Source organism: Mustelus asterias, unplaced genomic scaffold (genome assembly GCF_964213995.1).
Source record: "Mustelus asterias unplaced genomic scaffold, sMusAst1.hap1.1 HAP1_SCAFFOLD_375, whole genome shotgun sequence".
NCBI lineage: Eukaryota > Metazoa > Chordata > Chondrichthyes > Carcharhiniformes > Triakidae > Mustelus > Mustelus asterias.
The window spans coordinates 304,875-376,963 of NW_027590331.1; positions in this window are offsets into that span (position 1 = coordinate 304,875).

The window sequence follows — 72,089 nt, forward strand, 5'->3', positions numbered from 1 at the left end:
CGCGGAGGCGAGAGGGGGGGAGCGTGGAGGCGAGAGGGGGGGAGCGCGGAGGCGAGCGGGGGGGAGCGCGGAGGCGAGCGGGGGGGAGCGCGGAGGCGAGCGGGGGGGAGCGCGGAGGCGAGCGGGGGGGAGCGTGGAGGCGAGAGGGGGAGTGTTGAGGTGACAGTGGGAGTGTGGAGGTGACAGTGGGAGTGTGGAGGTGAGAGGGGAATTTTGTTTTGGGGGTGAGGTTCTGTAACACACTGGTTGGCGCTGCTGCCTCATGGCGCCAAAGACCCGGGTTTGATTCCAGCCTCGGGTCACTCTCTGTGTGGAGTGTGCACGTTCTCCCCTGTCTGCGTGGGAATCCTCTGTGTGCTCTCATTTCCTCCCACACTCCAAAGATGTGGGAGTTAGTTGGATTAGCCATGCTAACTTGGGAGACGGGCAACGTACAGGACAGGTACTGGACGGGGTTAGATACAGAGTAAATTTCCCTCATCAATGTCCCCATCAAACACTCCCAGGACGTGTACAGCATGGGGATAGACACAGAGTAAATTTAAGACTGTGCCCATCAAACATTCACACGGTAAAATTCCCTCTGCACCACCCAGAACGGCTACAGCATTGGCCGGGGTGGGGGGGGTAGATACATAATAAACCTCTCTCTCCAGTGTCCTCATCAAGCACTCCCAGGATACCCAGGATAGGGACAGTACGTCGTTAAATGTAGAATAAATATCCCTCTATAATGTCCCCATCAAACTCTCCAAAGACAGATGCAACTAGTGAGAGTTCAGATGCAGCTCAGGCTGAGATTTCCAGAAACCTCCCATCACACTGTTTCACCAAGAACTCCAGTGAAGGGGTAGCAAGGGTGAGATGCACAAAAAATGTCTGCATAGACTGTCCAAACACTAAAGACCTGAGCAAGAGCAGCACAGGGTAAGGTCCACAGAAAATCTCTCCACACTGTCCTATCAGGAACTCGAGCGCAGGTGGACACAGAGATACATATAGTTCTGCTCTCCCTGTATATTGCCAGAAAAAAATCCCATGTATGGGTAAAGAAAAGTTCAATACAGATACATCTCCTCTTGATACTGACCTCTGAAACCCTCCCAGAACAGTTACACACGGGATTGCAGACAGAGCAAAGCTCACTCTGCAGTGTCCCATTGAATAGTTGACTGCAAAGGGTGTTTACTCTGTGTCGAACCCCATTCTGAACCATGTTTCTGTATTTGCCATTGGGTTCCTGTAAATTGTGCTTCCATTGAACATTTCCAAGAATAGGGACAGCACTGGGTAAAGTGTATGGTCTTGCTGCACTGCCAATTCAAACAGGCTGATAAAAGGGACGTGTATCTTCTGTATCAAACACGTTTCCATCACTGTCCATGAAGTAATCCCAGGGCAGCCTCACTGATAATGATATTTTCCACACGTGCTTTCATAATAACTGTCTTCTGTTAATTTGTTGTTATAGTTTTGTGAAATACTCCTTCAGATCTTTCCTAAATACAGTTCAGACACTTGGGAATTCGAATGAATGAATTGCAAACATTTTCTGTTGTAAAGAACATAGAAAAGCTACAGCACAAACAGGCCCTTCGGCCCACAAGTTGCGCCGGTCATGTCCCTACCTACCTCGGCTTATATACAGGCTTACCAAGAACCCTCAATCCTATTAAGTCCCATGTACTCATCCAGGAGTCTCTTAAAAGACACCATCGAGTTTGCCTCCACCACCACTGGCGGCAGCCGATTCCACTCACCCACCACCCTCTGAGTGCAAAACCTACCCCTCACATCTCCTCTGTAGCTATTCCCCAGCACCTTTAACCTGTGTCCTCTCGTAGCAGCCATTTCAGCCCTGGGAAAAAGCCTCTGTGAGTCCACCTGATCTATACCACTCAACATCTTTTATACCTCTATCAGGTCACCTCTCATCCTTCATCTCTCCAAGGAGAAAAGACCGAGCTCTCTCAACATATCCTCATGAGGCATGCCAACCAATCCAGGCAACATCCTTGTAAATCTTCTCTGCACCCTTTCAATAATTTCCACGTCCCTCCTGTAATGAGGCGACCAGAACTGAGCACAGTACTCCAAGTGGGGTCTGACGAGGGTCTTATATAGCTGCATCATTATCCCCGGACTCCTAAACTCAATCTCTCGATTGATGAAGGCCAGGTGAAAACTGCCCCAGTTAAGTAAATCAGATTGATCAACTGATTGCAATCAATGCCAAATGGGGAATAATTGTCCCGTGTAGAAGTGAGAACCCGTTCCATATTGTGATTGTTTGCAGTATTGGGACAGTGAGATGACCCGATCCAACACAAGAACACTTTGCAATATCTCCCAGTAACAGTGAGTCTGTGTGTCAGCGTTAACCAAGCGGGGTGACATTCCCGGTGGTGCTGACATCTCACGCAGAGTGAAAACCAGAATTCAATTGGTGGGGATTGCCTTGTTAAATTCAGCTGGGGATTTATTGAGGGAATTTGTGAAAATGCATGTGGAGATCTTATACAATCTAATTGAAAAACATTTCGAAATCCGTTTCTCCAACTGACTGTACAGAACAGAAGAGGTACATTTATAGAGATCTCAAGGTGAATAACATTAGTTCCAGTCACTGAACACCAGCAGTAACTTTGTAATGCATATCATTTTATACATGTTTCACATGCAGTGAATATATTTATTTTAATTCCGGTCTCTGAGCAGTCAGATATTGATACAGATAATTCTGATATTTAGCACCATGCTCCCACACTGCCACCTCTGCTTGACCTGAAATAGATGCTCTGTTCCGCAATTATTTAATCCAAGTGTATTCGTGGAGGAACAAACTTACATTCTGCATTCAAACTTTATGTTGTTGAGATCAGCCCAGGATTAGAATGATTGAAGGAGCTGAAGGTTTTTGATACAGTTTGTGTGACGCTGCTGCTGTGTTGCCTTTATTCGTTTTGTAACGTGGGGGTCGCAGGGAATCAGTAGCGACAATAAGAGTGAGGTCAGTGATGTATCTGTTTGTCAGTTGGTAATAAGAATGAAGTCGGTGATACACCTGGAAGGTAAAGGCAGTAGGGATGAGGTTAGCCATGCACCTGGATGTGTATTGACACTCAGAGCAATTCAGTAATGTATCTGTGCAGGTTGTGAAAGGAGAGTGCGGTCACTGCTGTTCCTAAACACCTGGTTCCAATAAGAATCAGGTTATTTCTGCATCTGCAGGGACAGGTGTAGCATCGGGGAAACACAAGATAAAACTCCATCTGCAATTTCCCCAGCAAACACACCCAGGGCAGGGACAGCGGGCGGATGTTTGAGTTGTATGGAGTGGGGGGCTGTGTGTGGAGTGAAAGTTTATTATGGAAGTGAGGGGGAGAGTGATGAGTTGAGAGGCGGTGTATTGAGATGAGGGGGAGTTTGTTGAGGTGAGGGGGAAAGTTAAAATGAGATGGCGGGAGCTGAGGCGAGACAGAGTGCTGAGATGAGAAGAGAGAGCTGATATGAGAGAGGGAGAATGTTGATGTGAGACAGAGTGTAGGATTTGGCCCCGCGCTCTCCCCAAATTCGGATAATCCCACCAGAGGTAATTGGATCTTGACACGGTCTGTGCTCATCTGCTCCGACTCCCTTGCGGTGTGGGACGGGAAATTCATATCTTGGGGATCTTGAGGTGAGGAGCGTCGAGATGAGATGGGTTGTGTTGTGGTGCGTGGGGTAATGTAGAGGTGTGAGGGGGGAACATGTTAAGGTGAGAGGGGGGGAGTTGTGTTGATTGGGGGAGTGTTGAATTGAGAGCGCGTGTTTTGGTGAGAGGACTTGATGTTAACCCTCTATGGGACAATGTAAATGTGAGAGGGAGAACGTAGAAGCGAGACGGATAGTGTTGAGGAGAAAGGGTGTAATGTCTGTGTGATAGAGATTGTGTAGAGAGGGGAAGGGGAGTATTGAGGTGAGCGGGGGTGTGTTGAGGTGAGGGGGTGTGTTGACGTGACAGGATAGTGTTGGTGTGAGAGAGAGAGTGTTGGGGTAATGGGGAGTGCTGAGTTGAGAGTGAGAGTGTTAATGTTGTCATGTGAGTGGACCTTTAAGGAATTTTGTTTAAATCGTGCAGCTGACATGGAGGTGGAGCTAAGCTGTGGCAGTCAGGTGGTGGTTTTCTTTTGGTATTTTAGTTTAGTTTTGGGAAGCAGTTTAGCAGCAAGCTCAGAAGCAATCTCTCTCCCTCTCCCTGTCCTTCTCTTTTTAAAAGGCTGTGTTTTGTGAAACAGACTCGACTACAACCTCTGCTGAGTTTCTCAAGGGATTTTGAGCATTCAGCCCAGGAGGCTGGACACGTGTAATAATCCGGCATTTACCTCTGCTGTATTGTGGTGATTTGGAGGGTTTTGTGGCTTGGATGTTGGCTTTGGTTGGAACACACTAGAGATATGTCCTTCAGAGTTGTACATTATCGTGGTTGTTGTGTTCTTGTTTGTAATTGTTAAAAGTTCTTGCTCATTGTCTCACAAGACATGTCAACAATATTCTTAATGAAACTTTGTTTTGAATAAGAGTTCCTCATGGGTCAGTTCACTCACACCTGAAGTGAAACCTCTCGTGCTCCTTCTAGCCAGATTCAAGGTAAAGAGTTACAGGTCTCTCGATCTTCATGGAACACCTGGGAGTATCCAGCCTGACTGAGAACAACTGGGGGCTCCGGGATTGAAACCTGTATTTCTGGATTGATTTGGGATTAGTGAACTCAGACAGTGAGCGGTGAGCAGATTTGTGTTTTCTTTTCAGGTGTTGTATTCCAGTTTAAATCGGGAGCGTGGTTTGGATTAATGTCTCTTTCAGAGGCTCAGAAGTTTCTGCGGGTGGAGGAAGTCACGCAAGTTACCTGACAGATAGTGACTAAAGCAAAGCTTTTGGAATTGGAAACACATTCCAGTTGACATTGCCTGACAGAGTACAGAAAGGAGAGATAATTGTGGCGATAACACAACATCTGGAATTGTCAGAAGCTCAGTCAGAATCGTTGGAAATTCAGTTACAAATGAAACTGACTCAATATAAAAATTAATTAAAACTATTTGAATTACAGGGAAAAGAAAAGGAAAGGGAGGAACAGCAAGCAAAATAATAAAATCAATCTGAATTACAGGCAAAAGGGAAAAAGGAGGCAAGGGAAAACTCGAGAGACTTTGAACATTGGAAACTGGCCTTCAAATGTAAACATCGTGTCTGATTGGCGGAGGTAAAGGGTAAAGTACAGTCTGAGGGTAGGGATGAGGATAGTGAGAGAATGAGGGGCAGAAAATACATCAGGAGACAGAAAAGGCAATGTTACAATAATCATGGGGGACTTCAATATGTAGGTTTCTAAGATTCTAAGGTGGACTGGGAAAATCAGGGAGGTCGTGGATCCCAAGAAAAGGAATTTGTGGAATGTCGAAGAGAGGGTTTTTGGAGCAGCTTGTGACAGAGCCTACTACGGAACAGGCAATTCTGGATTTGGCGATGTGTAATGAGGCAGACTTGATTAGGGAACTTAAGGTGAAGGAACCCTTAGGGAGGAGTGACCACAATATGATAGAATTTACCCTGCAGTTTGAGAGGAAGAATCTGGAATCAGATGTAAGGGTATTTGAATTAAATAAAGATAACTACAAGGACATGAAGTTGGAGCTGGCCAGAGTTGATTGGAAAGGGAGCCGAGCAGGGGAGACAGTGGAACAGCAATGACAGGAGTTCTTGAGAGTTATTTGGGAGGCACAACAGAAATTCATCCCAAGGAGGAGGAAATATGCCACAGGGAGGACGAGGAATCCATGGCTGACGGGGAAGCCAAGGACAGCAAAAACACAAAAGGGAAAGCATCCTTCTTGGCAAGGACTAGTGGGAAGGCAGAAGATTGGGAAGCTTTTGAAAGCGAGCAGAGGACAACTTAAAAAAGCAATAAGAGGGGAGAAGGTGAAATATGAGTGTAAGCAAGCTTGTATTATAAAAGAGAGGAGGAGGTTTTCCAATATAAGTTAAGAGAGAGGCAAAAATACCCATTGGATCACTGAAAAATGAGGCTGGAGAAGGAATAATAGGAAACAAAGAAATGACAGAGGAACTGAATAGTTTGCATCAGTCTTCACGGTTGAAGACACCAGTGGGATGCCAGAGCTCCAGGAGAGCCGGGGAACACAGGTGGGTGTAGTGGCCATCACTCAGGAGAAGGTTCTGGGGAAACTGAAAGGTCTGTGGGTGGATAAATCACCTGGACCGGATGGAGTACACCCCAGGGTTCTTAAAGACATAGCTGAGGAAATTGTGGTGGCATTGGTGGTGATCTTTCTTTGATAAGGCGCAGCACAGGAGACTGTTGTATAAGTTAAGTGCCAATGGTGTTGAGGGTAAGATCCTGGCATGGATAGAGGATTGGCTGACTGGCAGAAGGCAGAGAGTGGGGATGAAGGGATCTTCTCTCAGGATGGCAGCCGGTGACAAGTGGTGTGCCTCGGGGGTCGGTCCTGGGACCACAACTTTTCACAACATACATTAATAATTTGGAAAAACGAAATGAAGGCACTGTTGCTAAGTTTGGTGATGATGCAATGATATGCAGAGGGACAGGGAGTATTGCGGAAGTGGGAGGGGGAGGGGGAGGAGGAGGGCTGCAGAAGGACTTGGACAGGTTAGGACAGTGGATAAAGAGGGGGCAGATGGAATACAAGGAGGAAAAGTGTGAGGTTATGCACTTTGGAAGGAGGAATGGAGGCAGAGACTATTTTCTAAATGGGGAAATGCTTCGGAAATCAGATGCACAAAGGAATTTGGGAGGCCTTGTTCAAGATTCTCTAAAGGTTAACCTGCAGGTTGAATCGGCAGTTTGGAAGGCAAGTGGAATACTGGCAATCATGTCGAGAGGCCCCGCACCAGGTTCAGACCCACCCAGGTTCAGACAGAGACGCTGTTCAGATTCACACAAGGTTCGGACTCGGATCATGTTCAGATTCACACCGTGGACAGACTCACCTCAGCTTCACAATCATAGAAACATTGAAATATAGGAACAGCAGGAGCAGGCCATTCGGCCCTTCGACCCAGCTCCGACATTCAGTTTGATCATGGATCATCATCAACTTCAATATCCTGACCATCCCTTGCTCCCATATCCCGTGATCACTTTAGCCCCAAGAGCGATATATAATTTCTTCCTGAAATCACGAAAGGTTTTGGCCTCAGCTACTTTCTGTGGTAGCGAAGTCCATAGATCATCAGAGTGGAGAAATTTCTCCTCACCTCTGTTCTAAAAGGTTGATGCTTATCCTCAAACCATGAACCCTCGTCCTCAACTCCCTGAGCATCAGGAACATTCTTTCTGAATCTACCCTGTCTAAACATGGTCCAATATTATATGTTTCACTCGAATGAACTCCAATGAATAAAGCCCGAACCGACTTAGTCTCTCTTCATATCACAGACTTGCCATCCCAGGAATCAGCCTGGTAAACATTCGCTGTACTCCCTCTATAGCGAGGATATCCTTCCTCAGATAAGGACACCAAAACTGCACACAATACTCGAAGTGTGGGCTCAGCAATGCCCTGCACAACTGCAGTGACACATCTCTCTTCCTGTACTCCAATCTTATCCCTATGAAGGGCAGCATTACAGTTGTCTTCTTTACTGCCTGTTGTACATGCGCGCTGACTTTCACTTACTGATGCATACGGACACCAAGGTCTCGCTGAGTATCCACCTCTCTCAATTTACACCCATTCAAATAATAATCTGTCTTCCTATTATTGATGCTAAATTGGATAACTTCACATTGATCCACATTTTACTGCAACTGCTTTGCACATGCCCACACATTGAGCCTGTTCAAATCACACTGAAGCATGTCTGCATGTTTCTCATAGCTCACCCTCACACACCTTTTATCATCTGCAAATTTGGAGATGATACATCTAGTTCCATTTTCAAAATAATTAACATATAATGTGAGCAGTTGGGGTCCGTGCACAGATTCCTGCAGAACCCCACTAGACACTGACTGCTAATCAGAAAAAGGCCCATTTATTGCCAACTCTTTGCTTTCTATCAGTGAACCAGCTTTCTATCCGTCTCAAAACATTGCCTGTAATCCCATCTGCTTTCACTTTACATGGCAGTCTGCGATGTGAGACCTTGTCGAAAGCCTTCTGAAAGTCTCAATAAACACATCTGCTCACGTCACTTTCTGAACAGTAATGTCTGGGGGACACCTACCCGCCCTGGACCTGGCCGTAAGGGACCGGGCAGTAAGGGACACAAGACACAGCAATACCTCTCCACCCACTTCCCTAAACTCCCACACTTAGCCCAGCTCTCAGTGCTTCACTCTCTGCAGCTTGCACTCTGTGGAGCTCCCTGAGTGGGCAAATTTCACAGGCCTCAGTTTGGTAGTTTATATTTGCCCGTGTCCAACTCATGAACCTGATTGAAGTCACTGCACCCCCTCCCCCTCTAGGTCTGAGTAACCGCCGAGGGCTGACCACCTTGGAAGCCTTTTTTGGAGTTTCAATGCTGGGTCCGGTTCCTGCTGCTCAGCCTCGGAAGTGAGTGGGGTTCAGCAGACCGGAGCTCGCCTCTTCCACCATGAGCGTGTGGCCCGAGTTCCCTTTATCGGGTGACAATGTGATCGAGAGGCTAAACCCACTGTGTCCATTTCAGACTCCGAGGTTCCCACTGGCGGAGATGAGGAACAGGAGCCGGAGTGCCTGGAATTCTTTCCAAAGTTCCCGGTCTGCTGGGAATTGCTTTTTCCTGCACGGCTTGGGGCTTCATGGCTTGTAGATGATTGAAGCATTCCCATAGAATGGTATCTCCCAAGCGGACTTGATAGGAAACTGGCCCTGTTCCAGACTCGACCGTGCCTCATAACCACGTGGACCCATTGCCATGATTCTTTACCAATAACCTATCACCTGCCTTTCGGTGCCTCTCCCGGCTGGTGGGAACGGCACTGGGTGTTAGCTCCCGCCCTCAGAAGGTCAGACGTAACATTGGGCGGAGTGAACTTCCCATGACCAACTCTGCTGGGGCTATTCCAGTTGTTGAAGCGGGGAGGTCGGGGGAGGTTGGAGGGTGTCATTCTGTAATTGAAGATGAAATCTGGATGGTTTGGTGTCCAAAGAGACTGAGGGATGGTATTTTGAACCTGCTTTTACTGTTTGGGCCGCTCTTTCTGCCAGGCCATTGGATGATGGGTAATATGACACTGTAAGAAGTTTAACAACACCAGGTTAAAGTCCAACAGGTTTATTTGGTAGCAAAAGTGGCTTTTGCTACCAAATAAACCTGTTGGACTTTAACCTGGTGTTGTTAAACTTCTTACTGTGTTTACCCCAGTCCAACGCCGGCATCTCCACATCATAATATGACACTGCCCAAACGTGTCAAATTCTGTCCAACTTCATCGAATGCACAAATTCCTGGCTGATGAAGAGTGGTTTATTTTCAGGAACTAACATTTCCGGGATCCCGGGTGTCATGAAAGAGGTGTGAAGTTTCTCCACTCTTGTCCTTGTGTTTGAGTAACTCACCCTGTGAACGGCCATCCATTTTGAATCAGCATCTACCATTTCAGGAACATAGACCCCATGAACGGACCGGCACTCTCCGTGTGCAGCCACGTCTCCGGATGTCCTGGCCATTCCCAAGTGTGAAGAGTAGTAATTGGTGGTACTTCTGCCCTTGTTGATATTGTCAACACTGACCCACGGGCAAATATTCGTATCCATACCTGGCCACCAGACATGGCAACTGTTTGTTATTTATATTTGAAAGTCCAATAGAAAGAGTCAGGGGTCTTGTAGTTGTAGTTTCCTCTCAGGGTCTAATGAGTTGAAGAATTGAAGTAAGGGGAGCTTTCAGCAGATTGATGAGCTGCTGCCTGAAGTGAGTCTGTGTCACAGCATAAATGGCAGTGTTTGTACAACAACTTGTGAGTTGCAACATGAAACCAAATTCCATAACATAGAAATCTAACCATACCGACTTATAGCCCAAATCATACATCCGACTCCATATAGAATAAACCATTAATGTCGACCATAAGAGGATGAAATTGGCTGAGATAACAAACAGTAAAATGATGGATTTCCTGCGACTCTCCATCTCAGGGTCTCTGGGATTCTCGCCACTGCTGTGAGTCCGGAGTCTCCTGCGGGCTCTGCTGCTCATTAAAATGTGTCTGACGGTGAAAACGTTGAGCAGCAGAATCAGGACGAACGGGACAGTCGGGGTTAGAATGTTGTGGAGGAACTCGATTGTTCCCCAGACCGGAGATTCTATCACATCCACTGTGACCCAACAAAACCAGGGGTCGTTCACCAGCTGATATCTATTTAATAACATAAAATACCAGAAGATGTTCTTTAAACAGCTCAGCACCGTCACTGTTCCCAGAACCACAGCCGCCGATTTCTCACTGCAATATTTACTCTTCAGCTTGGGGCAGCAAATGGCCACAAATCGATCAAAGGTGAAAGTGACGGTGAACCAGACAGAACAGTCAGTGGCTGCATAAAGCAGGACGGCGTGGATGTTACACACGGGGACCCAGTACAGGAAAACAAACTGTTCCCAATAAAGAATGGGAATGTGTCTGAATATCAGGTCGAGGATAACGACCAGCAGATCCCCCGCTGACATGGCCACCAGGTAACGAGTCACACATTTGGACAGACCACAGTTTCTGCTCGTCAGGGTCACAATTGTGATCATGTTCACTGTCAGGAAGGGAAATAAAGAATAAAATTAGACAGGATTCAGGGAAAGAAGTTACCATTTGGACTGAGGATGGGTTAAAATAAAAAAGAATGTATACACATAAAATGACTTAAATCTTTTTTTTAAACCAGCACGTCTTTTGCAGTGTGAGAGGAAAGTGGAGCATCCGGAGGAAACCCACACAGACACGGGGAGAAGGTCCAAACTCCACACAGACAGTGACCCAAGCCTGGAATTGAACCCAGCTCCCTGACGCTGTGAATCAGCAGTGCTAACTACTGTGTCACCGTGCAGTCCATGGTAGCAACACACTGGTATACATTTGGGAGAGAGCTTTCCGGAGAGTCCACAACATTGACCCTCACTCAGCTCCAAGGGTGAGGGAGTAAACCCTGACAGAAAATCCAGACTGGAATCCTGTAGATGGTAATCTGTCGTCTCTCAGACAGTTTACTGACAACCCCTGCAACAGAGCTGGTACCAAAGAGGGCTGGTTTGACCCTTGCCTCTGGACAATACTAACAATTGGCAGAGGGAGATCCTGATGCCTTGACAGCACAGAATCTCTATTATATTTACACAGAACTGTACCCTGGAGAGGAGATCACAGCATTGTGGCCACTGTTAGCACAACACAGGAAAAAATAGTAATCTCACACTCGATTGGCACAGAACACAACTTCCAGTGTTTCTTTCAAGAGTGGGAGAAAGTTTCAGGGTTCAGCGAATCGCTATCGTCCATAATGCTCAGTGCGATTACTGCTGTCCCACGTTGGTCTACTGGACCAGTGCAGCTGCAGTCGTCTCTCGGCAGGAAGGTTGCCAATCTATGCACCAGGTAAAACTCAAACAAAGGCCAGTACCAAAGGAAAAGCCAAGCAGGCTGCCTTAATGCCTATCGTCCGGTGACTCTGATGTCCAATATTATGAAATGCATCAAAAGGTTAGTCATGGCATGAATCAGTTCCGGCTTCCCAGATTGCCTGGATCCACGACAGTTCACCGACATCCACAACAGGTCCACAATGCCATCTCCCGGGCCCGACAGTGAACCCTGGAACACAGACTCGTGTTTATCAACTACAGCTCAGCCTGCAACACCATTAGTCCTACGAAACTCATGTCCAAAGTTCGTGGCGCTGGGCTTGGCTCCTGCCTCTGCAATTGGATCCTCAACTTCCTAATCCATAGAGAGCAAAATTAAGGACAATCAACAACATCTCCTTCACAATCATCCTGAACAGCGGTGCCCCGTAAGGCTGCGTCCTCAGCCCCTTGCTATACTCCTTGTACACTGGTGACTGTGTGGCCAAATTCCCCTGCAACTCGGTTCCCAAGTTTGCTGATGACACCTGCAGTGGGTCGGAGGAAGAGACAGAGAATCTGGTGAACTGGGGCGACAACAATAATCTCTTCCTCAATGTCAACAAAGCAAATCGACTTCTGGAAGCCTAGTGGAGTACATGCCCCGATCTACATCAATGGGATGAAGTTGAAATAGTCGAGAGCTTCACGTTTTAGGGTCCACATCACGAAAAACCTTTCCTGGTTCCTCCATGACGTCCCTATAATTAAAAAAGTCTCCGAACGCCTCTATTTTCTCAGAGGTTTAGGGACATTTGGCATGTCAGCTGCGACTCTCATCAACTTTTACAGATGCACCATAAATAACATTCTAGCTTGGTATGGCTCCTGCTCTGTCCAAGACTGCGAGAAACTTCAAAGCTTGGTGAATGCAGACCAGTCCATCACTCAAACCAACCTCCCACTCATTAACTCTGTCTCAACCTCCCGTTACCTCACAAAAGCAACCAGCCTAATTCAGGAATAGCGCACCACGGACATCAACTTTTCCCACTTGTTCCATCAGAGAAAAAGATAAAAAATGTGTGAGGACATGGACCAACCGACTCATAGAATCATAGAATCACTACAGTGCAGAAGGGGGCCATTTGACCCATCGAGTCTACACCGACAACAATCCCACCCAGGTCCTATCCCCGAAATCCCACATATGCACCCTGCTAATCCCCCAAACATACATATCCCAGGACGCTAATGGGCAGTTAACATGGCCAATCAACCTAACCTGCACATTTTGGACTGTGGGGGAAAACTGGAGCATCCGGAGCAAACCCATGCGCATACGGGTGGAATGTGCAAATTCCACACAGACAGTGATCCAAGCCGGGAATCGAACTCAGGTTCCTGTGAGACAGCAGCGCTAACCATTGTGCCACCATGCTGCCGACTCAGGAACAGCTTCTCTGCTGCCATCAGACGTTTGAATGGACCCACATTGCATTAAGATGATCTTTTACTACATCCTAGCTATGACTGCAACATTACATTCTGCCCTCTCTCCTTCTCTATGTACAGTATGCTTTGTCTGTATGGCACTCAAGCAACAACACTTTTCACTTTATATCCAATGTTATGAAATGCATCAAAAGGTTAGTCATGGCATGAATCAATTCCGGCCTCCCAGATTGCCTGGATACACTACAGTTCACCAACCTCCCCAACAGGTCCACAGACACCATCTCCCTGGCCCAACACTGAACTCTGTAACACTGTAACCCTGAACATAGAGAAGGAGAGAGTGCAGAATGTAATGTTGGACTCAGAGCGAGGGTGTAGAATAAGATCATCTGAATGCGATGTGGGCCCATTAAAACGTCAGATGGCAGCAGAGAAGAAGCTGTTCCTGAGTCGGCAGCATGGTGGCACAATGGTTAGCACTGCTGTCTCACAGGGACCTGAGTTCGATTCCCGGCTTGGATCACATATTTATTATATGTGAAAATAATAAACCAAATCAATTCAAATCAAATCAGTCTTTTGCATCTCAAGCTGAAACATCAGCACGATGTGCCCTGACCTTACCAATGAACTTATGCAGGTTGATGATGTACACGGGACGGCTGTGACCGAGACTGAATTTACAAGGCTGAATGTGGACATTGGGGAGCTGCGAGAAACTGGACTTGCTCACAGTGGATTCTTTCCAGAGGAACACCACACGTTCTTGTAATAGGAGAAATCCCAACAGGCGAGATGTGAGAATGGAACAAAGTTTTAAAAAGAAGCTTCACTGGTGCTGATGGAATCCCAGGAATTGAAATGGGATCCCTGATGCTGTGAGGCAGCAGTGCTAACCACTGTGCCATACTGCCATCCTGCAAGGTGCCCTGGAGATATCCAAGATCACGGCCAGGACACCACCATCACCATATCCGTGTTCGGGAAATGATTGGAAAACAACCTGAGGGACAGAATTAATCTCCACTTCGAGAGGTAAGGATTTATGAACAATAGTCAGCGTGCCTTTGACAGGGGGAGATCATGTCTGACAATTCGCTGGAATATATTGAGGAGGTGACTGGATGAGGAGATGAGGGAAGTGCAGTCGATGTAGTCTACGTGTTCTTCAGAAAAGCTTTTGACAAATATGGAAGACTGAACAAGGAAGTGATTCCGATTGGAACCAGGTCAATTTGGTAAATTATATTCAAAATGGCTGAGTGGCAGAGGGTGATGGTGGAAGGTTGTTTTTGTGACTGCAAGCCTGTGTTCAGTGGGGTTCCACAGGGATCGATGCTGGGTCCCTTGCTGTTTGTAGTGTACATTGATGGTCTGGACATGAATGTGTGAGGTGTGATCAGTAAGTTTGCAGATGATACAAAAATTGGTGGTGTGGTAAATATTGAGGAGGAAAGCCTTAGATGACAGGAATCATAGAATCCTACAGTGCAGAAGGAGGCCATTCAGCCCATCGAGTCTGGACTGAGCACAATCCCACCCAGGCGATATCCCCTGAACCCCATGCATTTACCCAAGCAATTCTCCCTGACAGTAAGTCCAGTATATCCTGGCCAATCCACCTAACCCACAAGTCTTCCGACTGTGGGCGGAAACTGGAGCACCCGGAGGAAACCCATGAAGACACGTGGAGAATGTGCAAACTCCACACAGATGTGGTCCAAGCCAGAAATGGAACACACGTCCCTGGCGCTGTGGGGCAGCAGTGCTAACCACTGTGCCACCGTGCTGAGGAAACTGAAAGGCTGGGCAAATGGGCAAATGTAATTTACACCTGACGAATGTGAGGCCATGCATTTGGGACGACTATCCGGGCAAGGAAATGTACCATGTCCGGTCGAGTCTGAGGAAGTGCAGAGGACCAGAATGAATTTGGGCTGCAGATATGTGGATCTCCAAAAGCAGCAAGACAGGTAGATGAGGTGGTTAAGACGACATGTAGGATACTTGCCTTTAGCAGCCGCAGCATAGACTATAAGAGCTGGGAGGTGATGATGGAAGTGTATAAAATGCTGGTTGGACCAGAGCAAGAGAACTGTGCACAGCTCTGGTCATCACACTACAGGAAGGATGTGATTACACTGGAAACGGTGGAGAGGAGATTCACCAGGATGCTGCCTGGGCTGGAGAGTTTCAGCTATGAGGAGAGGCTGGTTAGGCTGGGTTTTTTACCTTAGAGCAGAGACGGCTGGAGGTGGAGTGGGTGTAGTGGGTGGTGGTGGGGAATGCTTTCAGGTGGGGGCGGGGGGTGGGGGGGGGAGCTGAGTGATATGAACACAATTATGTGGCACACGGATAGGAAGAAACCTTTTCCCTTTAGTAGAGGTGTCAATAACCAGAGGGGCGTGGAGTTAAGGTAAAGGGCAGGTGTTTGTGTGGATTTGAGGGAAAATGTTTTCATCCACAGGGTGATGGGATCTGCAGCTCACGGCCTGAAAGGATGGTAGAAGCGGGAAAAACCACAAGAGGCATTTAGATCAGCAACTCAAACGCCAGAGCATATAATTATTAAACTAGAAAGAGTGCAGAAAAGATTTCCGAGGATGCGACTGGGACTTGATGGATTGAGTTATAAGGATAGGCTGAATAGACTGGGACTTTTTTCTCTGGAGCGTAGGAGGCTGAGGGGTGATCTTCTAGAGGTCTATAAAATAATGAGGGGCACAGATCAGCTCAATAGTCAATATCTTTTCCTAAAGGTAGGGGAGTCTAAAACTAGATGGCACAGGTTTAAGGAGAGAGGGGAAAGATACAAAAGTGTCCAGAGGGGCAATTTTATCACACAGAGGGTGGTGAGTGTCTGGAACGAGCTGCCAGAGGCAGTAGTAGAGGCGGGTACAATTTTATTTTTTAAAAGCGTTTAGATAGTTAAATGGGCACGATGGGTATAGAGGGATATGGGGCAAATGTGGGCAATTGGGATTAGTTTAGGGGTTTAAAAAGAAAGGGCAGCATGGATAAGATGGGCCGAAGGGCCTGTTTCCATTCTGTAAACTCTATGACAAGGCTATGGATCGAGTGCTGGAAAATGGGATTGGATTGGATAGGTGTTTGATGACCTATTCAGACATAATGGTCGAAGGGCCTCATTTTGTGCTGTTAAAACTCGATGGCTGTTGGACCACCCACAGCAGTGGCCCCATCACTTGCAGCTCTCACAGCGCTGGCTGGGATACGGACCACCTCCCAAACCTATCTGGTTGCAAATGCGCAATTGCAGCCAGCAGTGAGCTGCCTGGTCTGAGAGAGACATCTGTCAGCTCTCTGCTGCTGCAGCGAGCCTCAACACAGCAGCTGCCCCCAGGTAGTCCGGGGGTCCTCAGCTCTTTCTGAGCAGCCCCCGACCAGATATAGACCCAGCCCCCTCCCCACCACCTGGACCAATCACCGCCCCTTCCCCCACACCAATTGCATGCAGAGTGTCAGCAGGGCACGCCTCCTTAACCCACTGTGCAGGCAGAGAGGCAGCAAGATCCCCCTCCCTACCCCACTGTGCAGGCAGAGAGGCAGCAAGACCCCCTCCCTACCCCACTGTGCATGCAGAGAGGCAGCGAGACCCCTCCCTACCCCACTGTGCATGCAGAGAGGCAGTGATGCCCCCCTCCCTACCCCACTGTGCATGCAGAGAGGCAACCAGACCCCCTCCCCACCCCACTGTGTATGTAGAGAGGCAGCGAGACCCCCTCCCTACCCCACTGTGCATGCAGTGAGGCAGTGAGACCCCCTCCCTACCCCACTGTGCATGCAGAGAGGCAGCGAGACCCCCACACTACCCCCACTGTGCATGCAGAGAGGCAGCGAGACCCCCTCCCTACCCCACTGTGCATGCAGAGAGGCAGCGAAACCCCCTCCCTACCCCACTGTGCATGCAAAGAGGCAGTGATGCCCCCCTCCCTGCCTCCACCAATCACGTTCGGTGTGGCAGCGAGACCCCCTTCCTACCCCAATGTGCATGCAGAGAGGCAGTGATGCCCCCCTCCTTACCAACACCAATCACGTGCAGAGTGGCAGCGGAGACCACCCCACCCCACAGACAGCGGGCAGTGTGGTAACGGCACCCTCTCCCACCCAGCAACTACGTTCAGAGTCGGCCCCGCTACCTTCAGGCTCCGCCCCTGTAGACCACGCCACCTCATGCCCCACTCCCTGGTACTGCCCGGTGGGCATTGCCCAAGGGGCACCTACCTTTGCCCTCGACCTTGCCCGGTGTCCTCAATGGCCTTCAGTTCTCCCGGCGAGGTCATCATGACTCGTCCTCATACATGTGGCCAGCTGTTTTCCTCACCGGACCCAACCTCTCCCGGTGAGGCTGCAAAGGCAAGTGTGGCGCACAATTCCATCCCAGGCTCACTAATTTCATTTAAATTTGTTTTAAAATAGATTGAAATAATTTATTCAGCCTCTTGCCGGAAATGGGCAGGAGACTGAATCCACTGTTTATCCATTGCCGGTGAAGCTTGCAAGAGGTGAGAAATGGGACGTGGACCTGAGTTCCAGGCTGTCACGCGGTTTTACTTGATCACCCCACCATCAATGGACAGGGAGTAGCTGTTATCCTGCCCCCCTATCGTGTGTGTGTTGCGTGTGTCTATATTGTCTGTACCAGTATGCATGTGTGTGTGTGCGTGTTTGTGTGTGAGCAACAGAGTACCTGACGAGTGTTCCTAAGTGTGCGTTATTCTGGAGTGTTGCAGCAATTTTGGTTCTTGAATTTGTGTGTGAGTGGGAGTATCTAAATCTGATTGCTTCTATCAACAAATGTGTGTTTTAATGTATGTGTGTTTGGGTGTGTCTGTGTGTTTGTATTCCTGTTGCTCTCGGAGAGCTTGTGGTGGCACAGGGGATAGCATTGCTGCCTCACAGCAGCAGAGGTCCTGGTTCAATTGCAGGTTTGGCCACTGTCTGTGCAGATTCTGCATGTTCTCCCCATGTCTGCGTGAGTTTCCTCCGAGTGCTCCAGTTTCCTCCCACTATCTGAAAGTTGTGCTGGTTGGGTGCATTGGCCGTGCTAAATTTTCCCTCAGTGTACCTGAACAGGCGCTGGAGTGTGGTGACTCGGGGATTTTTATAGTAACTTCATTGCAATGTTAATGTTCGCATACTTGTGACACTGATGAATAAATTTCAAATTTAATGAAATATGTTTTCTCTCTGTGAGATCCTGCTGTGCAGATATGACCAATAAAATTAATTCTGTGGCCTGGTGATTGGGTGGGTGAACTGGTGTTATATGCAGAGGGTGAAAAGGATTCTGTCTCAATATTTTACGCATGAAGGAATAGTGTTTGAGGTCACATGTCTATGGAAAGTCACAGCACTCAGAAGACATCCCAGCCCATAGACCCTGAGACAATTGTCAGTGGCTGAAAGAATTAATAACCGGATACAGAGATTCAACAAGAGCAGCAAACCCAGTACAGGAAATGACAAGAAAATCAATACAGTTAAACAGCCTTTCTAGAATTAGGAACTGGACACAGGGGACGGGAGTTTCCAGCCTCACTCTTCCCCAAGCTGCAAAATCCCACCCGTGTTCAACAGACCTTCCCATTCTCCGCCCCTCGCCTGCTCCGATTCCCGTGGCGGTCGGGCCGGTCCAATTCCAGCCAGAGACTTACCCGGAACACCAACAATCGCCAGGAGGGGATAGTAAATACATTGAATCACCCTCAGTAGATATTGAGTCCGATCAGCTGATGTCATAATCCAATAATAATCAGTAAACACAGAAATCCAATAGAATAAACTCCTGTCCTTGGTTGGAACATTCCGGTTCATTGTTCCCAGATTCCGATCCATTGTTGCAAGATTCCAATCCATTGTTCCCAGATTCTGATCCATTGTCGTAACATTCCAATCCATTGTTCCCAGATTCTGATCCATTGTTGGAAGACTCCAATCCATTGCTCCCAGATTCTGATCTCTCCTCTCCCTCCCTCTCTCTCCACAGCCGCTGATCTCTGTTGCTGTCGGAGTTGCCGCTCCCGCTGACTCAATGGGACAACACATTGAACGGAATCCCTTATTAATAGAAGAGGGGAATCCCTCCAGGCACACTAATCAGATCCATGGAGACTCACATCAATTCCAGTCACTAAACAAACAGCTTCACTTAACCCCCTTCAATCCAACACTTTTTATACCCAACGTAGAACAGTTACAGCCTCGATGGGGTGTTGAGGGTCAGGGAGGGATGGAAAGTTGGAAATAATGTAGGGTCAATATTAATTCGATATAGCAGACATCACTCTGCTAGCGTTAATTTCGAGACGACGAGAATACAAAAGCAGGGGTGTACTGCTGAGGGTTTATAAGACACTGGTCTGACCGCATTCACAATATTGTCAGCAATTATGGTCCCCGTATCTAAGGAAGGATGTGCTGGCCTTGGAGAGGGTCCAGAGCAGGTTCACAAGAATGATCCGGGGAATGAAAGACTTGACGCATGAGGAGCGTCTGAGGACTGGGGGTCCATACTCGATGCAGTTTGGAAGTATGAGGAAGGGGATAACATTGAAACTTACAGAATAATGAAAGGCCTGGATAGAGTGCACTTGGGGAAGATGTTTCCATGAGTAGGGGAGACTTGGACCCGAGGGCACAGACTCAGAGGAAAGGGACGGCCCTTTAGAAATGTGATGTGGAGATGGCGGTGTTGGACTGGGGTGTGCGCAGTAAGAAGTCTCACAACACCAGTTTCCCACTCACCTGATGAAGGAGCAGCGTTCCGAAAGCTCGTGATTCCAAATAAAGCTGTGGGACTTTAACCTGCTGTTGTGAGACTTCTTACTTCAGAACTGAGACGAGGAGGAATTTCTTCAGCCAGAGGGTGGTGAATCTGTGGAATTCATTGCCACACAAGGCTGTGGAGGCCAGATCATTGAATGTATTTAATAAAGAGATAAATAGGTTCTTGACTGGTACAGCGATCAAGGGTTACAGGGAGAAAGCAGGAGAATGGGTTTGAGAAACCTATCAGACAGAATTGAATGGTGGAGCCGGCTCGACGGGCCCAAAGGCCTCATTCTGCTCTTATATCTTATTGTCTGATGGGTATCATGGTCGTGGTTTTTAGATGATGTTAACGTCAATCAGGGTTGATATACTCTGCTTAATCCAGGTTGTAGCAGATCTTATGTACAGCTCATGGACAGAACAATCTTAGTATAGGACTTCACACGGATCAATCTCTCAGCATTACGTACAGTACAGTCTTCGCTCTAGTCATCAGATAGAACTATCTCTCAGTGTTATGTACAGTGCAATCTGAGGCTTCAGATAGAACTATCTCTCAGTGTTATGTACAGTGCAATCTGAGGCTTCAGATAGAACTATCTCTCAGTGTTCTGTACAGTACAATCTGAGGCTTCAGATAGAACTATCTCTCAGTGTTATGTACAGTACAATCTGAGGCTTCAGATAGAACTATCTCTCAGTGTTATGTACAGTACAATCTGACGCTTCAGATCGAACTATCTCTCAGTGTTATGTAAAGTACAATCTGAGGCTTCAGATAGAACTATCTCTCAGTGTTATGCACAGTACAATCTGAGGCTTCAGAAAAACTTTGTCTCACTGCTGTGCACAGTACAATCTTTGGCTTCAGATAGAACTATCTCTCAGTGTTATGTACAGTACAATCTGAGGCTTCAGATAGAACTATCTCTCAGTGTTATGAACAGTACAATCTGAGGCTTCAGGTAGAACTATCTCTCAGTGTTATGAACAGTACAATCTGAGGCTTCAGATAGAACTATCTCTCAGTGTTATGAACAGTACAATGTGAGGCTTCAGATAGAACTATCTCTCAGTGTTATGAACGGTACAATCTGAGGCTTCAGATAGAACTATCTCTCAGTGTTATGAACAGTACAATCTGAGGCTTCAGATCGAACTATCTCTCAGTGTTATGAACAGTACAATCTGAGGCTTCAGGTAGAACTATCTCTCAGTGTTATGAACAGTACAATCTGAGGCTTCAGATAGAACTATCTCTCAGTGTTATGAACAGTACAATCTGAGGCTTCAGATAGAACTATCTCTCAGTGTTATGCACAGTACAATCTGAGGCTTCAGATAGAACTATCTCTCAGTGTTATGCACAGTACAATCTGAGGCTTCAGATAGAACTATCTCTCAGTGTTATGAACAGTACAATCTGAGGCTTCAGATAGAACTATCTCTCAGTGTTATGTACAGTACAATCTGAGGCTTCAGATAGAACTATCTCTCAGTGTTATGTACAGTAGAATCAGAGGCGTCAGATAGAACTATCTCTCAGTGTTACGTATTTTATTATTAAATTTATCATTTTATTGCCCAGAACTGAAGAGTCCCTTCTGCTGGATGAACATGGAATACCGAGGGGAGTGGGGTGTTTATTTGGGGTGGGGTTGAGGGTAGGGCGTGTGGGGCTGTCCCATACGGGGCACCGTCTGCGCCTTTAAAATAAAATCCAAAGTTACAAGAGTTTTCTCCCCCTCCTATTGTTTTCATTGTAACTATGATCTGATGTCAGTGATTGAAATCAGTTTGTCAGATGATAGCAGGCACAGCACAATTCTCCAGTAGAATAGGCCTTCTGGACAATCACCGGGTAAACCCTTAACTATCAGGGGCGCAACAAGTACGATAATACCCAGCCCCCCCCCCCCTTCCCATTGCCAGACAGCACCGCCCCCCCCTACACCGCCCTCCAGCCCATGCTCCAATCCATTACTAATTAAAACTCTGTCTCCTCAAATTTTCCATGTCCCAGCATCCACCGCACTCCGAGGTAATGAATTCCACAGATTCACCACCCATTGAGAGAAGTAATTTCTCCCCATGTCTGTTTTAAATCTGCTGCCCCTCTCCCGTAAGATGCCCTACATTGCTCTACACTGTGATTTTCAATAGGCTGCTTTATACCACTCCAACTACAGTGGCACAGTGGTTAGCACTGCTGCAGAAAGGCACTTCGAGGGGGATCTGTATACTGAGGTAATATGGGCTGAAGTTAGAAATAGGAAAGGAGCGGTCACGTTGTTAGGAGTTTTCTATAGGCCCCCAAATAGTAATAGAGATGTGGAGGAAGAAATTGCTAAACAGATTATGGTTAGGTGTGGGGGTCACAGGGTCGTTGTCATGGGGCACTTTAACTTTCCAAATATTGATTGGAACCTTTGTATGTCGAATAGTTCAGATGGGGCAGTTTTTGTGCAGTGTGTTCAGGAGGGTTTCCTGACACAACATGTGGATAGGCCGACAAGAGGTGAGGCCACATTGGATTTGGTAGTGGATACACACAGGGACACAGAGAGATAGAATCTCAGATACACACAGGGACAGAGAGAGAGAATCACAGATACACACAGGGACACAGAGAGAGAACCACAGATACACACAGGGACACACAGAGAGAATCACAGACACACACAGGGACACAGAGAGAGAATCACAGATACACATAGGGACACAGAGAGAGAATCACAGATACACACAGGAACACAGATAGAGAATCACAGATCCACAATGGAACACAGAGAGAGAATCACAGATACACACAGGGACACATAGAGAGAGAATCACAGATACACACAGGGACACAGATAGAGAATCACAGATACACACAGGGACACAGAGAGAGAGAATCACAGATACACACAGGGACACACAGAGAGAGAATCACAGATACACACAGGGACACAGAGAGAGAGAATCATAGATACACACAGGGACAGAAACAAGAATCACATATTTACAAAGGAACAATGCTTGGGTATTATATTTGCACACAGAGTAATGACGTGTGGCAGAATCACAGACTGAGAATCACAGACTGCCGTGCATATCACCAACAAGATCCACTGCAGGAACTCACCAAGACTCTTTCAACAGCACCTTCCTAACCAGTAAACACTATTCCTAGACAGAGCAGAAACTGAGAACATCACCATCAGCAACATCACCTCCAATACACACACCATGCTGACTTGGAACGCTATCACTGTTCCATTGCTGTCACTGAGTCAAATCCAGGCACTTCCTCCCCAACACCCAATGGACAGCAGCAATGTCAAAAAGCAGCTCACCATCACATTCTCAAGGGCAACATGTGATGGCTCATTCCTGCTGGCCTTGCAGTTCCGGAGGGAGCTACTGGATTTGACTCAGCGACAGTGAAGCAATGACTACATAGATTCCAAGTCAGGATGGTGTGTGACTCGGAGATGAACTTTCAGGTGGTGATTTTGTAATCGATCCAATGTCCTTGTCCTTCCGGGTTACTCATTGGAGGTGTGTAAGGAGCCGTCACAGGAGGGAAAATGCTCCTTCACTGAAAGAACACTCAGTTGGAAAACTGCACAGAGGTGGACAGAGTGAATGCTTCAGGTGATATCCGAGAGGTGCACTAAGTTATATTTGTTTTCAAAGATACTATACATGGACAGAGAGATGGGAAATTAAATAGAGAAACACACAAGAACACACAGTCACAGGAACACACAGGGACACAGAGAGAGAATCACAGACACACACAGGGACACAGAGAGAGAATCACCGATACACACAGGGACACAGAGAGAGAATCACAGATACACACAGGGACACAGAGAGAGAATCACAGATACACACTGGGGCATAGGGAGAATCGGAGGCAAACAAAGTGATTGTGAAATAGAATCACAATTAAACACAGATATTGTGAAAGATTAGCATGAATAGACACCACAACATAAATGTTCACCCATACACACTGAGATTTTGAAATAGACCTTCAGAGGGACACAGATTTGGATTTCCACAGTGCTTTGGAAGAGTTTCAGAATTCATGTGTTTTGCCCTTTATATAGTGATAGCAGTTTTGCCTTGAGTATTATTTCTGGCATTTGATCGATCAACATCTGTAAGAGATAATTGACAAGAAATTAGCAGGGGGGTAGCAGGGTAAATATGTGGGGTTATGGGGATAGGGCCTGGGTGGGAATGTGGTCAGTGCGGACTCGATGGGCCAAATAACCTCCTTCTGCACTGCAGGGATTCTATGAATACTATGGAATACAGAGTACTGGGCTAATGGTAAGATCCTTGGTCGTGTGGATGAACAGAGGGACCTGGGTGTCCATGTGCATAGATCCCTGAAAGTTGGCACCCAGGTTGATAGGGTTGTTAAGAAGGCGGACGGTGTGTTAGCTTTTATTGGTAGAGGGATTGAGTTTCGGAGCCAGGAGGTCATTCTGCAACTGTACAAAACTCTGGTGCGGCCGCATTTGGTGTATTGCGTACAGTTCCAGTCGCCATATTATAGGAAAGATGTGGAAGTGTTGGAAAGGGTGCAGAGGACATTTCCCAGGATGTTGCCTGGTATGGGGGGAAAATCGTATGAGGAAAGGCTGAGGGGCTTGAGGTTGTTTTCGTTAGAGAGAAGGAGGTTAAGAGGTGACTTAATAGAGGCATACAAGATGATCAGAGGATTAGATAGGGTGGACAGTGGGAGCCTTTTTCCTTGGATGGTGATGGCTAGCACGAGGGGACATAGCTTTAAATTGAGGGGTGAGAGATATAGGACAGATGTTAGAGGTAGGTTCTTTACTCAGAGAGTACTAAGGGCGTGGAATGCCCTGCCTGCAGCAGTGGTGGACTTGTCAACGTTGAGAGCGTTCAAGTGGTTATTGGATAAACATATGGATGATATTGGAATAGTGTAGATTCGAGGGGCTTTAGATTGGTACCACTGGTCGGCGCAACACCGAGGGCCGAATGGCCTGTACTGCGCTGTAATATTCTATGTTCTATGAATCTATGAAAGTGCTTATAAGACAATTCTCACCAACTGGAATTTGAATAAGTCTGTTGATAGAATCCTGACAGTGCAGAAGAAGGCCATTCGGCCCATGGAGTCTGCACGACAACAATCCCACCTGGACACTATCCCCGCAACTCCATGCATTTACCCGACTGATTCCCCTGACACTACCCGGCAATTTACCATGGCCAATCCACCTAACCTACACATCTTTGGAGTGTGGGGGGAAACTGCAGCACCTGGAGGAATTCCACACGGACATGGGAAAAACATGCAGACTCTGCACAGACAGTGTCCCAAGCCGGGAATTGAAACCAGGTCTCTCGCAACAGTGCTGCCCACTGTGCTGCCCCCGGTGTAACTGTGTAGCTGTATTCTTCAGAGTCTCAGCTTTCTGTTCCCCTTTTTACTGAATTCTTACTTAAGTCCAAAAGGTTAAAATTAAATTATTTCCACGCTGTTTTTGTATAAAAGATAATGGAAAAGTCGACACAGATTCCAGCCTTCATCCCAAGAGGTCTGGCTGAAAACCAAGGTGACGCGATGTTTATGTTTCTGTTATACAGCGTCTTAGCCAAAGGCTGCTCAAAGACCTGATTAACGTTTTACGCACTCCACCTCACGTCGGCCTCCTCAGCCTTGGACGGAATGGTACACACATGCAGCAGAAAGATAATGGGGTTCACCCTGTCAATTCTGAGAATTTACAGTCTCTGTACTCTGGCCCTTTACCAAATAAACCTGTTGGACTTTAACCTGGTGTTGTGAGACTTCTTACTGCCTTTACTGGAGCCATTCACTGAGTTCTCCACAGTCTCTGTACTCTGTACTCTGGCCCTTTACTGGACCCATTCATTGAGTTCTCCACAGTCTCTGTACTCTGTACTCTGGCCCTTTACTGGACCCATTCACTGAGTTCTCCACAGTCTCTGTACTCTGTACTCTGGCCCTTTACTGGACCCATTCACTGAGTTCTCCACAGTCTCTGTACTCTGTACTCTGGCCCTTTACTGGACCCATCCACTGAGTTCTCCACAGTTTCTGTACTCTGTACTCTGGCCCTTTAATGGACCCATTCACTGAGTTCTACACAGTCTCTGTCCTCTGGCCCTTTCCAGGACCCATTCACTGAGTTCTCCACAGTCTCTGTACTCTGTACTCTGGCCCTTTACTGGACCCATTCACTGAGTTCTCCACAGTCTCTGTACTCTTTACTCTGGCCCTTTACTGGAGCCATTCACTGAGTTCTCCACAGTCTCTGTACTCTGTACTCTGGCCCTTTACTGGAGCCATTCACTGAGTTCTACACAGTCTCTGTACTCTGGCCCTTTACTGGACCCATTCACTGGGTTCTCCACAGTCTCTGTACTCTGTACACTGGCCCTTTAGTGGACCCATTCACTGAGTTCTCCACAGTCTCTGTACTCTGGCCCTTTACTGGACCCATTCACTGAGTTCTCCACAGTCTCTGTACTCTGGCCCTTTACGGGACCCATTCAATGAGTTCTCCACAGTCTCTGTACTCTGTACTCTGGCCCTTTACTGGACACATTCACTGAGTTCTCCACAGTCTCTGTACTCTGTACTCTGGCCCTTTACTGGACCCATTCACTGAGTTCTCCACAGTCTCTGTACTCTGTACTCTGGCGCTTTACTGGACCCATTCACTGAGATCTCCACAGTCTCTGTACTCTGTACTCTGACCCTTTACGGGACCCATTCACTGTGTTCTCCACAGTCTCTGTACTCTGTACTCTGGCCCTTTACGGGACCCATTCACTGAGTTCTCCACAGTCTCTGTACTCTGTACTCTGGCCCTTTACTGGACACATTCACTGAGTTCTCCACAGTCTCTGTACTCTGTACTCTGGCCCTATACTGGACCCATTCACTGAGTTCTACACAGTCTCTGTACTCTGGCCCGTTACTGGACACATTCACTGTGTTCTCCACAGTCTCTGTACTCTGTACTCTGGCCCGTTACTGGACCCATTCACTGAGTTCTCCACAGTCTCTGTACTCTGTACTCTGGCCCTTTACTGGACCCATTCACTGAGTTCTCCACAGTCTCTGTACTCTGTACTCTGGCCCTTTACTGGACCCATTCACTGAGTTCTCCACAGTCTCTGTACTCTGTACTCTGTCCCTTTACTGGACCAATTCACTGAGTTCTCCACAGTCTCTGTACTCTGTACTCTGGCTCTTTACTGGACCCATTCACTGAGTTCTCCACAGTCTCTGTACTCTGTACTCTGTCCCTTTACTGGACACATTCACTGAGTTCTCCACAGTCTCTGTACTCTGGCCCTTTACTGGACCCATTCACTGAGTTCTCCACAGTCTCTGTACTCTGTACTCTGGCTCTTTACTGGTCCCATTCACTGAGTTCCCCACAGTCTCTGTACTCTGGCCCTTTACAGGACCCATTCATTGAGTTCTCCACAGTCTCTGTACTCTGTACTCTGGCCCTTTACTGGACCCATTAACTGTGTTCTCCACAGTCTCTGTACTCTGGCCCTTTACTGGACCCGTTCACTGAGTTCTCCACAGTCTCTGTACTCTGTTCTCTGGCCCTTTACTGGAGCCAATCACTGAGTTCTCCACAGTCTCTGTACTCTGTACTCTGGCCCTTTACTGGACCCATTCACTGAGTTCTCCACAGTCTCTGTACTCTGTACTCTGTCCCTTTACTGGACCAATTCACTGAGTTCTCCACAGTCTCTGTACTCTGTACTCTGGCTCTTTACTGGACCCATTCACTGAGTTCTCCACAGTCTCTGTACTCTGTACTCTGTCCCTTTACTGGACACATTCACTGAGTTCTCCACAGTCTCTGTACTCTGGCCCTTTACTGGACCCATTCACTGAGTTCTCCACAGTCTCTGTACTCTGTACTCTGGCCCTTTACTGGACCCATTCACTGAGTTCCCCACAGTCTCTGTACTCTGTACTCTGGCTCTTTACAGGACCCATTCACTGAGTTCTCCACAGTCTCTGTACTCTGTACTCTGGCCCTTTACTGGACCCATTAACTGAGTTCTCCACAGTCTCTGTACTCTGGCCCTTTACTGGACCCGTTCACTGAGTTCTCCACAGTCTCTGTACTCTGTACTCTGGCCCTTTACTGTAGCCAATCACTGTGTTCGCCACAGTCTCTGTACTCTGTACTCTGGCCCTTTTTGATTTTTGTCTTCGGTTTTTCTGTCTTCCACTTTTCCTTTTGCTGCCTTTAGTTTCTGTCTCCACTTTACTTCCCTCTGACTTCCTGCGTCGGTCCCCATCCCCGCGCCACATTAATTTAAAGCCTCCCCAACCGCACGAGCAAACACTCCCCTCAGGACATTGGTTCCAGTCCTGCCCAGGGGCAGACCGGCTGTTTTGTACTGGTCCCATCTCCTTCAGAACCGGTTCCAATGTCCCAGGAATTTGAATCCCTCCATCTTGCACCATCTCTCAAGCCACATATTCATCTTGGCTCTCCTGACATTCCAACTCTGACTAACACGTGGCACTGGAAGTAATCCTGAGATTACTACCTTTGAGCTCCTACATTTTAGTTTTACTCCTAACTCCTTAAATTCAGCTTGTCGGACTTCATCCCATTTTTTACCTACAGTGTTGGTGCCGATATGCCCCACGACAGCTGTTTGTTCACCCTCCCCCCTCCAGAATGTCCTGCAGCTGCTCCGAGACACCCTTGATCCTTGCACCAGGTAGGCAACATACCATCCTGGAGTCTTGTTTGCATCCACAGAAACACCCGTCTGTTCCCCTTACAATTGAGTCCCCTATCACTGTCGCTCTGCCACTCTTTTTCCTGCCCTCCTGTCCAGCAGAGCCAGCCAGGGTGCCATGAACCTGGCTGCTGCCACCTTCCCCCGGTGAGCCATCTCCCCCAACAGTATCCAAAATGGTATATCTGCTTTGGAGGGAGATGATTGCAGGGGACCCCTACACTGCCTTCCGACTCTTCCTCTGTCTGGTGGTCACCCATTCTCTATCTCCCTCAGTAACTGTTATCTGCGGTGTCACCAACTCACTGAACGTGATATCCACGACTTCTTCAGCATCGTGGATGCTCCAAAGTGAATTCACCCACCGCTCCAGAGCTGTCAAGCCGTCTAACATGTGCGTCAGTTGGACACACATGATGTGACTGACTGTGGCACTGTGGTATAGGAAGCTGTTCAGTGGGCCGTGGGGGGAGGTGAGGGGCTGGGTTGGGAGAGGCACAGAGTAAATTAGTGGGAGTAAGTGACAGTATAGTGAGAGGCATTGATGATGTGAAGATGCCGGCGTTGGATTGGGGTAGGCAACGTAAGAATTCTCACAACACCAGGTTCAAGTCCAGCAGGTTTATTTGGTAGCACGAGCTTTCGGAGTGCTGCTCCTTCATCAGAGGGATTGACATTTTCTCTGTAACAAGGAGTCAGAGTGCAGTTGACTGTGTTGCCTGCCCCATGCCAGAGTTCAGGACATCTGGCTGGAGATGACCGTGGTTGTGAGGAGGATCCCACTGTTGTGGACCATGTCGGTACCAGTGACATAGGTAGAATGAAGAAGCAGCTTCTGCACAGACATTATCAGGAAATGGACACTGAATTAAGCAACAGAACACACAAGGTTATAATCTGGAGATGATTACCTCAACCACGTGCAAATTAGCATAGTGCACATCACATTAGAGAGATGAATACATGGTTTGAAAGACTGGTGAAAGAGGTAGGTTTCAGCTTGTGGACATTAAAATCAGTTCTGGAGAAAGTGGGGGCTGTACCGTTGGGATGATCTACATCTGAACCTGCTGCCAGCAACGTTCTTGCCAACTACACAACTAGGGAAGGAGAGAGGGCTTTAAACTCAATAGAGGAAGGGATGGTTCTGGAGCGGAGGATATGCTCACCACACCAACCTAACACATATTTTAATGAATTAGTTATCCTTTAACTGTTCCACAATTAAGGCTGTCTGTTGAACTAATCTGTCTGCTTTCCAATGATGTGGAGATGCCGGCGTTGGACTGGGATAAACACAGTAAGAAGTTTAACAACACCAGGTTAAAGTCCAACATGTTTATTTGGTCGCAAAAGCCGAAAGCTTGTGTGGCTTTTGCTACTAAATAAACCTGTTGGACTTTAACCTGGTGTTGTTAAACTGCTTTCCAATATGGCAGGTGTCGTTTTTTTTTTAAAAATGGCTTTTGTTAATTCAGCTACAATATGTAATACCATAAATTCAAACTACATGAAGATAGTCACACTAAAACAACTGATTTTGAAACTACCAACGATGGTGAAATATGCTTCAAGCATAAAAACTTCTTCAGGTCAATAGACGGCGGTGAGGAATCCCATTGCTGTCATTGTCCGCACTCCCTGTTCTCTGCGACGTGACCACATGGACACCTTGCGCTGCAGCACGGGGAAGTCATTGTCATTTAAATGCAGCCCAAGGATTTGCCAAACAAAATGTCACCACTCACTTCATTAGTCCCCATGCGGAGTTTTGAGTTCCAGCCTGAACATCACAACTCAGGATATATTGGCCCTGGAGGGGGGTGCAGGAGGATATCAGAGAACTAACAGGTCAAATTATCACAACATGTGTTGCATAGATGATTAGTCTCGTGTTGAAAATGTTTTTTCAAGATGATAGATTCGACAGGGAGAATTTGTTCCCTCTGTTGAAGGAATCCAGTAAATGGGCAATTTTTTTAAATTAGAGGGACACGGATCGAAGATGGGGGATGTGTTCTTTGATTTATTTCATTGGATGTGGGTGTCAGTGGCAAACCCAGCAACTGTTGCTCACCCCTCATTTCCCAGTCGCCTGCCTCGGAGATTTCAGACAGCAGTTGAGAGTCAACCACATTGCTTTGAGTCTGGATTCACATTGGGCAGATCAAGATAAGACCAGGTTGATGGCAAATTTCCTTCCCTAAAGGGAATTGGTGAACCCAATGGAATTTGTAGCAGCCTGCGACTGCTCGAGTAAAGTAGAATCATTGGAAGGGAACCCGCTGCAGACCGCCATGAGGCCAGAAACACAAGCACAGGGAGCTGACATAAAAACTGACACAAGGGCACAGAAAGTGGCCTGAATGAAAGGTAGAGTCATATAGGTTTACAGCATGGAAAGAGGCCCTTCGGCCCAACTTGTCTATGCCGCCCGTTTTTTAAAAACCCCTAAGGACAGGAGTGGGAACTTGTACATGGAGTCAGAAAAGATAGGAGAGGCTTTGAATGAATACTCTTCTTTAGTGTTCAGCAAGGAGAGGGGCCATGTTTTTGAGGATGAGAGTGTGATACAGGCTGATAGGCTGGAGGAGGTAGATGTTCTGAGGGCAGATGCATTAGCAATTTTGAAAACACTGAGGGTCGATAAGTCCCCTGGGCCAGCTGAGATATATCCTAGGATTCTTTGGGAGGCAAGGGATGCGATTGCCGAGCCTTTGGCTTTGATCCTTGGGTCCTCACTGTCCACGGGGATAGTGTCAGAGGACTGGAGAGTGGCGAATGTCGTTCCTCTGTTCAAGAAAGGAAATAGGAATGACCATGGTAATTATCGGCCGGTTAGTCTTACTTCAGTGGTCGGGAAGCTCATGGAAAATGTCCTGAGGGATAGGATTTATGACCATTTGGAAAGATGCAGCTTAATCCGGGATAGTCAACACGGATTCGTGAAGGGTAAGTCTTGACTCACAAACTTGATTGAATTCTTTGAGGAGGTAACTAAGTGTGTTGATGAAGATAGAGCAGTTGATGTCATATACATGGATTTTAGTAAGGCGTTTAATAAGTTCCACCATGGTCGGCTCATGAAGAAAATAAGGAGGTGTGGGATAGAGGGGAATTTGGCCGATTGTATACGTAACTGGCTATCTCATAGAAGACAGAGGGTGGTGGCGGATGGAAAATTTTCAGACTGGAGACGAGTTACCAGCGGAATACCACAGGGATCAGTGCGGGGTCCCCTGCTTTTTGTGATTTTTATCAATGACTTGGAGGAGGGGGCTGAAGGGTGGATCAGTAAATTTTCTGATGACACCAAGATTGGTGGAGTAGTAGATGAGGTGGAGGGCTGTTGTAGGCTGCAAAGAGACATTGATAGGATGCAAGGCTGGGCCGAAAACTGGCAGATGGAGTTTAACCCTGACAAATGCGAGGTGATTCATTTTGGTAGGACAAATTTGAATGTGGATTACAGGGTCAACGGTAGGGTTCTGAGGAATGTGGAGGAACAGAGAGATCTTGGGGTTCATATCCACAGATCTCTGAAGGTTGCCACTCAAGTGGATAGAGCCGTCAAGAAGGCCTATAGTGTGTTAGCGTTTATTAACAGGGGGTTTGAGTTTAAGAGCCGTGGAGTTATGCTGCAACTGTACAGGACCTTGGTGAGACCACATTTGGAATATTGTGTGCAGTTCTGATCACCTCACTATAAGAAGGATAGAAAAATAGAAAACTAAAGCACAAAACAGGCCCTTCGGCCACACAAGCTGTGCCGAACATATCCCCACCCTTCAGGCCTACCTATAACCTTCCATCCTATTAAATCCCATGTACTCATCCAGGAGTCTCTTAAAAGACCCTATTGGGTTTGCCTCCACCACCACTGACGGCAGCCGATTCCACTCGCCCACGACTCTCTGTGGGAAAAACTTCCCCCTCACATCTCCCCTGTACCTACCCCGCAGCACCCTAAACCTGTGTCCTCTCGTAGCAGCCATTTCCACCCTGGGAAAAAGCCTCTGAGAGTCCACCCGATCTATGCCTCTCAACATCTTATATACCTCTATTAGGTCCCGTCTCATCCTCCGGCTCTCCAAGGAGAAAAGACCGAGCTCCCTCAGCCTATCCTCATAAGGCATGCCACTCAATCCAGGCAACATCCTTGTAAATCTCCTCTGCACCCTTTCAATCTTTTCCACATCCTTCCTGTAAGGAGGCGAACAGAACAGAGCACAGTATTCCAAGTGGGGTCTGACGAGGGTCTTATATAGCTGCATCATTATCCCCGGACTCCTAAACTCAATCCCTCGATTGATAAAGGCCAGCACACCATACGCCTTCTTAACCACCTCCTCCACCTGCGGGGCCGATTTTAGAGTCCTATGGACCCGGACCCCAAGGTCCTTCTGATCCTCTACAGTACTAAGAGTCTTTCCCTTTATATTGTACTCCTTCATCCCATTCGACCTGCCAAAATGGACCACGACGGATTTATCTGGGTAGAAGTCAATCTGCCACTTCTCCGCCCAGTCTTGCATCTTATCTATGTCCCTCTGTAACTTCTGACATCCCTCCAGACTATCCCCAACCCCACCAACCTTCGTGTCGTCAGCAAACTTACCAACCCATCCCTCCACTTCCTCATCCAGGTCATTTATGAAAATGACAACCAGTAAGGGTCCCAGAACAGATCCCTGGGGCACACCACTGGTGACCGACCTCCAATTAGAAAAAGACCCATCTATAGACACTCTCTGCCTCCTTTGGGCAAGCCAGTTCTGGATCCACTGGGCAGAAGCCCCTTGGATCCCATGCCCTCTCACTTTTTCGAGAAGCCTTGCATGGGGGACCTTATCGAACGCCTTGCTAAAATCCATATAAACCACATCGATCGCTTTCATTTCGTCAATGTGTTTCGTCACATTTTCAAAGAACTCCACCAGGCTCGTAAGGCACGATCTGCCTTTGACAAAGCCATGCTGAGTATTCTTGAGCATACTAAACCCCTCTTAATGCTCATAAATCTTGTCCCTCAGGATGTGGAAGCTTTGGAGAGGGTGCAAAGGGGGTTTACCAGGATGCTGCCTGGTTTGGAGGTTAGGTCTCATGAGGAAAGGTTGAGGGTGCTGGGGCTTTTCTTTTTATAGAGGAGGAGGTTGAGAGGCGACTTAATAGAGGTTTATAAGATGATCAGGGGGATAGATAGAGTGGACGTTCAGAGACCATTTCCTCGGATGGATGTAGCTGTTTGCGAGGGGGCATAACTATAAGGTTCATGGTGGGAGATATAGGAGGGATGTCCGAGGTAGGTTCTTTACGCAGAGAGTGGTTGAGTTGTGGAATTGACTGCCTGCTGTGATAGTGGAGTCGGACACTTTAGCAACTTTCAAGCTGTTCTTGAATCGGCACATGGATCACACCAGAATGATAGGGAGTGGGATAGCTTGATCTTGGTTTCGGGGAAAGCGTGGCACAACATCGAGGGCCGAAGGGCCTGTACTGTGCTGTACTGTTCCATGATCTCAGCTCATCCCAATTGCCCGCATTTGGCCCATATCCCTCTATGCCCATCTTAACCATGTAACTGTCTAAATGCTTTTTAAAGCACAAAATTGTACCCGCCTCTACTACTACCTCTGGCAGCTTGTTCCAGACACTCACCACTGTCTGTGTAAAGAAAATTGCCCCTCTGGACACTTTGGATCTTTCGCCTCTCACCTTAAACCTGTGCCCTCTAGTTTTAGACCACCTCCCCCCCCCCCCCCCCCGCCCCCCATCAACTTTGGAAAAATATATTGACTATCAAGCTGATCTGTGCCCCTCATCACCCCTCAGCCTTCTACGCTCCCAAGAAAAAAGTCCCAGTCTATCCAGCCTCTCCTTATAACTCAAACCATCAAGTCCGGGTCGCATCCTCGTAAATCTTTCCTGCACTCTTTCTTGTTTAATAATATTCTTTCTACAATAGGGTGACCAAAACTGTACACAGTATTCCAAGTGTGGTTTTGTCAATGTCTTGTACAACTTCAACAAGACGTCCCAAATCCTTTATTCAATGTTCTGACCGATGAAACCAAGCATTCCGAATGCCTTCTTCACCGCTCTGTCCACCTGTGACTCCACTTTCAAGGAGCTATGAACATGTACCCCGAGATCTCTTTGTTCTGTAACTCTCCCCAGTGCCCTACCATTAACTGAGCAAGTCCTGCCCTGGTTCAATCTACCAAAATACATCACCTCGCATTTATCTAAATTGAAATCCATCTGCCATTTGACAGCCCAATTGATCAAAATCCTGTTGCAATCGGAGATAACTTTGTTCACTGTCCAATATGCCACCAATCTTGGTATCATCTACAAACTTACTAACCATGACTCCTTTTTTCTCATCTAAATCAATAATATAAATGACAAATAACAGTGGACCAGCACTGATCTGAGAGGCACACCGCTGGTCACAGGCCTCCCGTTTGAAAAACAACCCTCGACAACCACCCTCTGGCTTCTGTCATCAAGCCAATTTTGTATCCACTGAGACACCTCACCCTGGATCCCGTGAGATTTAACCTTATGCAACAACCTACCATGCGGTACCTTTTCAAACGCCTTGCTAAAATCCATGCAGACAACAACAACTGCACTGCCATCATCTACCTTCTTGGTTACCCATTGAAAAAAACTGAATCAAATTTGTGAGACATGATTTTCCACTCACAAAGCCATGCTGACTGTCCCTAATCAGTCCTTGTGTCTCTAAATGCCTGTCGGTCTTGTCTCTCAAAATGCTTTCCAACAACTTACCCACCACAGATGTGAGGCTCACTGGCCTCGGTAAGCTGCGATTACCTCAGTCCAAATGCACAGAGGCAATTCTGCCGAGAGACAGGCTTTTTGCAAAATTCAAGATCAGACAATTCGAAACCAGAGATGCACCAGGACACATTAGCAACTGTAAAAGGGCAGTTATACATTTCCCGACAAACAAGTCACCACTAGATACATGGGGCAGACTTGTTTCAGTCAAACAAAATACTTGATGCCTATATATAGAACATAGAACATAGAACATAGAACATTACAGCGCAGAACAGGCCCTTCGGCCCACGATGTTGCACCGACCAGTTAAAAAAAAAACTGTGACCCTCCAACCTAAACCAATTTCTTTTCGTCCATGAACCTATCTACGGATCTCTTAAACGCCCCCAAACTAGGCGCATTTACAACTGATGCTGGCAGGGCATTCCAATCCCTCACCACCCTCTGGGTAAAGAACCTACCCCTGACATCGGTTCTATAACTACCCCCCCTCAATTTAAAGCCATGCCCCCTCGTGCTGGATTTCTCCATCAGAGGAAAAAGGCTATCACTATCCACCCTATCTAAACCTCTAATCATCTTATATGTTTCAATAAGATCCCCTCTTAGCCGCCGCCTTTCCAGCGAAAACAATCCCAAATCCCTCAGCCTCTCCTCATAGGATCTCCCCTCCATACCAGGCAACATCCTGGTAAACCTCCTCTGCACCCTCTCCAAAGCCTCCACATCCTTCCTGTAATGTGGGGACCAGAACTGCACACAGTACTCCAAGTGCGGCCGCACCAGAGTTGTGTACAGTTGCAACATAACGCTACGACTCCTAAATTCAATCCCCCTACCAATAAACGCCAAGACACCATATGCCTTCTTAACAACCTTATCTACTTGATTCCCAACTTTCAGGGATCTATGCACACATACACCTAGATCCCTCTGCTCCTCCACACTATTCAAAGTCCTCCCGTTAGCCCTATACTCAACACATCTGTTATTCCTACCAAAGTGAATTACCTCACACTTCTCCGCATTAAACTCCATCCGCCACCTCTCGGCCCAACTTTGCAACCTGTCTAAGTCTTCCTGCAAACTACGACACCCTTCCTCACTGTCTACCACACCACCGACTTTGGTGTCATCAGCAAATTTGCTAATCCACCCAACTATACCCTCATCCAGATCATTAATAAATATTACAAACAGCAGTGGCCCCAAAACAGATCCCTGAGGTACACCACTTGTAACCGCACTCCATGATGAATATTTATCATAGAATAGAATCATAGAATCCCTACAGTACAGAAAGAGGCCATTCGGCCCATCGAGTCTGCACCGACCACAATCCCACCCAGGCTCTACCCCCATATCCCTACATATTTTACCCACTAATCCCTCTAATCTACGCATCTCAAGATACTAAGGGACAATTTTAGCATGGCCAAATCAACCTAACCCGCACATCTTTGGACTGTGGGAGGAAACCGGAGCACCCGGAGGAAACCCACGCAGACACAGGGAGAACGTGCAAACTCCACACAGACAGTGACCCAAGCCGGGAATCGAACCCAGGTCCCTGGAGCTGTGAAGCAGCAGTGCTAACCACTGTGCTACCGTGCCGCCCGTACTATCAACCACCACCCTCTGTTTCCTATCCGCTAGCCAATTCCTGATCCAATTTCCTAGATCACCCCCAATCCCATACATCTGCATTTTCTGCAGAAGCCTACCATGGTGAACCTTATCAAACGCCTTACTAAAATCCATATATACCACGTCCACTGCCTTGCCCCCATCCACCTCCTTGTTCACTTTCTCAAAAAACTCAATAAGGTTAGTAAGGCACGACCTACCTGCCACAAAACCATGCTGACTATCACCTATCAATTCATTACTCTCCAAATAACTATAAATCCTATCCCTTATAATTTTTTCCAACATCTTGCCGACAACAGAAGTGAGACTCACCGGTCTATAATTCCCGGGGAAGTCTCTGCTCCCCTTCTTAAACAATGGGACAACATTCGCTAACCTCCAATCTTCTGGTACTATACCAGAGGCCAACGACGACCTGAAGATCAGAGCCAGAGGCTCTGCAATCACTTCTCTTGCCTCCCAGAGAATCCTTGGATAAATCCCATCCGGACCAGGGGATTTATCTATTTTCAGACCCTCCAGAATATCCTGCACATCCTCCTTATCAACTGTAATACTGTCTATTCTACTCCCCTGCAACCCAGTGTCCTCCTCAGCTATATTCATGTCCCCTTGCGTGAACACCGAAGAGAAATATTGGTTCAATGCTTCACCAATATGGCTGAAACTAGACATTTTGGTGCACATCACACAAACACAAAGGGTCCATAATTAAAACACATTAACACCCATTGAAACCCATCAAAAATGCTGTGAAACAAATCAGACCAAAACACATGATAGACCGAATCTTCAGAAGCTTCGAGAAGGTAGCCAGAAAGGTATAGTTGTATTTTAATTTTAATTTTCTTATTAACCCAACAAATTCAGTTAAACGGCTGCAAGATGAAATAGTTGTGTTTTGTTGCCTTGTTCTGTATTGGATTCATCTCCTATAGGATTGGCTGTGAGATTTCTAGTGCTTGGCAGAAATGTTCAATGTTTGCTCGATTCACTGTAAAGTTCCAGGTAGATATCTGTCCCCTGCTCACTGAATCTACACAATGGAGCTCAATGGAAATGATTCATCTTCCACAGCCTTTCTCTCGGTTGAACTCGTTGTGAATCCTCGGCTACAACAACACATATATTCCAGCAAGATTTTGGTTCAGCTTCTCCCAACTGCACTGATTGGCTCCTCTGCCCCTGGTACCAAGCCAGCACCAATGGATCATGACCAATGTTCGCTGGCACCACTGATTATCCCGAGTATTCTGCCCTTCAGTGCTCCATATCCCAGAAACCACAAACACTGATTCAAAGGATATCGAAGCAATTTTAAACATGGTTTACCCAGTAGGAGGACATGGAGAAGGCCATCAATCCCATCACCATTGCCCTACCTGCCATGTCCACTGGGTTGTATCCATATGGAAAGGTTATATTTTAGCTGATACCAACATATGAATTAGGAGTAGAAGTGGCCCATTCGAGCGCTCGAGCCTGTTCTGCCATTCAGTAAGATCACAGCTGATCTGAATGTGCCTTATCTCTGCCGACCTCTGAGAACCATTGACTCCCTTGTTAGTCAGGAATCTATCTACTTCTGTCTTCAAAATGTTCATTGACCCTGTCCTCCACAACTTTCTGGGGAAGAGAGTTCCAAACATTGCGCAACCTGTCGGACAGAATATATCAGATAATCTTCTCACTCTGATTGTGACCCAAATGAAACCCAAGGGTATTTGTCCATCAAGCCAAGGCCCTTGGTTGGTTGATATTTCATGATATTACAGAGCAAGCCTCGCTCTCACACTGAGCATCACCTTGAGATTAAACATCAGAGTCGGTTCATCAGCACAACCAGTTCCAGTGGAACTCACAGGCTCTTACTAACGGCCTGATCTATCTCGGAGTGAAGGTGGGCGGGTAAGAAGTGATTGGTTTGTCTCAATATCATTACCTTGTAATGTAATGTGTGAACATGATAATGAGCAATGTGATGATTACAACAGAGCCAGTAATATTGATGCAGAGTAGGATGGATTAGTTGAAGTTGTGGTTGCGAATAAATCTTCAATATTGTTGCTCATAGATAGTCTGGGTCCTGGAACTTGGGTAAAGATGGTCACACAGCCCAACTCTCAGGTATGTCTCTCACTGACTGGCTGCTACCTGTCCTTGAATTTGGTGCTCACTCCGTGCTGTGTGAATGTTTGCAGCTGTATTACTGGCGCCAGTCTGAAGTGTGGGCATTAGTACCTTCCTTTACTGTGCCTCACACTAAAGGTTCAGGAAGGCATTTACCACCTTCTCCACTCTCCCCTCCACTGTACATAATAAATCTGAACAGAAGCGGTTCATCAACTATTGCCCTTCTCTTGGGCAGCGACTTATTGAAAAGTCTGGATCTAAACAACATGTATAGTGCAGTCTGAATTGGAATCGGCTCCATGTAAACCTTCCCATTGGCAGCAATCAATTCCCCAGCCAATGATTAAAGCCCAGCCTCAGTGGGTCCTGATCAATGTCTCCGGCATCATTGATGATCTGGAGCATTCAGCTCTACAAACTCAACAGGATGTTGGAACATTGGGTTCATCCTTCACTCGGGGAATGTGGCAGGGAGAAGGCTGATATTCTTATTAAGGCCAGTCCCTCCTCTTATTCGCTGAATTTGTTTTTACATTCTAGCTCCTTCTATCATGACGGCCAAAGTGAAACCCAGGGATGTTTCCCCAAGACCCGCATCAGGATGAGGCCCTTTAACTGGATGAGGGAAACTGTGGTATCACAGTGAGATCACACATTTCATTGGGTTTGTAAACTGGATAAAGTAGAGACAGGAGGCTTCACACCCCGTTCCAGTGACAGAAATGGAGCTGCACCGACCCTTACTCTCTGGTTGTCCCCTTTAGGAGTGAAAGCGGATGTGCAGAAGGTCTGAACATCTTTGTTTTGCGAAGGGAGCTTGAACAATGGAACATTGGTAGCCAGCTGGCACTCACAAGGTTGGTGCTGTAAAATGTTTATTTTTACAGGTAGTTGAGAACCTTCCTCTTGAGGCGACTGATTGATATTGAGTGCAGTGTCGGGATGGAAGGAATGATTAAATTAGGGCAGAGTGAACACATCAACATTCAGCTGCTCAGATTTTCCACCAACACCGAGCACTCAGACGTGAGAAAGGAAGTGTGGAGAGTTGAAGAAATTCTTCACTCAGACACTTAGCACGAAAAGTTTTGGAGGCAGAAACTGGGAAATAGTTTGAAGAAGTTGTAAGTTGTTCAACTCCAGAACTTATGGAATCTTCTGCTTTTCGTGCTGAGCTGACACCAGTAAAATTACAAGAAATGTAACAAACCAGTCAGTTTTACACTCAGAATCTTCAGTATTTATGGGGTGAATGGTTTTACTATTTGAGGGAAGCTATAAAATACCTGTTGTTATACTTGTTACTGTCCAGTATTTTCTGTGCCTAATTGCTTCTTCTGCTACAGGTACATGGTTCGTGTCAGGGTGAATGTGCAGAAATGGGGTTTTGACCAAACTGCCACAGAGTGAAATCATGAGAAATGAAGTATCAAAGGCAAGTGGATTAATTACAAGAGAGATCGAATCCCAACCCAAGACCAATCATTGTCTGTAGAAAGCTAAGGAGGAATGGAGGACAATTGAAATGCACCTCACGTCATCATCCTCTGTGTCCCAGTCTTTTTTCTCAGTGCAGCTCTACATCCTTTAATTTATTTATAATTGACGGTCTGTAGCTACCTTCCCACCGACCTCTATCTAAATGCTGTGTCACTGGGAATGGTTGAGGGATGAGAACATTGCAAATTTTACAGGAAAGTTAGATAAATATGTGAAGTAGTAGAACTTGTTAGTCAAACTGAAAGGGATGGGAATAGAGAATTGTGAGAGTGAGAAATGCATTGAGTGGAGTGAAGACAAAGTCAGTGTTAGTGCAGGGTGAGAGTGAGACATGGCTGTGATGACACAATGATATGGCTGAGTGAGCACTTGGCTTTTCAGATGAGGATGTGAGGAAGTGTCTGGAGAGACAGGAATGAATGCAGGTGTAAGGGGTGTTGTTTTGTAGAGTTCATAGAATCATAGAAACCCTACAGCACAGAAAGAGGCCATTCGGCCCATCGAATCTGCACCGACCACAATCCCACCCAGGCCCTACCCCCATATCCCTACACATTTACCCACTAATCCCTCTAACCTACGCTTCTCAGGACACTAAGGGCAATTTTAGCGTGGTCAATCAAACTAACCCACACATCTTTGGACCGTGGGAGGAAACCGGAGCACCCGGAGGAAACCCATGCAGACACGAGGAGAATGTGCAAACTCACACACAGACAGTGACCCAAGCCGGGAATCGAACCCAGGTCCTTGGATCTGTGAAGCAGCAGTGCTAACCACTGTGCTACCGTGCCGCCCTGCTATCCAGTTGTGCTGGGAAATGCTGGGAAAATAAGAGTGTGAGTCTCGGCTCCTGAGCGAGTTACGTCACGCACTTTCCTGACCTCCTGATGTCCATGAACTTCTTGAAACACTTTTCCCATGTCCCACAATGTTCCTGCTCACTTTCTCAGCCACTTCCATTCATGCCTGCTGGTTTTACGAGGCTGGCCGTTTCCTTCCATCCTTGGCAAATGTGACCTCATTTCAATCACCAGATCCCACAGCAAGAGCTCCATCTGAGTGTCTGAGCCATGCGGGATGTGAGGGGAAATGTGGACACGGCTTTTCCAATTCTCCTCTCCATTCCTGTGATTGCTGAAGCCTCAGGAGAGGATTGAACAATTCAGCCATCAGAACCTCTGGCTGGTCAAACGTTATCCAGCTGATGCAGATCTCAGCAATGACCTGCTATGAAATCCAAATCCTCTTGAGAAATGTTTCCTTTCAAAGATTCAGTGAATCAATGCCAGACTCAGAATCAGGGTGCTAATGCCTTGGTTGAATTAAATGTGTTAAATGCTGCCATTCTGACCTCAGAGACATCATCGAGAATCCCAATTCATTTCAAGAATAAGGACAACCCTCCTTTAATTTAGGGAATCATAATTTTCCCAAACACGATCCAATTGTTACTCTGGGTAATGAAGCTTGATACTGCGAGGCCAAGTATATCACTGGAGTGTTGTTGATGGACAACCCAACTTTAATTTAGTGAATCATAATTTTCCCAAACACTGGGCTGGATGTTGAGGTAGAATTCTCATCAGCTTATTGTTCACCAGCAGTGTAAGAACAGGAAAACTACAGACACTCCATCTGCTGCAAATACACCGACAGCATGTGTCACACTTATAGCTCAAGCTGATTTCACTATTCACGCTGGAACCATTGGCTAATATTTCATCAGCTGATTTAAGTCACCATTCCCACACAAGTGTCTCCACCATCGTTGACCTCAGCACTACTTGGCTACTTCCTAGAATTCTGTGCAGTATATTTGAATGAGAATCATCCCCCTTGTAAACTGGTAAAGGTACTGGACCACTTATCCAGCGTCCCAGAAACAGGAGGGTCTCAAAAACCTATTACACTTGACGCTGACGCCACATGATACAATTTGGAATTGACGCACAGAGTATTTTGTCAAGTCCCAGATTCCCATATCCATAACCAGCACACGCAGTTTAACCATTGCTCGAACATGTATCTCTCTGTATAATTCCAGACTTTATTACGAGTGTTTTCATGTCAAAAGTCCCGTGGCTGGCAGGAGCACCAAGACAAAAGGTCACTGACTATTAAGCAGAAAGTAGAGTTACTGATGCGTCTGGAGAAAGGCACCTCAGGGAAAAGGTTAAGCAAATAGAATGGTGTTGGGACATCACCCATTTATGATGTGAAGAAGCAAATGGAGAAATTAAATGTTATTCTGACAGTGATGTGCCCAAATTAATGGATAATAGGAAAACCCTCCATCAGTTAAAGACTGTCCATGTAGACAAAGTGTTATTAGAGTGAATCATACACAGTCAGAGTGCAACATATCCATTACCATGGCCAAAGCGAAAGTGTTCCATAAAGAGCTAGGCCTAACAACACCATGTTATTGAGCGTCAGGGTGGCAGAACAAGTTTACAAACTGCCATGGTGTGTGTGTGCTGAAAGTATATGGTGAAGAAACCTTCGCTGGCCATGAAGCTGCAGAGACATACTTGGATGAATTTTCCATGATAATATTGGAAGAAGGTCAAAGAGCAGGGCATGTGAACATGTGTTATTGGTGACAGTCAGAAGATTACATTGTTCAAAGGGATCAGAGTCTTCCCTGTTGTTTACAAGGCCAATCAATCAGTGCACATGGATGCCTCAACCAATTTCCCTTGATTGGTCCGAGAGCCATTTTGTCCCTGAAGCCAGGGCTCAGTGTCGGTCTCTGGGGGTTCCTGAGAGCTGCATGGTTATTTTGTCCTCATCAGGAACATTGTTTTCAGAACTTATTTTCTGCCAAATGTGTGTCCTCCATTCAGCCCAAGGATCAATGCATTTTGCGGGCAATCGCGACCAGATACAAGGCACAAAATGCACAAAATGCACAAATGCACAAAATGCACAAAATGCTCATTGCATTGAACAGAGGCTTGTGTGGGAGGGAATTCCAAGTAGTATTCAATGTTAACCATGCACTCTGCAGTGCTGCCAAGGCTGGGCCAATGGTACCCCAAGGTAGTTTGATAAATGGAAGGCACAACCTCAAGCCATTTCCCATGTTCCTAAATGGTGATGGTGAAATTAAACCTGAATTTAGAGTTTTTCATCTCTCTGAGGAAAAAACGTTGCTAAAGATCTATTCGCAGATGTGAAAGACCTGCTTTCTCTTCCTCAGATGATATGCAATTTGAGTTGTAAAATTATGAAATAATAAAAGTACAATAATGAAATAAAAGTATTTATTTCTCATTCCTTCTCCGTGTTTTATCAGCATGCCATCCAGAAACCAGAATCCATAAACTACAGGACATGTTTAAACGGTGTAGTCAGTGCCTGAACCTTCAATATTCACAGCCTGTCTCAGTCCGGTCGATATCTCATCCTCGGTGGTTGTGTAATTTGAGTTGTAAAATTATGAAACAATAAATGTAAAATAATGAACTAAACGCCTTGTCGTCTCTATTTCTCATTCCTTCTCCGTGTTTTATAAGTACGCCATAAAGAGCCCAAAATCTGCCAAATCCACAAGATCAGAACATGTTGGATCCAAGACATCCCAGGTATGGGTCTGGTACCTGTACATTGTAAAATCCTCTCCCATCTGTGAGAAATGCAGCATTTTCCTGCCATCTTCGAGAAATTTCCTTGATTGGTGATGATGAAATTAAACCTGAATTTAACGGTGTCCGTGTGTCCGAGAAGAAAGATATTTTGTAAATATTGCTGGTATTTTTGAAAGACTTTCCTGTGCTGAAGCCCAGCTGTTGGATGAAGAAGATGTTGAGGATTCTGTAATATCGGCAACAATGCTGAAATTCACTGCCAAGTTCCACACAATGGAATAGACACCATGGTCTTGACCAAGAATAAAGAGAATGAGAGCGGTGATGATGAAGATGAATCTGTCCATTGACAGGTGAATAAGGATCACGGAGGAATTGATTCATGGCATCGATCAGAAGAGCTTCATTACAGAGCAGCATATTATGTGGGTCTAAAAGGTACAAGAGGTGTTTCGGTAAGAAAACCCCATGTCCTTGAAACAATTTAAGCTGCAGGACATGTTTAAAAGACACACATTAAACCCTGAACTGTGAATATTCACAGCCTGTGTCTGAATGGCAGCTGTCTCTTCCTCAGTGGATCTGTAATTTGAGTTGTAAAATGATGAGATAATAAATGTACAATAATGAGCTAAAAGCCTTGTCGTCTTTATTTCTCATTCCTTCTCCATGTTTTATCAACCCAGCAGATAGGGCACAAAATCTGCCAAATCAGCCCGAACCTTCAATTTTCACAGCATCTGTCAGTGTGACAGCTGCCTCTCCCTCGGTTGCAATGCAATATGTAAAATTATGAAATAATAAAAGTATAATAATTAAATTAGAAAAGCCTCAGGGTCTTTATTTCTCACTGATTCTCCATGTTTTACAAGCACGCGATCCAGAACTCCAAATCCACAATTCTGGAACAGGTCCAGTGCCCAACGCCTCCGATACGGGATCCAGTACCTGTACATTGTAAAACCCGGTTCATCCTGCTGCTAATGCAGCATTTTCCTCTTACCTGCCTCAGCCCCGGTGATTGGGGGATTATTTGCTTGATTTCTGTACTTCATCCTGAGTTATATTTCGGTGTCAACAAGCTGAATGCTCGGCTGCTAAAAATGACCGATCAATAGAGGCACACGGGTTGTGGAAACCAAATCGATGTGATCTACAGAGTTTTAGTATCAAAATAATTGTCTGACAAGTGTATCAGGCCTGAAGATATTTTACTGAGACAGATGTCCAGGGCATCACTCACCTTGATATGCACTTCCCGACTGTCTCACCACACCACGGAAGCACCTTGAACCTCTGATGATGACATGTGTGAGCACCAGGTCGACACAATCAAGCTGAATCAGGAGGCTCAGACTTTCATGGCAGGTCTTGCTGATGTCTGCAGCCCCTGGTAACAAGGCCTCCCCCACAGTGGAGCAGGAGGACATGCATTGCCAATGCTTGTTAAGGTGCCTGTCACTGGAGGATCACATCCTGTCCTCTTCCTTCCCTGCAGTTCTGCTCACTCTTTATTGAAAGGGTTGAAAATAGTGAATTGTGAGAGTGGGAAATGCATTGAGTGAAGTGAAAACAAAGACAGTGTTTGCGCAGGGTGAGAGTGAGACACGTATTTGAAGGGACAACACTGAGACTGACTGAGCATTTAGTTTCGAGATGAGGATGTAAGGTAGTGCTGATAAACTGATACGTTGTAAAACTCTATTCATTCAGCATCCAGTAGTTTCCTGTTGTCTGTTTGTCGGTCCTTGTGGGGAGTATGTTCTAACGTTTTTTTCCTGTGGGAATTGGTTTCTGCTTTTCAACAGGGGAGGTGGCGAGCTGTTGGTGAATATCTCGTAAGTGGTCAAGGTCCATTTTCTCAAGGTTGAAATTTGTCCTGCACTTTGCGATAAGGTTTATTAATATCTAAAATAAATAACTGAATAAAATAATTAAGTCGTTAGTTTATGATCAGAAGTATATCAGGACAGTTGATGTGTGATGACTGCAGTATGTGGGTGCTCATGGATACTGGTGTTATTCAGAGCAAGTATGTCTGCAGTAAGTATCTGCGGCTTGAGGAGCTTTGGCTCAGAGACATTCAGCTGGAGTTTGACACTGCAACATATCAGGGAGGGAGAGTTTTACCTGGAAGCTTAGTTTCAGGAGAAGGTCACACGGCTTCTGAAAAAACTTTCCAGTTTGGAAAGTGGTCAGGGACAGGAGGATGTGACGGCTGCTGAGGTAGGTAAGGGAACCCAGAGGACAGGAGTGCAGAAGTGTCAGCGACTGCAAATGTGCAACAGTGCTAACAAATAAACCTGTCGGACTTTCACCTCATGTTGTGAGACTTCTTACTGTATTGTCAAACAGGTTTGAGGTTCTTTCAGCTGGTTTGGATGAGAGTGGAGAAGAAAGGGTGGAAGAGTCATCGAGGTTTACAGCATGGAAATAGGCCCTTCGGCCCAACTTGTCCATGCCGCCCAATTTTGACCATTAAACTAGCCCCAATTGCCCGCATTTGGCCCATATCCCTCTATACCCATCTTATCCATGCAACTTTCTAAATGTTTTTTTTTAATACAAAAATGCACCCGCCTCTACTACTGCCTCTGGCAGCTTGCTCCTGACACTCACCACACTCTGAGTGAAAAGGTTGCCCCTCTGGACACTTTTGTATCTCTCCTCTCTCAGCTTAAACCTATGCCCTCTAGTTTTAGACTCCCTCACCTTTGGGAAATGATGTCGACTCTCTAGCTGATCTATGCCTCTCATTATTTTATCAACCTCTGTAAGATCACCCCTAAACCTACTGCGTTCCAGGGAAAAAAGTCCCAGTTTATCCAGCCTCTCCTTATAACCCAAACCATCAAGCCTCGGGAGCATTCTAACGAATATTTTCTGCACTCTTTCTAGTTTAATAATATCCTTTCTCCAATAGGGTGACCAGAACTGTACACAGTATTCCAAGTGTGGCACGGTAGCACAGTGGTTAGCACTGCTGAATCACAGCTCCAGGGACCTGGGTTCGATTCCCGGCTTGGGTCACTGTCTGTGTGGAGATTGCGCATTTTCCACGTGTCTGCGTGGGTTTCCTCCGGGTGCTCCGGTTTCTTCCCACAGTCTAAAGATGTGCGGGTTAGTTTGATTGGCCATGCTAAAATTGCCCCTGAGAGTCCTGGGGTGCGTAGATTAGAGGGATTAGCGGGTAAAATATGTAGCAATATGGGGGTAGGGCCTGGGTGGGATTGTGGTCGGTGCGGACTCGATGGGCCGAATGGCCTCTTTCTGTACTGTAGGGTTTCTATGTTTCTATGTTTAATGTCTTGTACAACTTCAACAAGACGTCCCAAATACAGTATTCAACGTTGTGGCCAATGAAACCAAGCATGCGGAATGCCTTCAAAGAACAGTACAGCTCAGGAAACAGGCCCTTCGGCCCTCCAAGCCTATGCCGCTCCTTGGTCCAACTAGACCAATCGTTTGTAACCTTCCATTCCCAGGCTGCTCATGTGACTATCCAGGTAAGTCTTAAACGATGTCAGCGTGTCTGCCTCCACCACCGTACTTGGCAGCGCATTCCAGGCCCCCATCACCCTATGTGTAAAAAACATCCCTCGAATATCTGAGTTATACTTCGCCCCTCTCACCTTGAGCCGGTGACCCCTCGTGATCACCACTTCTGCTCTGGGAAAAACCTTCTTCACTACCTTATCCACCTGTGACTCCACTTTCAAGGAGCTATGAACGTGTACCCCGAGATCTCTTTGTTCTTTCACTCTCCAAAATGCCCTACAATTAACTGAGTAAGTCCTACCGTGGATCAATCTACCAAAATGAATCACCTCGCATTTATCTAAATTAATCTCCATCTGCCATTCGTCAGCCCACTGGCCCAATTGATCAAGATCTCGTTGCAATCTGAGATAACCTTCTTCACTGTCCACTATGCCACCAATCTTGGTGTCATCTGCAAACTTGCTCATCATCCCTCCTAAATTCTCATCCAACTCATTGATGTATTTGACAAATAACAGTGGACCCAGCACTGATCCCTGAGGCACTCCGCTGGTCACAGGCCTCCAGTTTGAAAAACAACCCTCTACAAACTCTGGCTTCTGTCATCAAGCCACTTTTGTACCCATATAGTTACCTCACCCTGGATCCCGTGAGTTTTAACCTTATGCAACAACCTACCACGTGGTACATTGTCAACGGCCTTTGCTAAAGTCTATAGATAACATCAACTGCACTGACCTCATCTACCTTCCTGGTTACCCCTTCAAAAAATTCAACCAAATTTGTGAGACAGGATTTTCCACTCACAAAGCCATGCTGATTGTCCCTAATCAGTCCTTGCGTCTCTAAACGCCTGTACATCCTGTCTCTCAAAATACCTTCCAACACCTTACAGATGTGAGGCTCGCTGGCCTGTAGTTACCAGGTTTTTCCCAACAGCCCTTTTTAAACAAAGGCACACCAGTTGCCACCCTCCAACCTTCAGGCACCTCACCTGTGAAAATCGATTATTCAAATATCTCTGTTAGGGGACCCGCAATTTCCTCCCTAGCCTCCCACAATATCCTGGGATACACTTCATCACGTCCCGGGGATTTATCTACCTTGATGCGCTTTAAGACTTCCAGCACCTTCTTCTCTGTAATGTGTACACTCCTCAAGACATCACTATTTATTTCCCCAAGTTCCCGAACATCCATGCTTTTCTCAACTGTAAATACTGATGAGAAATATTCATTTAGGATCTCACCCATCTCTTGTGGATCCGCAAATAGATGACCTTGTTGATCTTAAAGAGGCCCTACTCTCTCCCTTGTTCCTCTTTTGCCCTTTATGTATTTGTGGAAGCACTTTGGATTCTCCTTTGCCTTATCTGCCAAAACAATCTCATGCATTCTTTTTGCCCTCCTGATTTCTCTCTTACCTCTACTCCTACACCCTCTATACTCTTCAAGGGGTTCATTTGATCCCAGCTGCGTATGCATGTCATGTGCCTTCTTCTTCTTGACCATGGCCTCAATATCCCAAGTCATCCAGGATTCCCTCCTTCTACCAGCCTTGCCCTTGATTCTACGAGGAATGTACTTACACTGAACCCTGGTAAACACACTTTTGAAAGCGTGCCACTTACCAGACGCCCCTTTGCCTTCCCACAAACTCCCCCAGTTAACTTTTGAAAGTTCCTGCCTGATACCATCAAAATTGGCCTTGCCCCTATTTAGAATTTTAACTTTTGGACCAGACATATCATTCTCCATAGCTATCTTAAAACTAATAGAATTATGGTCACTGGTCCCAAAGTGATCCCTCACTAACACTTCTGTCACCTGCCCTTCCTTATTTCCCAAGAGGAGTTCAAGTTTTGCCCCCACTCTATTTGGGCCATCCACATACTGAATGAGAAACTCCTCCTGAATACACTCAACAAATTTCTCTCCCTATCCCCGTAACCCGATATATTTACCCTGCTGGTCCCCCTGACACTAAGTGTCAATTTGACAAGGTCAATTAACCGACCTGAGACATCTTTGGACTGTGGGGGAAAACTGCAGCATTCGGATGAAACCCACACAGACACGGGGAGAACGTGCAAACTCCACATAGACAGAGACCCAAGCCAGGAATTGAATTTGAGTCTCTGACGCTGTGAGGCAGCAGTGTTAACCACTGTGCCACCGTGCCAACTATTAATCTTCTACAATCCTGACAATCCCTCTATCATTCTGGTGATTCTCCATTGTCCCATCTGAAGGTCAGTAGGTATTCATCATGAGGTTTGTGCCCTGGAGAGAAGGGAGACAGTTGCTGTGAAAGTTAACCAGAGCTCTAGGCTCCGAAATTAGCAAAATGCTGTTAAACGTTGAAGTATATTTATTACTCACAAATAGGCTTACATTGACACTGCAATGAAGTTACTGTGAAAATCGCCTGGTCGCCACACTTTGGCGCCTGTTTGTGTACTTTGAGGGAGAATTTGGCATGGCCAATGCACCTAACCAGCTCGTCTTTGGATATTAAGAGACAATCTAGCATGGACAATCCACCTAACCGAAACATTTTTGGACTGTGAGGAAGCCGGTGCATCCGGAGGAAACCCATGCAGACATGGGGAGAACGTGCGAACAGACAGTGACCCGAGGCCAGAATTGAACTCGGGTCCCTGGCGCTGTGAGGCAGCAGTGCTAACCACTTTGCCACTGTGCCAAGCCATGCTGGGAATGTGTGTGAGGGTGGGGAAGAGGACGGTGCGGGGCAACATCTGACTAACCTTCAGAAGAATGATAAAGCAGCTCCAATTATATGGGACACATTTTGTACACTTCCTGTATGAAATCAAAGAGCTGCAAAAAGCCGATGTTAGATTTGCTTTCGAATTCATGATTGTTATTTGTGTTCACGAGTTAAAATTCATCACCCCGACCACAGCTCTCCCTCCCAACGCCCACCACAAGGAAGAATGATTCCTCAAGCGAGGGGAAACAGCAGGTGAATCAAGTTCACAGAATCACAGAATCACAGAATACCACAGAGCAGAAGAGGCCCTGCAGCCCATCGAGTCTGCACCGACGCATGAACTGCCCTGACCTGCCCACCCAATCCCACTTGCCAGCAGTCCCATAGCCCTGAATGTTATGACGCACCAAATTCTCATCCAGGTACTTTTTAAAGGATGTGAGGCATCCCACCTCCACCACCCTCCCACGCAGCGCATTCCTGATCATCAAAACCATTTGAGTAAAAACGTTTTTCGTCAAATCCCCCATAAACCTCCCACCCTTCATTTTTAACTTGTGTCCCCTTGTAACTGACCCTTCAAATAACAGGAACAGCTGCTCCCTCTCCACCCCGTCCACATCCCTCATCATCTTCAACACCTCAATCGGGTCGCCCCTCAGTCTTCGCTGCTACAATGAAAACAACGCAAGCCTATCCAACCTCTCCTCCTACCTTAAATGTTCCATCCCAGGCAGTATCCTGGTGAATCTCCTCTGCACCCCCCACAGTGCAGTCACATCCTTCCTATAATGTGGTGACCAGAACTGCACACAGTACTCCAGCCGTGGCCTCGCCAACGCTCATCCCTCTAATACAACTCCATCATGACATCTCTGCTTTTGTCATCTATACCTCGACTGACAAAGTTGAACAGTAATATTCCAGCAAAGACTAATCACTGGCAACCCCTCATCACACCTCAGTAGCTATAGATGCTGGTCGGGTCTGTGGTCCCATGAGCTGTCACTCTGGTCAGGAGGGAACCTCTGCCGTTCCATCAGCCCAGGTATACTGCTCCGGGGAGCAACTTCACTCTCTCCAAAGTTAGGAGGTGATGGGAGGGAGCCTCCTCATAGCAGACGTCATGTATACTCTTTTTTGGGTGGAGCGGTATCACAGTGGACAGCGCTGCTGCCTCAACAACAAGGGACCGGGTTCAGTTCCCGGCTTGAACCACTGCCTGTGCAGAGTCTGCAGGTTCTCCCCATGTCTGCGTGGGTTTCCTCCGGTTTCCTTCCACAGTCTGAAAGACGTGCTGGTTAGTTGCTTTGGCCATGCGAAATTATCCCTCAGTGTACCCGAACAGGAGCCGGAGTGTGGCGACTAGGGGATTTTCACAGTAACTTAATTGTAGTGTTAATGTAAGCCCACTTGTGTCATGAATAAATCCATTTTAATCTGTTGCAATCACCTACCAGGAACTCCAATGGCAGCGAGAATAGGATAGTAACTGGCTCCAGCTTGACCGATATTGGATCAGTGTGTTTTCTGAGAGAAGCGATGGTGTCATAGAGTCAGAGAGGTTTACAGCATGGAAACAGGCCCTTCGGCCCAACTTGTCCATGCCACCCTTTTTTTTTTTAACCCCTAAGCTAATCCCAATTGCCCGGATGTGCCCTGTAGCCCTCTATACCCATTATACACATGTAACTATCTAAATGCTTTTCAAAAGATAAAATTGTACCCGCCTCTATTACTACCTCTTGCAGCTTGTTCCAAACACTCACCACCCTCTGTGTGAAAGATTTGCCCCTTTGGACACTTTTGTATCTCTCCCCTCTCACCTTAAAACTATGCCGTCTAGTTTTAGACTCCCCTACCTTTGGGGAAAAGATATTGACTATCTAGCTGATCTGTGCCCCTCATTATTTGATAGACCTCTATAAGATCAGCACTCTGCCTCCTACGCTCCAGGGGAAAAAGTCCCAGTCTATTCAGCCTCTCCTTATAACTCAATCCATCAAGTCCCAGTCGCAACCCAGTAAATCTTTTCTGCACTCTTTCTAGTTTAATAATATCCTTTCTATAATAAGATGACCAGGATTGCACACAGTATTCCACGTGTGGCCTTACCAATGTCTTATACAACTTCAACAAGACGTCCCAACTACTATATTCAATGTTCTGACCGATAAAGCCAAGCATGTCGAATGCCTTCTTCACCACTGTGTCCACCTATGACTCCACTTTCAAGGAGCTATGTACATTTACTCCTTGATCTCTTTATTCTGTAACTCTCCCCAACGCCCTACCATTAACTGAGTAAGTCGTGCCCTGGTTCAATCTACCAAAATGCATCACCTCGCATTTATTTAAATTAAACTCCATCTGACATTCGTCCGCCCACTGGCCAGTTGATCAAGATCCCGTTGCAATTGGAGATATCTTTCTTCACTGTCCACTATGCCACCAATCTTGGTGTCATCTGCAAACTTACTAGCCATGCCCCCTATATTCTCATCCAAATCGTTTATGTAAATGACAATAACAGTGGACCCAGCACTGATCCCTGAGGCACACCACTGGTCACAGGCCTCCAGTTTGAATAACTACTCTCTACAACCACCCTCTGGCTTCTGTCTGCCCGTGGCGTAAACCATGGCCATTTACTGAGGTCTCACACTGAAGGTCTTCTCTTTAATACACAGCAGAAACACTCCTGAGACTCGGCAGAGCAACCTATTAGAGTAATCAATTACAGGTGAGAAAACAAACAACACACTGCAATGCTGGCGCTGTGAAGGAGCAGTGATTGGATTTGATTTGATTTATTATTGTCACATGTATTAGTCTACAGTTAAATACATTGTTTCTTGCAAGCTATACAGACAAAGCATACCCTTCAAAAAGGAGAGGATGCAGAATGTAGTGTTACCATCATAGCTGGAGAAATATCAACTTAATATAATAATAAGGTATTACATTATATATATATATATATATATATATATATATATAGTATCTATATATATATATATTATATATATGGTGACCTAATTAATATAAGATGGGTCCATTCAAAAGTCTGATGGCAGCAGGGAAGAAGCTGCTCTCGCATCCGTCGGTACATGGCCTTAGACTTTTGTCTCTTTTCCCCGATGGAAGTAGGTGGAAGAGAGAATGTCCGGGGTGTGTGGGGTCCTTGATTATACCGGCTGCTTTTCCCGACGCAGCAGGAAGTGTAGACAGAGTCAATGGGTGGGAGGCTGGTTTGAGTGATGGATTCGGCATTGTTCATGACCCTTTATAGTTTCTTGCAGCCTTGGGCAGAGCAGGAACAGTGATACACCAGAAAGAATGCTTTCTATGATGCATCTATAAAAGTTGTTGGGAGTCGTAGTGGACATGCCAAATTTCCTTAGCCTCCTGAGGAAGTACAAGAGTTGGTGGGTTTTCTTAACTGTCGCGAATGTGTGGAGGGATCGGGACAGGTTGTTGGTGATCTGGACACCTAGAAACCTGAAACTCTCGATCATTTCCGCTTCATCCCCAATTTTCAATGAAAATTGTGTTTCATTGTGATGAGAAATTCAGATTAGAAATAAGTTTCATGTTTTTCATTACGTTCTGTTTAATTACATTAAAGAGACGATATAATTGTAATCTATTGAGACTCTCAGTGGGGTGAATTATAGGCTAAATTTTCCCTTCGTGTCCAGAATGTGTCCATTAGAGGTGTTCGTGGGGTAAATATGTGGGGTTATGGTGATAGGGCCTGGGCGGGATTGTTGTTGGTGCAGACTCGATGGGCCGAATGGACTCTTTCGCACTGTTGGGTTTCTGTGATACAATTTATGATGAGTCTGTACTGACCACAATCCCACCCAGGCCCTATTTCCGTAACCCGACGCATCCACCCTGATAGTCTCCCTGACAAGAACGGGCAATTTTTAGCACAGCCAATGCACCTCATCTGCACATCTTTGGACTGTGGGAGGAAAGTGGAGCACTTGGAGGAAACCCATGAAGACACGGGGAGAATGTGCGGACTCCACACATGGAGTGACCCAAGGTCAGATTCGAACCAGGATCCCTGGCGCTGTGAGGGAGCACTAACCCCATGGTGCAAAGCTCAATCCAGGCGCCTTTCTGACAAAGAATGCAGTTGTGTTCTGTACTTTCGGCTTCCATGAATTATCGAGTCAGATGTTACTTGTTCCATGCCCTCTGATGAAAGCAATAACAGCAACATCAGCACGAGGGGTGCTGAGGGAAGCCCTGTTTCCAATCTGTGCAGCAGAGTATGATGCCCCAGCTTAGTCACTGGACTGTTTCGTTTTCAGTAAAAGGTGTACAATTTTTAGTAAAGCTCATATTTCATTTCATTATAAATGTAGTCCTGGTACGAGATGGTGACTGTGCCAAGGCTGCATTTCCTGCCCACAAGTTACTGTTTAGCATGAGGTGCTTGGATTTCCTTTTGAATGTGTGGCCCCTTTGAGAATGTTACTGATACAATGGTGTAAGTCAGGCATTCTCTGCTTTTCACACAGCGCTGGTCAAGTTTCATAGAACATAGAACAGTACAGCACAGAACAGGCCCTTCGGCCCACGATGTTGTGCCGAGCTTTATCTGAAACCAAGATCAAGCTATCCCACTCCCTATCATCCTGGTGTGCTCCATGTGCCTATCCAATAACCGCTTAAATGTTTCTAAAGTGTCTGACTCCACTATCACTGCAGGCAGTCCATTCCACACCCCAACCACTCTCTGCGTAAAGAACCTACCTCTGATATCCGTCCTGTATCTCCCACCACGAACCCTATTGTTATGCCCCCTTGTAATAGCTCCATCCACCCGAGGAAATAGTCTTTGAACGTTCACTCTATCTATCCCCTTCATCATTTTATACACCTCTATTAAGTCTCCCCTCAGCCTCCTCCGCTCCAGAGAGAACAGCCCTAGCTCCCTCAACCTTTCCTCATATGACCTACCCTCCAAACCAGGCGGCATCCTGGTAAATCTCCTCTGCACTCTTTCCAGCGCTTCCACATCCTTCTTATAGTGAGGTGACCAGAACTGCACACAATATTCCAAATGTGGTCTCACCAAGGTCCTGTACAGTTGCAGCATAACCCCACGGCTCTTAAACTCCAACCCCCTGTTAATAAAAGCTAACACACTATAGGCCTTCTTCACAGGTCTATCCACTTGACTGGCAACCTTTAGAGATCTGTGGATATGGACCCCAAGATCTCTCTGTTCCTCCACAGTCTTCAGAACCCTACCTTTGACCCTGTAATCCACATTTAAATTTGTCCTACCAAAATGAATCACCTCACATTTATCAGGGTTAAACTCCATTTGCCATTTTTCAGCCCAGCTTTGCATCCTATCTATGTCTCTTTGCAGCCTACAACAGCCCTCCACCTCATCCACTACTCCACCAATCTTGGTGTCATCAGCAAATTTACTGATCCACCCTTCAGCCCCCTCCTCTAAGTCATTAATAAAAATCACAAAGAGCAGAGGACCAAGCACTGATCCCTGCGGCATACCGCTAGCAACCTGCCTCCAATCCGAAAATTTTCCATCGACCACCACCCTCTGTCTTCGGTCAGACAGCCAGTTACCTATCCAATCGGCCAACTTTCCCTCTATCCCACACCTCCTCACTTTCATCATAAGCCGACCATGGGGGACCTTATCAAACGCCTTACTAAAATCCATGTATATGACATCAACTGCCCTACCTTCATCAACACACTTAGTTACCTCCTCAAAAAATTCTATCAAATTTGTGAGGCACGACTTGCCCTTCACGAATCCGTGCTGACTATCCCGGATTAATCCGCATCTTTCTAAATGGTCGTAAATCCCATCCCTAAGGACCCTTTCCATCAATTTACCAACCACCGAAGTAAGACTAACCGGTCTATAATTACCAGGGTCATTTCTATTCCCTTTCTTAAACAGAGGAACAACATTCGCCATTCTCCAGTCCTCTGGCACCATCCCCGTGGACAGCGAGGACCCAAAGATCAACGCCAAAGGTTCTGCAATCTCATCCCTTGCCTCCCACAGAATCCTACGATACATTTCATCAGGCCCAGGGGACTTATCGACCTTCAGTTTATTCAAAACTGCCAAGACATCCTCCCTCCGAACATCTATTTCCTCCAGCCTATTAGCCTGTAACACCTTCTCTTCCTCAAAAACATGGCCCTTCTCCTTGGTGAACACTGAAGAAAAGTATTCATTCATCACCTCGCCTATCTCTACTGACTCCATACACAAGTTCCCACTACTGTCCTTGACCGGCCCTAACCTCACCCTGGTCATTCTTTTATTCCTCACATAAGAGTAAAAAGCCCTGGGGTTTTCCATGATCCGACCCGCCAAGGACTTCTCATGTCCCCTCCGAGCTCTCCTAAGCCCCTTTTTCAGCTCATTCCTTGCTAACTTGTAACCCTCAATCGAGCCATCTGAAACTTGTTTCCTCATCCCTACATAAGCTTCCCTCTTCCTTTTCACAAGACATTCCACCTCTTTTGTGAACCATGGTTCCCTCACTCGGCCATTTCCTCCCTGCCTGACAGGAACATACCTATCAAGGACATCCAGTATTTGTTCCTTGAAAAAGTTCCACTTTTCATCAGTGCCTTTCCCTGACAGTTTCTGTTCCCATCTTATGCCCCCTAATTCTTGCCTAATCGCATCATAATTACCCCTCCCCCAATTGTAAACCTTGCCCTGCCGTACGGCCCTATCCCTCTCCATTGCAATAACAAAAGACACCGAATTTTGGACACTATCTCCAAATTGCTCTCCCACAACCAAATCTAACACTTGGCCCGGTTCATTTCCCAGTACCAAATCCAATGTGGCCTCACCTCTAGTCGGCCCATCCACATATTGTGTCAGGAAACCCTCCCGCACACACTGCACAAAAACTGCCCCATCCAAACTATTTGACCTACAAAGGTTCCAATCAATATTTGGAAAGTTAAAGTCCCCCATGACAACTACCCTGTGACCCCCACACATATCCATAATCTGCTTAGCAATTTCTTCCTCCACATCTCTATTACCTATTTGGGGGCCTATAGTAAACTCCTAGCAACGTGACCGCTCCTTTCCTATTTCTAACTTCAGCCCATATTACCTCAGTGTGCAGATCCCCCACGAAGTGCCTTTCTGCAGCCGTTAAACTATCCTTGATTAACAATGCCACTCCTCCACCTCTTTTACCAGCTTCCCTACACTTAGTGAAACATCTATACCCCGGAACGTCCAACAACCATTCCTGTCCTTGTTCTACCCACGTCTCCGTAATGGCCACAACATCGTAGTCCCAAGTACCAATCCACGCCCCAAGTTCATCTACCTTGTTCCGGATGCTCCTTGCATTGAAGTAGACACACTTCAACCCACCTTCCTGTCTACCAGTACCCACCCTTGACCCTGATACCTTCCCCAATACCTCACCACCCTCACTGACTTCTGGACTACAACTCCCTTTCCGACTCCCCTGACAAATTAGTTTAAACCCCCCTGAAGAGCCGTAACAAATTTCCCTCCGAGGATATTGGTGCTCCTCTGGTTCAGGTGCACCCCGTCCTGTTTGTACAGGTCCCACCTTCCCCAGAACGTGTTCCAATTATCCACGTATCTGAAACCCTCCCTCCTACACCATCCCTGCAACCACATATTTAACTGCACTCTCTCCCTGTTCCTCAACTCGCTATCACGTGGTACCGGCAACGTACCAGAGATGACCACATGTTTCGTCTTGGCTCTCAGCTTCCAGCCCAGCTCCAGAAATTCCTGCTTTAAATCCCCGTCCCTTCTCTTACCTATGTCATTGGTACCAATGTGCACCACGACTTGTGACTGTTTCCCCTCCCCCTTCAGAATCTGGAAAACACGGTCTGAGACATCACGGACCTTGGCATCCGGTAGGCAACATACCATCCGTGAGTCTCTTTTGCTGCCACAGAACCTCCTATCTATCCCTCTAACTAACGAGTCCCCAATAACTATCGCCCTCCCGCTCTCCCCCTTTCCCTCCCGAGCCACAGAGACGGACACAGTGCTGGAGATCCTCTCACTGCGGCTCCCCACTGGTATGTCATCCCCCTCAACCGTATCCAAAGCGGAATACTTGTTGCGAAGGGGAACGACCACCGGGGATCCCTGCACGGACTGCTTCCTCCCAGCCCCTCTCACCGTCACCCATCTGTTTTCAATCCTCGGAGTAACTGTATTCCTAAAGCTTGTGTCTATGGCCATCTCTGCGTCCCTGATGATCCTAAGTTCATCCAACTCCAGCTCCAGTTCCCCAACACGGTTTTGGAGGAGCTGCAGATGGGTGCACTTCCCACAGGTGTAATCAGTAGGGACACTGTCGTCGTCCCTCACCTCAAACATAGTGCAAGAGGAACATTGCACTGCCTGCACACCCATCCCCTCTAGATACCTTGCCAGTACCAGGTAGAAAGTGCAAAAATGAATTCAACTCACCCCTGCTCGCCCTTTCAGCCTAAGCCCTGTGAGCCAAAGTCTTATAGCTCACACTCTGCTTCCCACACACTACACTGCCCGCTCCCGACGCTGCCCGCTGTATACTGCAGCCTACCTTTTATACTTCACGCGCTTAAAAAACCCTTCCCAGACTCCTTTGCTGCCCACTTCCAGTTTTCACTTTAAACTTGAAAAACTGCTGTTAAAGTAAAGGCCAAAAAAATACACACACTAGCTGACTAATTAAATAAATAAACAATTCAATTAATCTCTCACCAGCACTGCTGCTTTCAATCACCCCTCTCAGCTTGCTCCAGTGGATCAATGAGCTTATTTATTCATGTAACAAGTAGGCTCACATTAACAGTGCAATGACGTTGCTGTGAAAATCTCCTAGTTGCCACACTCCGGCGCCTGCTCGGGTACACTGAGGGAGGATTTAGAATGGTCAGTGCAACTAATCAGCACGTCTTCTGATCTGTGGGAGGAAACCGGAGCACCCGGAGGAAACCCATGCAGACACGGGGAGAACGTGCAGACTCCACACGGGCAGTGACCCAAACCATGGATCAAACCCGGATATCTGGAGCTGTGTGGCAGCAGTGCTAACCACTGTGCCACCATGCCGCCCATACATACAACGAACAAAGGAAAGTACAGCACCGGAACAGGCCCTTCGGCCCTCGAAGTCCCTACCCCCCCATGACTGTGTCCAGCAATCCAAACAGAAGGAAGATGCTCTGGAACGTCCACATTATGGTAAATTCTCAACCTCAGCGTCTCCTGTATTGTGAATTCTCGCTTTATAAACAGGTGTGCTGCTCCCAACTGGTTCTCTGGCTCTTGGCTTCATGCGAAGCTTGTGACCTGGCAGAGGAATGAGCCAAGGTGACGATACTCTTGGCGAGGATGAAGAAAGGGTTGTTGCAATGTATAGGAGAGATGTAAAGGATGGGGGAGCTGACGCGAGATCGATTGAGGAATGATGTATTTTTCGGGGACTTGCCTTAATATTTCCCGGAATTAACCAGCAGTTTGCTGAACATTTCAACATTTACATGTCAACGGAACAGGAGAACGCTGCGTGGGAATGAAAGCAAATGGAGTCAGTAAATGAATACAAAAACAGAAAATGCTGGGAGATCTCAGCAGGTCTGTCAGTATCTGTGGAGAGAGAATAGAGCCAATGTTTCACGTTTGTGTGACCCTTCCTCAGGGTCCATTCGTGAGACCATTTTAATGATAATATAAGCAAAGTTGTCAGTAAAGGAGACTATATCCTGAGGGTGTCATCCAAGGTAATCAATAATCAACAAAGAACAAAGGAAAGTACAGCACAGGAACAGGCCCTTCGGCCCTCCAAACCTATGCCGATCATGATGCCCTAACCAAACTACAAAAAACAACTTCTGCCCTTACTCGGGACTGTCGGGGGTGAGAACCTTAAAACGATCACTATTACTAAAGAGGTAGTGCTGGGTAGGCTAATAGAACTAAAGGTAGACAAGTCCAAAGATGTGCGGGTTAGGTTGATTGGCCAGGTTTAAAAAATTGCCCCTTAGAGTCCTGGGATGCGTAGGTGAGAGGGATTAGCGGGTAAAATATGTGGGGGTAGGGCCTGGGTGGGATTGTGGTCGGTGCAGACTCGATGGGCCGAATGGCCTCCTTCTGCACTGTAGGGTTTCAATGATATTCTATGATATTCCCCTGGTCCGGATGGAATGCATCCCAGGGCACTAAATGAAACGGAAGAAGTAATAGCAAATTCATCAGTTGTAATTTTTCAAAATTCACTGGACTCTGGGGAGGTGCCAGCTGATTGGAAAATAGCTAATGTGACGCCACTGTTTAAAAAAGGAGGTAGACAAAAGGCAGGTAACTACAGGCCGGTTAGCTTAACATCCGTAGTTGGGAAAATGCTGGAATCTATCATTAAGGAAGAAATAACAGGACACCTGGACAAGAATGGTTCAATCAAGCAGACGCAGCATGGATTCTTGAAGGGAAAGCCATGTTTGACTAATTTACTGGAATTCTTTGAGGATACGACGAGTGCAGTTGACAGAGGGGAACCGGTGGATGTTGTGTAAATAGATTTCCAGAAGGTATTTGATAAGGTGCCTCACAAAAGGTTGCTGCATCAGATAAAGGTACACGGAGTTGGGGGTAAAGTGTTAGCGTGGATTGAGGATTGGCTATGTAACAGAAAGCAGAGAGTCGGAATAAATGGGTGCTTTTCCGGTTGGCAATCAATGACTAGTGGCGTGCCGCAGGGATCGGTGCTGGGACCTCAACTATTTACCATATACATAGACGATCTGAAGGAGGTGAGCGAGTGTAGGGTAACAAAGTTTGCGGATGACACAAAGATGAGTGGGAAAGCAAATTGCGTGGAGGACACAGAGAGTCTGCAGAGAGATTTGGATCGGCTAAGTCAGTGGGCAAGGATCTGGCAGATGGAGTATAACGTTGGTAAGTGTGAGGTTATCCACTTTGGAAGGAATAATAGTAAAATGGACTCTTATTTAAACGGTGAAGAATTACAACATGCTACTGTGCAGAAGGACCTGGGGGTCCTTGTGCATGAATCACAAAAACCCAGTTTGCAGGTGCAGCAGGTGATCAAGAAGGCAAATGGAATGTTGGCCTTTATCGTGAGAGGGATGGAGTATAAAAGCAGGGAGGTCTTGCTGCAACTGTACAGGGTACTGGTGAGGCCGCACCTAGAGGACTGTGTCCAGTTTTGGTCCCCTTCTTTAAGAAAGGATATATTAGCTTTGGAGGGGGTACAGAGAAGGTTCACCAGGTCGATTCCGGAGATGAGGGGGTCAGTTTATGAGGAGAGATTGAGTAGACTGGGCCTGTACTCATTGGAGTTCAGAAGGTTGAGGGGAGATCTTATGGAGACATAAACGATAATGAAGGGGCTGGACAGGTTAGAAGAAGTGAGGTTATTCCCACTTACAATGGAAACAAGAACTAGGGGGCATAGCTTCAAAATATGGGGGAGTCAATTCAGAACAGAGTTGAGGAGGAACTTCTTCTCCAAAAGCTTCGTGAATCTTTAGAATTCTCTGCCCAATGAAGCAGTCGATGCTACCTCGTTAAATGTGTTTAAGTCACAGATAGATAGATTTTTAACCATTAAGGGAATTAAGGGTTAGTGGGAGCGGGCGGGTAAGTGGAACTGAACCCACTATCAGATCAGCCATGATCTTATTGAATGGCGGACCAGGCTTGAGGGGCTAGATGGCCTACTCCTGCTCCTATTTCTTATGTTCTTATGTTCTAACATTACAGTCTATTGTTGTCAGATTCTGATCCAGGATTGTAACATCCCGTTCTATTATTCCCAGATCCTGACCCAGTATTGGAACATTACAGTCGATTGTTCTCAGATTCTGATACATTATGGGAACATTGCAGTCTATTGTTCTCAGATTCTGATCCTGTATTGGAACATTACAGTCTATTGTTCTCAGATTCTGCTGCAGTATTGGAACATCCCGGTCCATTGTTCCCTGACTCTGATCCAGCATTGGAACATTACACTCCCTTGTTCTCAGATTCTGATCCTTTATGGGAACATTGAAGTCTATTGTTCTCAAATTCTTATCCAGTACTTGAACATTACAGTCTATTGTTCTCAGAGTCCGATCCATTATTCGAACATTGCAGTCTGTTGTTCTCAGATTCTGATCCAGTATTGGGACATTACAATCTATTGTTCTCAGATTCTGATCCACGATTCGGACATCCCAGTCCATTGTGACCTAATTCTGATCCATTATTGGAACATTACTCTTTTGCCCTCAGATTCAGATTCATTCTTGGAACATTCCAGTCTTTTGTTCTCAAATTCTGATCCTGTGCTGGAACATTACAGAGTTTTATGCTCAGATTATGATCCTTTGGTGGAACATTACAGTCTATTGTTCTCAGATTCTGACCCATTATTGGAAAATTGCAGTCTGTTTTTCTCTGGTTCTGATTCAATATTGGAACATTATAGTCTATTGTTCTCAGATTCTGATCCACCAATCGGACATCCCAGTCCATTGTTACCTGATTCTGATCCATTATTGGAACATTAGTATAATGTCCTCAGATTCGGATTCATTAATGGAACATTACAGTCTGTTGTTCTCAAATTGTGATCCTGTGCTGGAGCATTACAGAGTTTTGTTCTCAGATTATGATCCTTTAGTGCAACATGACCGTCTATTGTTCTCAGATTGTGATCCAGTATTCCAACATTGCAGTCTATTGTTCTCAGATTCTGATCCATTATTGGAACATTACAATCTATTGTTCTCAGATTCTGATCCATTATTGGAACATTGCAGTCTATTGTTCTCAGATTCTGATCCATTATTGGAACATTGCAGTCTATTGTTCTCAGATTCTGATCCATTATCGGAACATTGAAGTCTATTGTTCTCAGATTCTGATCCATTATTGGAACATTGCAGTCTATTGTTCTCAGATTCTGATCCAGTATTGGAACATTGCAATCTATTGTTCTCAGATTCTGATCCAGTATTGGAACATTGCAATCTATTGTTCTCAGATTCTGATCCATTATTGGAACATTGCAGTCTATTGTTCTCAGATTCTGATCCAGTATTGGAACATTGCAATCTATTGTTCTCAGATTCTGATCCAGTATTGGAACATTGCAATCTATTGTTCTCAGATTCTGATCCAGTATTGGAACATTGCAATCTACTGTTCTCAGATTCTGATCCATTATTGGAACATTGCAGTCTATTGTTCTCAGATTCTGATCCAGTATTGGAACATTGCAGTCTATTGTTCTCAGATTCTGATCCATTATTGGAACATTGCAGTCTATTGTTCTCAGATTCTGATCCAGTATTGGAACATTGCAATCTATTGTTCTCAGATTCTGATCCAGTATTGGAACATTGCAATCTATTGTTCTCAGATTCTGATCCATTATTGGAACATTGCAGTCTATTGTTCTCACATTCTGATCCATTATTGGAACATTGCAGTCTATTGTTCTCAGATTCTGATCCATTATTGGAATATTGCAGTCTATTGCTCTCAGAATCTGATCCAAAATTGGACCATTACAGTCTGTTGTACATAAATTCTGATCCATTATTGGAACATTACAGTCGATTGTTCTCAGATTCTGACCCATTATTGGAAAATTGCAGTCTGTTTTTCTCTGGTTCTGAACCAATATTGGAACATTACAGCCTATTGTTCTCAGATTCTGATCCACTAATCGGACATCCCAGTCCATTGTTACCTGATTCTGATCCATTATTGGAACATTAGTCTATTGTCCTCAGATTCGGATTCATTATTGGAACATTACAGTCTGTTGTTCTCAAATTGTGATCCTGTGCTGGAGCATTACAGAGTTTTGTTCTCAGATTATGATCCTTTAGTGCAACATTACAGTCTATTGTTCTCAGATTGTGATCCAGTATTCCAACATTGCAGTCTATTCTTTTCAGAATCTGAGCCAGTATTGGACCATTACAGTCTGTTGTACTCAAATTCTGATCCAGTATTGGAACATCCCTTTCCATTGTTCCCAGACTCTGAACCAGAATTGGAACATTAGAGTGTAATATTCTCAGATTCTGATCCAGTATTGGAACATTGCAGTCTAATATTCTGCGATTCTCATCCAGTATTGGAACATTGCAGTCTCTTGTTCTCAGAATCTCAACCAGTATTGGAACATTGCATTCTATTGTTCTGAGATTCTGCTCAATGATTGGAACATTGCATTCTGTTGTTCTCAGATTCAGATCACTTAATGTAATATTACAGTCTGTTGTTCTGAAATTCTGATCCAGTATTGGAACATTACAGTCTATTGTTCCCAGAGTCCGATCCGTTACTCGAACATTGCAGCCTATTGTTCTCAGACTCTGATCCAGTATTGGAACAGCGCAATGTATTGTTCTCGGATTCTGATCCATTATTGGAAAATTGCACTCTATTTTCTCACAGTGTGAACCAAGATTGGAACATTACAGCCTATTGTTCTCAGAGTTCGATCCAGTATTCGAACATTGCAGTCGATTGTTCTCAGATTCTGATCCAGTATTAGATCAGAATAGTCGACTGATTTCAGATTCTGATCCATCATTGCCACATCCCGGTCCCGTGTTCCCAGATTCAGATGAATTATTGGAACATTACAGTGTATTGTTCTCAGATTATGATTCTTTATTGAAACATTACCGTCTATTATTCTCAGATTATGATCCAGTACTGAAACTTTGCTGTCTATTGATCTCAGATTCTGATCCATTATAGGAACATTACAGTCTATTGTTCTCAGATTCTGATCCATTTTTGGAACATTACAGTTTATTGTTCTCAAATTCTGATCCAGTGTTGGAATATTACATTCTATTGTTCTCAGATTCTCAGATCCAGTGTTGGAATATCATAGAAGAAAATCATAGAAACCCTACAGTGCAGAAGGAGGCCATTCGGCCCATCGAGTCTGCACCGACCACAATCCCACCCAGGCCCGACCCCGACATATTTACCCGCTAATCCCTCTAACCTCCGCATCCCAGGATTCCATGGGGCAATTTTTTAACCTGGCCAATCAACATAACCCGCACATCTCTGGACAGTGTGAGGAAACCGGAGCACCCGGAGGAAACCCACGCAGACACGAGGAGAATGTGCAAACTCCACACAGAAACTGACCCGAGCCTGGAATTGAACCCAGGCCCCTGCAGCTGTGAAGCAGCAGTGCTAACCACTGCGCTACCGTGCCGCCCAGTATTGCAGTCTATTGTTCTCGGATTCTGATCCAGTGTTGGAATATTACATTCTATTGTTCACAGATTCGGATCCACTATTGTAACAGCCCGGTCTATTGTTCCCACTTTCTGATCCATTATTTGAAGATTACAGCCTTTGGTTCCCCGATTCTGATCCATTATTGGAACATTACAGTCTATTGTTCTCAGATTCTGTCCAGTATCGGAACATTGTAGTCTATTGATCTCAGATTCTGATCCATTATTGGAACATCCCGGTCTATTGTTCCCAGATTCTGATCCAATATTGGAACTTTGCAGTGTCTTGTTCTCTGATTCTGATCCAGGATTGGACCATTGCAGTCTATTGTTCCCAGATTCTGATCCATAATCAAACATTACTGTGTATTGTTCTCAGATTCTGATCCATTAATGGGACATCCATGTCTATTGTTCTCAGATTCTGATACATTATTGGAACATTACAGTCTATTGTTCTCAGATTCTGATCCAGTAATGGAATCCAGTATTCAATCCAGTATTGGAACATTGCAGTCTATTTCTCTCAGATTCTGATCCATTATAGGAACAACCCCGGACCATTGTTCCCACATTCTGATTCAGAATTGAAACTTTGCAGAATTTGAGAACAACAGACTGTAATGTTCCAATAATTGATCTGAATCTGAGAACAAATGACTGCAATGTTCTAATACTGGATCAGAATCTGAGAATATTCGACTGCAATGTTCGAATAATGGATCAGAATCTGAGAAGAATCGATTTCATTGTTCAAATACTGGGCCAGAATCTGAGAATATTAGACTGTAATGTTCCAATTCTGGTTCAGAGTCTGGGAACAATGGAAAGGGATGTTCCAATAATGGATCAGAATCTGAGAACAATAGACTACAATTATCCAGTAATGGATCAGAATCTGAGAACAATCAACTCTAATGTTCCAATACTGGATCAGAATCTGAAAACAGTAGACTGTAATTTTCCAATACCGGTTCAGAATCTGAGACAAATAGACTGCAATTTTCCAATAATGGAACAGAATCTGAGAATAACAGACCGTAATGCTCCAATAATGGATCATAATCTAGGAACAATAGGCTGTCATGTTCCAATAATGAATCAGAATCTGGAAACAATGGACAGGGATGTGCCAATAATGGATAAGATTCTAAGAAAAATACACTATAATGTTCCAATACTGAATATGAAACTGAGAACAAGAGACTGCAATGTTCCAATAATTTATCAGAGTCTGGGAACGAGGGGTTTTAATGTTCCAATACAGATTAGAATCTGGGAACACTAGACTATAATGTTCCAATAATGAATCAGAATCTGAGAGCATTAGACTGTAATGTTTCAATAATTGATCAGACTCTGAAATCAATAGACTGCAATGTTCCAATAATGTCTCAGAATTTGAGAACAATAGACTGTCATGTTAAAATACTGGATCAGAATCTGAGATCAATAGACTGTAATGTTCCAATACTGGATCAGAATCTGAGATCAATAGACTGCAATGTTCCAATAATGAATCAGAAGCTGAGGAAAATACACTCTCATATTTACTTTGTCGGAATCGGAGATCCATAGACTGCAAAGTTCCAATACTGGATCAGAATCTGAGAACAATAGACCGGGATGTTCCAATAATTGATCAGAATCTCACAACTATAGGCTGTAATTTTCCAATACTGGATTAGAATTTGGGAACAATAGACCAGGATTTTACAATACTGGTTCAGAATATGAGAAAAATAGACTGCAATGTTCCAATACTGGATCAGAATCTGAGAACAGTAGGCTGTAATATTCCAATACTGGATTAGAATCTGGGAACAACAGACCAGGATTTTACAATACTGGATCAGAATCTGAGAAAAATAGACTGCAATTTTTCCAATAATAGATCAGAACCTGAAAACAAGAGGCTGTAATATTCCAATACTGGATTAGAATCTGGGAACAACAGACCGGGATTTTACAATACTGGATCAGACTCTGAGAACAATAGACTCTAATGTTCCAATACTGGTTCAGAATCTGAGAAAAATAGACTGAAAAGTTTCAATACTGGATCAGAATGTGGGAACAATGGTCCGGGTTGTTCGTATAATGGATCAGAATCTGAGAAAAATAGACTGCAATGTTCCAATACTGGATCAGAATGTGGGACCATGGTCCGGGTTGTTCCTATAATGGATTAGAATCTGAGAAAAATATAATCTGATATCAATAGACTGTAATATTCCAATACTGGATCAGAATCTGAGAACAATAGACTGCAAAGTTCCAATAATGGATCAGAATCTGAGAAAAAGAGACTGCAATGTTCCAATAAAGGATTATAATCTGAGAACAATGGAATGCAATGTTCCAATACTGGATCAGAATTTGGGAACAACAGATTGTAATGTTCCAGTCATTGATCAGAAACTGAGAACAATAGACTGCAATGTTCCAATACTGGATCAGAATCGGAGAACATTAGACTGTATGTTCCAATACTGGTTCAGAGTCTGGGAATAATGGAAGGGATGTTCCAATAATGGATGAGAATCTGAGAACAATACACTGTAGTCTTCCAATAATGGATGACAATGTGGGAACAGGGGGCCGGGCTCTTCCTATAAAGGATCAGAACCTGAGAGCAACAGACTGCAATGTTCCAATACTGGATCATAATCTGAGAACAATAGACTGTAATGTTCCAATACTGGATCAGAATCTGAGAACAATGGACGGGGATATTACAATGATGGGTCAGAATCTCAGATCAATAGACTGTAATGTTCCAATACTGGATCAGAATCTGAGAACAGTGGACCGGGATATTACAATGATGGATCAGAATCTGAGATCAGTTGACTCATGTCCCAATCCTGGATCAGAATCTGAGAACAATAGACTGAAATGTTCGAATGCTGGATCGGACTCTGGGAACAATACGCTGTAATGTTCCAAAACTGTTTCGGACTCTGAGAAAAAAACACACTGGAAATTTCCAATAATGGATCAGTATCTGTGAACAATAGATTGTAATGTTTCAATGCTGGATCAGAATCTGAGAACAATACACTGCAAAGTTTGAATACTGGATCGGATTCTGAGAACAATAGGTGTAATGTTCCAATCCTGGTTCAGAATCTGAGAAAAATAGACTGCAATTTTCCAATACTGGATCAGATTGTGAGAACAATACACTGTCATGTTCCAATACTGGATCAGAATTTGAGAAGAACAGGCTGTAATGTTCCCATCATTGATCAGAATCTGAGAACACGAGACTGCAATTTTCCAATACTGGGTCAGAATCGGAGAATATTAGACTGTAATGTTCAAATACTGGTTCAAAGTCTGGGAACAATGGAAAGGGATTTTCCAATAATGGATGAGAATCTGAGAACAATACACTGTAATGTTCCAATAATGGATGACCATGTGGGAACAATGGACGGGGATGCTCGAGTAATGGATCAAATTATGAGAACAATAGACTGCAATATTCCAATACTGGATTATAATCTGGGAACAATAGACAGGGAAGTTACAATACTGGATCAGAGTCTGAGAACAATAGACTGTAATGTGCCAACACTGGATCATCATCTGAGAACAACACACTGTAATGTTCCAATAATGGATCAGAATCTGAGAAAAATACACTGTTATGTTCCAATAATGGATCAGAATCTGAGAACAATAGACTCGAACGTTCCAATAATGGATCAGAATCTGCGATCAATCGACTGCAATGTTTCAAAACTGGATCAGAATCTGAGAACACGAGACGGCAATGTTCCAATGCTGGATCGGAATGTGGGAACAATGGACAGGGCTATTCCTATAATGGATCAGAGTCTGAGAACAATAGACTGTAATGTTCCAATAATGGATCCAAACCTGAGAAAAAGAGACTGCAATGTTCCAATACTGGATCAGAATGTGGGAACAATGCTACGGGTTGTTCCTACAATGGATCAGAATCTGAGAAAAATAGACTGCAATGTTCCAAAAAAGGATCATAATCTGAGAACAATAGACTGCAATGTTAGAATAATTGAACAGATTCCGAAAACAATCGACTGTAGTGTTCCAACACTGGATCAGAATCTGAGAACAATAGACTGTAATGTTCCAATAAAGGATCAGAATTTGAGAACAACACTGTAATGTTCCAAACATTGATCAGAATCTGAACAATAGACTGCAATGTTCCAATACTGGATAATAATCTGAGAACAATACACTGTAATGTTACAAAACTGGTTCAGAATCTGAGAACAACACACTGTAATGTTCCATTACTGAATCAGATACTGAGAACAGTTGACCGGGATATTACAATGATGGGTTAGAATCTGAGATCAATAGACAGTCATGTTCCAATACTGGAGCAGAATCTGAGAACAAGAGACCGCAATGTTAGAATAATTGATCAGAATCTGAGAACAATAGACTGCAATGTTCCAATAATGCATCAGAATCTGAGACAAATAGACTGCAATGTTCCAATACTGGATCAGAATCTGAGAAAAATAGACAGTAATGTTCCAATAAAGGATCAGAATTTGAGAACGACAGACTGTGATGTTCCAATCGTTGATCTGAATCTGAACAATAGACTGTAATGTTCCAATACTGGATCAGAATCTGAGAACAATGGGGCGGGATATTACAATGATGGATCAGAATCTGAGATCAATAGGCCGTAATGTTCCAATACTGGATCAGAATCTGAGAACAATGGACCGGGATATTAGAATGATGGATCAGAATCTGAGATCAATAGGCCGTAATGTTCCAATAATGGAGCAGAATCTGAGAACAGTGGACTATAATGGCCCAATACTGGATCAGAATCTGAGAACAATAGACTGCAATGTTCGAATACTGGATCGGACTCTGGGAACAATACGCTGTAATGTTCCGATACTGGTTCAGACTCTGAGAAAAAAACAGACTGCAAATTTCCAATAATGGATCAGTATCTGTGAACAATAGATTGTAATGTTCCAATGCTCGATCAGAATCTGGGAACAATCCACTGCAAAGTTTGAATCCTGGATCGGACTCTAATGTTCCAATCATTTATCAGAATCTGAGAACAGTAGACTTCAATGTTCCATTACTGGCTCAGATTCTGTGAACAATAGAATGCAATGTTCCAATACTGGATCAGAATCTGAGAACAGTGGACTGGGATATTACAATGATGGATCAGAATCTGAGATCAATAGACAGTCATGTTCCAATACTGGATCAGAATCTGAGAACAATAGACTGAAATGTTCCAATCGTTGATCAGAATCTGAACAATAGACTGTAATGTTCCAATACTGGATCGGAATCTGAGAACAATGGACCGGAATGTTCCAATACTGGGCCAGAATCGGAGAATATTAGACTGTAATGTTCCAATACTGGTCCAAAGTCTGGGAACAATGGAAAGGGATTATCCGATAATGGATGAGATTCTGAGAACAACATACTGTAGTGTTCCAATAATGAATGACAATGTGGGAACAATGGACCGGGATGCTCTAATAATGGATCAGAATCTGAGAAAAATAGACTGCAATTTTCCAATAATGGATCAGAATCCGAGAACAATAGACTATCATGTTCCAATAATGGATGGCAATGTCGGAAAAATGGACCGGGATGTTCTAATAAATGATCAGATTCTGAGAACAATCGACTGCAATGTTTCAATACTGGATCAGATTCTGAGGGCAATAGACTGTAAAGTCACAGACCTCCATCCGGAAAAAGACTCTTCGACTGCTACCCTCTGTCTCCTGTGGCCAAGATTTGGAAATGCTGGCGTTGGACTGGGGTAAAAACAGTAAGAAGTTTAACAACACCAGGTTAAAGTCCAACAGGTTTGTTTGGTAGCAAAAGCCACAAACGCTTTCGGAGCCCTCACCTGAGGAAGGGGCTTGGAGCTCCGAAAGCTTGTGTGGCTTTTGCTACCAAATAAACTGTTGGACTTTAACCTAGTGTTGTTAAACCTCTTCCTGTGGCCAAGCCAGTTCTCTACCCATCTCGCCACCTCTCCTTGTATCCCATGAGCCTTAACCTTCTTAACCAACCTGCCATGAGGGACTTTGTCAAATGCCTCACTGAAATCCATATAGACGACATCCACAGCCCTTCGTTCGTCAACTGTTTTTGTCACTTCCTCAAAAAACCCCACCAATTTTGTATTGCACGACGTCCCTCTTACAAATACTGGATCAGAATCTGAGAACAATAGACTGTAAA